Source organism: Mustelus asterias, unplaced genomic scaffold (genome assembly GCF_964213995.1).
Source record: "Mustelus asterias unplaced genomic scaffold, sMusAst1.hap1.1 HAP1_SCAFFOLD_682, whole genome shotgun sequence".
Taxonomy (NCBI): Eukaryota; Metazoa; Chordata; class Chondrichthyes; order Carcharhiniformes; family Triakidae; genus Mustelus; species Mustelus asterias.
The window spans coordinates 149,418-221,506 of record NW_027590631.1 but is presented as its reverse complement, the minus strand read 5'-3'; the positions used below and the strand labels follow the sequence as shown (position 1 = coordinate 221,506).

At 48.9% G+C, this 72,089-nt stretch overlaps 1 protein-coding gene across 1 annotated transcript; it reads left to right on the top strand.

Moving 5' to 3' along the window:
- The first annotated feature begins 24,635 nt into the window (after positions 1–24,635).
- LOC144487264 (protein shisa-9-like) lies at positions 24,636–58,484 on the top strand. The gene is made up of 4 exons (XM_078205348.1): positions 24,636–24,736; positions 25,152–25,276; positions 49,524–49,673; positions 58,123–58,484. The coding sequence occupies exons 1-4, from the start codon at positions 24,636–24,638 to the stop codon at positions 58,482–58,484; spliced, it is 738 nt and encodes a 245-aa protein (XP_078061474.1).
- Positions 58,485–72,089: the final 13,605 nt, after the last annotated feature.

The window sequence follows — 72,089 nt, the reverse complement described above, 5'->3', positions numbered from 1 at the left end:
ACAAAATGACATTAACACCTAATCTCGCAAGCATAGAATACAGACACAAAACAGTAGAGGTCGATGTAGATAAGGGGACACATCGAGAGGATAATGGGAAACACATTAAAACACCGGGGCAAGAACAGGCAGTCCCATTAACACGGACACACACCATACAGATGCAAATTGACAAGCCTCTCAGGGAACTTCCTGACCAGACAGGCCACTTTATAAGTATTGTAAAAATGTATGAGCAAATGTCCCCGTTCGAATTTGGATCCCTATAAATATCCAGAGCAAATGTATAACTATTGAGATCAACGTGGCCAAGCACTGTTTCTAAGCTGGTTACAGGGGTCTCCCTGGGTTCCCAGTAATTGTACAATAAAGAAAAACGCTTTGAACTTTGCCTTGCGACTCGACCTCCTTGAATGCACTGGTACAGGGATTTTTCCCTACAACAAATGGCGTAGTCGGCTCAGGATTTGATATCTGACTTCTGACTGGTGGCCACGGTCTGGAAGCCGGGATCAAATTTAAACGAATCTGATAAAAATCCAGAGCAGTCAAGGGCGAGTACAAGTCTCCGTTCAAAGTGAGGTACCTTTAAGGGTTAGGGTTTGTCTGTTTTAAATATTGTTGTCTTGTAGAACTGTATAATCTTGCCTAAGTTTTTTAAATTGAAACAGAATTCTGCACTAAAGAGGTATAGGTCAGAACGACCGCGTGGAAGAAGGTAAGTAACTTTACCAGAGGTAAAGGTAACAGGTTTTGGGCTATTTGATAACGGGAATAAGGAATTAAGACTAATATAAAGATAAGAACCACATGCAGAACTAATTGGTGTAACTAACCCAGGATTGTAAACGAAACCGCTGTCTGTGCCAAGGCAATAGGACAAGGGAGTGCTTGACTCAAGGTGCCCTACCCTAAACTGGACGTTAGGAGGAGAAATCTCCCACGCTAAGGTTGGGTTTTGAAGCGGGCGCTAAGAGGCACAGGCACTCAGGGTGCAAGGCACGGACAGTGTAAATCGGGTAACAACACAGACTCTGAAGGGACGAACAACCTCAGAGTCGATACAGTTACTAATTATAACAGGGGCTTTGATAACAGATACATATGTGTAAGTGTTGAGGAAGAGGGGACCCGATCCATCCTGACCAAGAGACACAACGACGGAGAATCCATTAGGGACCCGGGCGGAGTTTGATAACCTTGCTCGTCTGTAGGGAACACCACAGTCCATAGCAGGGTACCAGGGAGCTGAAACTCCCTTTTTGGGGTAACGGATCAACCTTGCTAGTGGAGGTGGTGGCCAAGCGGGAGGCGTTGTACTTAAAGGGGCTGGGGACAGGGGCCGACAAACCCACTAAAAGACCAGCACACATCCCAATAAGACAACACAAAATAGACCAAGCGTGAGGTGTCAGGAATAGTTGGGGGAGCACAGGAGAAGAGACCCACTGGGACCCCACTACGAGACCCTACAGCAATACAGACGGTGCTGGAGCAGTATCAGTGACAGGAGATTAAAGAGAGAGAGTTGGGGCACTTTTACTGTTGGAACCAGCATACGGGGGTTGCAGGACTGCTAGACAGAAAAATGGCAGACCACGTTATTGAGGGAGAAACTGCAGTAGCTCTCATTTTGAAGTATCTGTTAGCCAGAGAAGCGATTGTTGCAAAGATGAAACGGAACGGGTGGAACGCATCACAAACTTTAGAAGATCAGAGAGAGTGGGGAGACGGAGTTAAACGGGACAAAACAAAAGTAATGGGAGTAATGTTAGTGACCCAGTTAGCTGGACTAATTGAGAAGGTAAATGCCTCCATGGAGGAGAGACACAAAGAGACAGAACAAATTAAGGTATTGCAGGAGAGAGTGAGGGAATTAGAACACAGAAGCCACACTGTGGAGATAACGCAGAGATCAGAGGAAACGGACCCTCGGCGCTCATACGAGTCAGTGCAGAAACATACAACCGCTCCAGTATCAGAAGGAGACATAAAAAATTATAATCTAGCGCCAGTAACTAGAGGAGGGACGTTAGCACAACCAAAAGCAACCTATAAGCCTTTTACCCCAGGGGAAAGGCAGCAGATTATGGCATCCCTGGGGAAGTTAAAACCCAGAAGCGCAAACCTGGGATTTTGGGGCGAATTAGATTCACTCTGGGTAGGACACCAGTTACATTTAAGGGACATACACCAGCTGGTAAGGGCAGCCTGTCCAGCGGATAAATGGAGGTTGGTGGCAGGAGGGCCAGCGGCCCAAGCAGCACAGGACTATAATGGAGGAAGGTGGACACATGCCGTTCCTACAACGGCTGAGATAGACGACCAGCAGGCACCCTTCACATTATTTAAGACCGAAATCCAACGGGTCTTAGGGAACTCCCCCACTAATTGGAGCAGGATCACAAATACTAAACAAGGACAGGGGGAAAGTGCACCGGAATTTGGAGAGAGATTATTCCAGGTATATAGGGAATGTTCAGGACAGGACAATGTGGATAGGAGAGACAGGGCTTTTATCCAGGCATTCAAGGACGGGCTATCAGAGGTACACCAAGAAATCCTTAAGATGGGGGTGATAGCATCCCAAGACTATGACGAGCTAGTCGAGTGGGCTAGCGGGATAAACGAAGGGAAGGTTGCCCAGGCAAAGCCCAGACGAGAGAGAACTGGAACCCCCCATAACGGAGATAAGGGGAGAACCGGGCTCAGCTGCTACACATGTGGCCAGCCAGGGCATATGGCTAGATTCTGCAGGGGAGCACCATTCAAAGGGAAACCCGAGAATGGCGGGCCCCGCTGTGACCACTGCCACAGGGCAGGGCACACCGGGGCAACATGGGAGACCCCAAGACAACTATAGACCAACCCCGGGGGCACCACATTCCCGGAATCCACTAGGGTGACTAGAAGAAACCCCAAACCAGGGAGATGGGAGACAAGAGAGGATTAGTGTGGCCACGCCCACAGAGGACAGTGAATCCCGACAGAAGCCGGTGTCCGTCCACCCCACTTATCGGCCAACACTGGTCGAAATCTCACAACCCGTAGCTCCCATCCAAAACAGGAAAGAGGGGGAGAGAATATATGTAGAAGCCTTGGTAGGGGGTAGGGAATGCCACATGTTAGTAGATACGGGGGCAGCCATATCAATTACAAACCTACCCCTGCCACTGACCAACAAAAGAATACACATAACCGGGGTAGGGGGAGAGAGAATACCCGCCTATCTTAGCGAAACCACACTAGTAGAAATCAACCACAAGTATATTCAAATGCAATTTTACGTTTGTCAGAATAATGAAGGCACAATCATGGGGAACGATTTAATGAGGGAATATCAGGTGCTGATAGATTGTGGGAAAGGGAAACTAATTTGGCCACAACCTGACGGTAGGAAGACCGGAATAGGGACATTAGCTAGCCACCTGGGGACGGTTGGGGTAGCCACCATCGTGGCCCGAGATTGGGATCAGGAAAAAGAAGGGTTCGGAGCCATCTGCGCTTCCATTCCCGAAGCCTGGGCTAGGACGAAATTAGATACCGGACTAACCAACACAGAACCGATAAAAGTCCCAGGACCGGAACACAAGCCCCACCGACAATACCCTATCAAGAGAGAAGCGCAAGGGGCAGTGGTAGAAATAGTCAAGGGTTTAATAGAAAAGGGAATCCTCAGGGAAACCACCAGTACCACCAATTCCCCCACATGGCCAGTTATAAAACCTGACGGGAGCTACCGGCTCACCATCGATTACACAGGTTTGAACAAGGTAACACCTAAATTACACCCCATTGTGGCAAACCCCTTGACTATTTTAAACGGATTGGCACAAGACCACAAAATTTTCACGGTGCTAGATATAGCAAATGGGTTCTGGTCCCTTCCACTGGACATAGAATCCCAAAACAAATTCGCCTTCACTGTGGGAGAGAAACAGTATCCATGGACTCGCCTCCCACAGGGATTTCAGAACAGTCCTGCCATATTTCACAGAACAATGAGCGATATCCTGAGTAGGGTGAAATTGCATGAGGACAATACGGTCCTCCAGTATGTGGACGATGTGTTAATAGCGTCCAAAACAGAAGAAGGGCACAAGGCAGCCCTGTATGCAGTACTAGAAGGATTGGCAAAAGCGGGCTGAAAGTCAGCCCACATAAGGCACAAATTGCAAAACCCCAGGTCCTGTACTTAGGACACCTAATTTCCCAGGGAATTAAAGAAATGCCAGCAGATCGCAAAACGGCGATTAAAGAAATGCCGCGACCAGTTACAGTAAGAAGGGTCCGAATAATTTTAGGACTATTCAATTACAGTAGGAGTTTTATCCTTGACTTCGCAAGAATCGCGGAGCCAATTCAGAAACTAGTGAAGGGAGGAAAGCCAGCCTTGGAAAGTATAGAGTGGGGACAAGAGCAAGAGACAGCATATGCAGAGTTGAAAGCTAGGTTAGTTTCAGCCCCAGGGCTGGGACTGCCAGATGGAAGCAAGAAGTTCCACATCTTCTGTGATAACCAGGACGGGTTCTATTCTGCCGTAGTGGCACAGACTCATGGAGATAGAAAGAGACCCGTAGGGTATTATTCAACGGCTGAGGGACCAGTAGTCACCGGGATGCCCAGGTGCATAGCCGCCCTAGATTGTGCAGCATGGGCTGTGAGGATAAGTGAGCCCATTGTCATGACAGGAGATATTGTGCTACACACAAAACATACATTGGTAGAAATGCTAAACACGGGCAAACTCAAAACAGTCCCAAATATAAGGAGGGCAAGGTGGGAGGCCACACTCCTACCACCTAACAAGTCAGTCACCATCATTAGGGACACGGGAGAAAACCCCGCGGAAGGGATTTTAGATATTGGGGAAGCGCACAGCTGTGGAGAAATTGACGAAGATAGCAAGGAAGGAAAGATTAGAGACGAACCCCTTCCAACAGCAAATAAGACCTTCTATGTGGATGGGTCCCGCAAATATGTATCCGGATCACCAAGGACAGGGTGGGCAGTAGTAGACCAGAACCTGGAAACCCTAGAATCAGGACGGATCGACGGGGATCAGTCCGCTCAGGTAGCAGAATTAGTTGCCCTCACCCAAGCCTTAAGATTAGCAGCAGGGAAAACAGTAAATGTGTATACAGACAGCCAATACGCGTTTGGTGTGATCCATGATTACATGTCCGCATGGGGGAGAAGGGGGTTCATTACTACAGGAGGTACCCCCATTAAACACCAACAGCAGATAAAGGCGCTGCTAGCAGCTCGTGAACAGCCTACAGAGGCTGCAGTAATTAAAATAAAAGCCCACCAGCGGGAACCCGGAAGGGACACCCCGGGGTGGATTCATTTCAAAGGGAATCAAGCCGCAGACACAGCGGCACAGCAAGCACTAGAAAACAGCGACATTAAAAGCCTGCCCCTTGCAGCGATAGTGGTAGAACCGGAAGAAATTGACATACAGAAATTACAGGGGGACATTCCCCAACAAGAACGAGATAGATGGGAGGAGCTGGGCGCAGTTAAAGGGACTGACGGGGTGTGGAGAAAAGATAACCGGGTAATGGCACCAGGATGTATCCAGAACACATTACTGGAACTACACCACGGACTTCCCCATGCAGGCAGGGATGCAATGATACAGAGCCTGGGGAGAGAGTGGTGGTGGAAAGGATTGGGACGGGATGTGGCCGCATACTGCCGCAGATGCACTATATGTGCACAGCACAACCCCGGGAAGCCCATAAAGGTAAAGATGGGACACCAACCCAGACCAAAGGGACCCTGGGAACAGATACAAATGGACTTCATAGGACCATTGCCCCCCTCTCACAGGAAAACATACTGCCTGGTAATAGTAGATCAATTCACCAGGTGGGTAGAAGCATTCCCCACAACCAATTGTACAGCCCTAACGGTAGCCAGGATATTGGCAGCAGAAGTCATTCCCCGATGGGGGATGCCAATTCAAGTTGATTCGGACCAGGGAACACATTTCACAGGAAAGGTTATGAAAAACATTTGCCAACTATTAGGAATAAAACAGAAATTTCACATCCCCTATCACCCACAAAGTTCCGGGATGGTGGAGAGGATGAATCGGACTCTAAAAATAACCATGGCAAAAGCAATGCAATCCTCAGGTAGAAATTGGACAGAAGTCCTACCTGCAGTTCTGATGAGGCTTAGGGCGACCACAAATCGAACTATCGGCTTGACTCCATACGAGCTGATGACCGGGCGAGCAATGCACTTACCCGAAAACATTATTACAGGCTGGACAGATGTGGGTCCAATAAAGGATAAGATCCGTCAATACATCCGAGACCTTAGCACCCAATTGAAGGGGATGCGCTGGTCCGTAATTTTAAATCAGGCACAGGTCGATACAGAGGAGGACTCAGAAATATTACCAGAGGTCCCAAAAGCCGGGAGCCGGGTATTAACAAAAGTGCTTCCTGCAAAACCAGGATTTGCCCCAAGATGGCACGGACCTTACGAGGTCATTATTAGCGGAGATACCTGTGCCTGTATAGATATAAGGGGACAGGGGGTCTGGAAACATTGGACCCAATTAAAGCTGTATGAAGACAAATAAACTATAGATACCGTTTTCGTTCGTTCAAATTCCACAGGAACCAGGACCAGATCTACTATCAAGACGTCGGAACAAACTACTTTTAATTTGATTGCCTGTTTATTTTCTGTATATACTATAACTGTAAAAATACTGTTGTAAAAAAAAAACAATATGGGAATAGGGACATATTTGATAATAACCATGACCATTGTAAATACGCTCCAACACATGGGGGTTAGGGGAGCAGAACCACCAATCATGGAAGAAAACCTATTCCTGAAAACACACATCCAGATCTATGGGAATAGGACCGCTTGTTACCCTTCAGCGCGATCAGTAAACTCCCTATTCATCGCAACACCAGGGTGGCTCCCACAAGAGTTATTCACTATTGACACATCGGGGGCACCCTGCAAGGAACATATTGGGTACTTTAAACAAGGGATACAAGGAAGGTGTGTAGAGCTCACTGAGCCGGGAATTCTAGGGGGGATGGGACCCCAACGGGAGGAGACACATGGGAACTACCCACAATGTTTTAAGGGAGAGGGATGGGGGTGCGTGCATGCCTTTGTCCCTAAAAATGATTCGTGCGCTGAGGCACATTGTGCTCTCCAGGAGTGCCGGGTCCGGGAAGGACACTTCACTTGTGACTGCAAGCAACAAAAATGCATTGCAGTCACCGCGGGTAGGCAGCTTATGTGTGGCAAGTGTAACGGCACCCACGTAAGCTCAGCCTCGGGGACATACCCATTTGATTCTCACCAAGGGGTACAATCAAGTGGACAGTCCCGGGGGAGGGAAGGTTCCACAACATGGGTCCTAGTGGTCAAACGACCCCGGGGTAATGCATGTTATCGGGTTAAAGAAGGTTATGTGTTTTTATTCAAAAATGTATACATGACGGCCACAGACAGGCCTCCAAGGTTCTTTTCCGTAGGGACAATCAGACCTCTCACGGTTCCGTGCCCAAGCGAAGGGCATGTCCAGAAACGCATAGTGACCAGGGCCATCAGCGCAGAATTCTGCGCCGACTGGCAGGCCCCTGTCACATTAGGATCTTCTTTGGGGTATGGATTTCTGGGGACACTATCCCTAGGGGGCGCCGCAGGGGTGATCAGTGCCAGTAATAGGAATTTCTTCATATGTGGACTTACCATCTTAGGAAACAACACCCTACAAGCACTGGGTGCAATTGACCAAGAACTCGCAGAACTCAGACTATACACTCAGCAAACGAGATATGCAGTAGACTATCAGCTAGCCAGACAAGGAGGGGTATGCACCATCATCAAAGGAAAATGCATCACATATGTACACGACGAGACATTAAACATAACAGCAGCCATGTCCGGGATACAAAAGCAATTGGATAGCTTTAAACAGGCATTTACAGGGACTGATGGGTGGTTAGGGTGGCTGTTTAACACAGTTTGGGGAGCATACATTATGAAGGGATTAATTTTAGTAGTAGCCATCCTGTTCACACTCTGCCTGGGCCTAACCTGTATTAAAGTGATATGTGCAAATATTGCATCAAATATTGCATCACCCACTGCCAGTATCCAGATGCAAGAATTTAACCACGCCACAGAGGAAGAGGAACAACGGCAAGGACGACATCTGTACAAGTCACTGTACCTCTGAAGATCGTCCATGGGGGGTCAGCCATGAATGGGACCCCCTGGACGAGAGGAGGGACTGAAGTAGGCCATTTTCCAAGAGCCATATTTTTATTATCTCATCAATATTCACCTCATTAAACATATTCATTTATTGGACTGATTGGCACCATTCATAACGTGCCCACAATGCAGAGGGGAACACCCGAATGGACATTCGTTTAAATCCCCCTCTGCACAGCTGAGAGACCTTTAATTTCAAAGCCGACAAAAGATCCTTATTCTGCCCAGCAACAGCACGAAGCTGCATTTTAAACCGGCCTTTGGCTAAAAGATCGGGATATCTGCGAGTCAAGACCTGGAGTGGGTTATATGGCATAACCGGACTGTCAATAAAATATTACAGGAATAAAATGGCCAAGGCAGGCAAAGAAACTTAATAAACTAGGATAAAAAGAATAAAAGATTAGATTAAACCCCCCTACACACAGCAGGACAAAATGACATTCACACCTAATCTCGCAAGCATAGAATACAGACACAAAACAGTAGAGATCAATTTAGATAAGGGGACACATCGAGAGGATAATGGGAAACACATTAAAACACCGGGGCAAGAACAGGCAGTCCCATTAACACGGACACACACCATACAGATGCAAATTGACAAGCCTCTCAGGGAACTTCCTGACCAGACAGGCCACTTTATAAGTATTGTAAAAATGTATGAGCAAATGTTCCCGCTCGAATTTGGATCCCTATAAATATCCAGAGCAAATGTATAACCATGGAGATCAACGTGGCCAAGCCACTGTTTCTGAGCTGGCTACAGGGGTCTCCCTGGGTTCCCAGTAATTGTACAATAAAGAAAAACGCTTTGAACTTTGCCTTGCGACTCGACCTCTTGAATGCACTGGTATAAGGGATTTTTCCCTACAACAACGGCATCAATTTTGGATTCAACTTTGTCTTGGATCCCACAGTCTTTCTGCTTCATGAGCAGTCTGTCATGTGGAACCTTATCCAAAGCTTTGCTAAAATCCAAATAGACTACATCAAACATGCTGCCCTCATTGGCCCTTCTCATCACCACCTCAAAAGTTTCAATTATTTAACTCATCCCCGATCTTCTCTTAACAAATCTGTGCCGACTGTCTTTGATCAGCCCATATTTTTCCCAATGTCTCTCAGGGTTCTTTCCAATAGTAAAAGCAAAGTTTATTTATTAGTCATTAGTTTATTTATTAGCTTTCCTAAGCCCCGAGATTAGGCCGACTTGACTGCCTTTTAAATTACTCAGTCTGTCCCTTTCTGCCTTATTGTGGTTCAGGTCTTTACGCCACCTGCCAACATCACTGCTCCCCCCACCCTCACCACCGGGCATCATCGCAAATCCTCATCAATGAGGGAGTGCCAAGCCCACAGCTCTACCTCCAGCCCAGAACCCTTTCTCCCAATGCCAAGGAACCCAGGTCACCTTTTTCCCAAGGTTCCGACTGCACAATCCAGGGATCATGACAAAAATAAACTGAATTAGTATTAATTCCACAAGCCCGAAATGTGCTAATTAACTGCAGTGAGGAGATGCTGTGCTTACGGCAGTTGGTGGTGTCTCTCTCTCTCTCTCTCTTTCTCTGTCTCTTGAGCTGAATTATTCTGGCTGTATCCACGCTGAAAATATTTATTACTATCCAGTTCTTTTTCCCTTTGTGGTTAACTTTGTCTCGGCCATTATTTTCATATTTCTGTTAATCATTTCAAGTAAAGTTTATTTATTAGTCACAAGTAAGGCTTACATTAACACTGCAACAAACTTACTGTGAAATTCCCCTCGTCGCCACACTCCGGCGTCTCTTTGGGTAAATGTACCTAACCAGCACAGTCCCTTCAGACTGTGGGAGGAAACCAGATCACCCGGAGGAAACCCACGCAGACACGGGGAGAACGTGCAAACTCCACACAGATAGTGACCCGAGGCTGGAATTGAACCCGTGTCCCTGGAACACTGTAAGGCAGCAGCGCTAACCACCGTGCCACCGGTCATTTACTCTCTAACTCCATTTCTTATCCAGGATATCTCCTTATTTCCCCCTCGCCCTTCGCTCTCACTCTGTCACCAGCTGTGATTTCCTCCCCTGCTTTGTTCTTCACCCATTCCTTGTACTAACCCTTCAATCTCACTGCAATGTCAAGCTGCAAGTCTCAGGGACATTGCTGCAAACTTTGAGCTCTTTTCCTCCCTCATTTCCTGTACCCGCTTGATCTTTTTGGCTGTTTCTCTCTGGGAGACCAGAACAGGAGGAGGCTATTCATAAGAACATAAGAAATAGGAGCAGGAGTAGGCCATCTAGCCCCTCGAGCCTGCCCCGCCATTCAATAAGATCATGGCTGATCTGAAGTGAATCAGTTCCACTTACCCGCCTGCTCCCCATAACCCTTAATTCCCTTACCGATCGGAAATCCATCTATCCGTGACTTAAACATATTCAACGAGGTAGCCTCCACCACTTCAGCGGGCAGAGAATTCCAGAGATTCACCACCCTCTGAGAGAAGAAGTTCCTCCTTAACTCTGTCCTAAACTGACCCCCCTTTATTTTGAGGCTGTGCCCTCTAGTTCTGGTTTCCTTTCTAAGTGGAAAGAATCTCTCCACTTCTACCCTATCCAGCCCCTTCATTATCTTATCTGTCTCTATAAGATCCCCCCTCAGCCTTCTAAACTCCAACGAGTACAAACCTAATCTGCTCAATCTCTCCTCATAAATTCAGCCGTTCAAGCCTGTTCCACCACTCAGTTAGACAATGGCTGGTTTGTATATTACCTCCATCTACCTGTTTTAGTTCCATTGGCCTTCGTACCCTTTGCCGAACACAAAATCTTTCAATTTAAGTTTGGAAATGGCATCTTAGAAATCCTTTTCTGGGGCGGCACGGTGGCACAGTGGTTAGCACTGCTGCCTCACAGCGCCAGGGACCTGGGTTCAATTCCAGCCTCGGGTCACTGCCTGTGTGGAGTTTGCACATTCTTCCCATGTCTGCGCGGGTTTCCTCCAGGTGCTCCGGTTTCCTCCCACACTCCAGTGATGTGCGGGTTAGGTTGATTGGCCATGATAAATTTACACTAGTGTCAGGGAATTAGCAGGGTAAATACGTGGGGTTACGGGGATAGGGCCTGGGTGGGATTGTGGTCGGTGCAGACTCGATGGGTCGAATGGCCTCCTCCTGCACTGGAGGGATTCTGTGATTCTAAATAAATTCCTGGGTGGCCATTGTGCAATTCTTGAAGTATTGGTCATGGTCTGGATGTGGGACAATCACCTGTGCTCCCCATTAGATGATGCCATCTTCTACACTCAACTCCTGATATTTAGAGAGATAAGGTTTCAAATCCTCCATAGGAGGCTCTGCGGTCCATCCTTAGGATAACGTGACGTAGTTTCATCTGTGACGTTAGTGTCCCTTTAAGAAAGGTTTTTTTAAACATGATTACTGCAGCTCTCTCAGTTTCTGTGGCTTCTCAACCAATAGCTTCAGTGATGTCATTGGTGCCGATTTGACTACGATGAGTCCTTTTATTGCTTCTTAAATAGTTTAAATGGGGTTGTTTGTGTTTACTCTGGGATTAGTTTTACCATCCTGCATTGTTTGGAGGAAAGGTCATGTGTTTGGTGGAGTTGTGGATAGTGAAGAGGATTGTCAGAGGATACAGCAAGATATAGACCGGTTGGAGACTTGGACAGAGAAATGGCAGATGGAGTTTAATCCGGACAAGTGTGAGATAATGCATTTTGGAAGGTCCAATGCATGTAGGAATTATACAGTAAATGGTCGAACCCTTAGGAGTATTGACAGGCAGAGAGATCTGGGTGTACATGTCCATCGATCACTGAAAGTGGCAACGCAGGTGGATAAGGTTGTCAAGAAGGCATACGGCATGCTTGCCTTCATCGGCCGGGGCATTGAGGATAGAAATTGGCAGGTCATGCTGCAGCTGTACAGAACCTTAGTTAGGCTTCATTTAGAATATTGTGTACAATTCTGGTCACCACACTACCAGAAGGATGTGGATGCTTTGGAGAGGGCACAGAAGAGGTTTACCAGGATGTTGCCTGGTCTGGAGGGTATTAGCTATGAGGAGAGGTTGGATAAACTCGGTTTGTTCTCACTGGAACGACGGAGGTTGAGGGTGACCTGATAGAGGTTTACAAGATTATGAGGGGCATGGACAGAGTGAATAGTCAGATGCCCTTTCCTAGGGTAGAAAAGTCAAGTACTAGGGGACATGGGTTTAAGGTGCGTGGGGAAAAGTTTAGAGGAGATGTGCGAGGCAAGTTTTTTACACAGAGGGTGGTGAATGTCTGGAACGCGCTGCCCGGGGAGGTGGTGGGAGCAGGTACAAAAGCGGCATTTAAGGGGCATCGAGACGAATACATGAATAGGATGGGAATGGAAGGATACGGACTCTGTAAGTGCATGCGGTTTTAGTTTAGGCAGGTATCATGATTGGCGCAGGCTTGGAGGGCCGAAGGGCCTGTTTCTGTGCTGTACTGTTCTTCGTTCTGTCTACTTTATTCTAGAAATTACGGATTGTGGGAAACAGCACAGACAGGATGAATCCATTCACTAAAAATAACACACGGGGCGAATACAGAGTTTTCCCCAATAGAGTGGGGCATGAGGCCTACCCTGAAATAATCTTTTATAAATTTTAATTCATTTATGGGATGTGGACGTCGCTGGCTAGGCCAGCATTTATTGCCCATCCCTAATTGCCCTTAAGAAGGTGGTGGTGAGCTGTCTTATTGAACCGCTGCAGTCCTTGTGGTGTAGGTACACCCAAAGTGCTGTTAGGGAGGAAGTTCCGGGATTTTGACCCAGCGACAGTGAAGGAACGGAGATGGTGAGTGACTGGGAGGGGAACCTTCAGATGATGATGTTCCCAGGTATCTGCTTCCCTTGTCCTTTTAGGTGGTCGAGGTTGGGAAGATGTTGTCTAAAGGGCCTTGGTGATCTCTTTTGTGTGATAAGTTCAGCAAGCCCTGTGAGGTTGTACTGTTGGATTATGAGCACCCTGATTAAGGTCATGACAAAATATTGTCACTGATTGAGGTCATAATTGCTTGCCCAATGACAGAGCCTCACCTGTATATAAATATGGGGGTTCAGGTCCACTCACACGCCTGACTCTGATTTTCAACCTAAAGCACTCGAGGAGTGGAGTGGAGTGGAGTGGAGTGGAGTGGAGTGGAGTGGAGTGGAGTGGGAAAATACAGGGAATAGTGAAGGGACACCGGCTGAAGAACGATTGCAGAGGAAAAAGAATGACCCGAAGGAACTTGTTTGCAAGCAGCATTGTGGGTAAGCCATTGTCAGGGATTGTGCCTCTGTTTGGGAAACTGGACTGTTTTAACCCAGCTGTGGGGGGAGGACTGGGCCCAGTATGTCGAATGCATGAGTTACCTTTTTAGGGTGAATGACATTGTGGCAGATGGAAAGCAGCGGGTTGTTCTTCATTTGCGGCTATTTGCAGCTTAACCTTCCCGGAGGCACCAGATACCAAACCCTTCCAGGAATTGGTGGAGCTAGTGAGGGAATACGATAGTCCTAAGCCTCCTCTGATCCTGAGAAGGTAGCGGCTTTACTCAGCACTCTGGGTGACGGGGAGTTTCAGCTTTCATAAGTACAAACAGCACAGATTTGGAGATTTGGAGATTGTGCTACATTGATTGGTGAGACTGGCGCATATTAAAAATGAAAGCTATTTGCGGTTAATTATCGCTTAAAAGTCACAGCCAAAGAGAAACATTTGTTCATTAATGGAAGATGTAGATGAATGTGGCAGATTAGCAATCTCCAGACATTTGTTGCCCTTGAGAAGGTGATGGTGAAGAGTGACTGCCCTGACATTGGGCAGAATCTGACCAATCATAGCTTCAAAGAGCCCTGGAGAAACTGAGGTCAATGGGAATCGGGGAAATCTCTCCGTGGGTTGGAGTCATACCCGGCACAAAGGAAGATGGTTGTGGTGATTGTTAGCCAATCACCTCAGCTCGAGGACATCGCTGCAGGAATTCCTCAGGGTTAGTGCGCTAGGCCCAGCCATCTTCAGCTGCTTCATCAATGGCCTTGCCACAAGGTCAGTGCGGTTTCATTCCGTTAAGGTGGGGCGGTGGGCTGGCGATGGCTGGTTGACCTGAGGTGTAAACAGGTGCTGGCAAGAACAGATGGATGAAGTTGCCAAGTCTCTAAGATAAACCCAGGACAGGCTCTGTAATCAGTGCCTGAAACCCACCAGTGACATCTGGGTGGCTGTCGGTGTGGAGTTTAAGGGGAGGCGTGGGTGTGACGGAAGAACAGATTTAACCCAGAAAGCACAAAGCCAGACCATATTTAACAGAGACAGGAGAACTAGCTGGCAGGCTACCTTTTGATTTGATTTATTATTGTCACATACGTCAGCATACAGTGAAAAGTATTGTTTCTTGCGGGCTATACAGACAAAGCATACCGTTCATAGAGAAGGAAAGGAGAGAGTGCAGAATGTAGTGTTACAGTCATAGCTAGGGTGCAGAGAAAGATCAACTTAATGCAAGGTAGGTCCATTCAAACGTCTGATGGCAGCAGGGAAGAAGCTGTTCTTGAGTCGGTTGGTACGTGACCTCAGACTTTTGTATCTTTTTCTCAACGGAAGAAGGTGGAAGAGAGAAGGTGCGTGGGGTCCTTAATTATGCTGGCTGCCTTGCCGAGGCAGCGGGAAGTGTAGACAGAGTCAATGGATGGGAGGCTGGTTTGCGTGATGGATTGGGCTACATTCACGACCTTTTGTAGTTTCTTGCAATCTTAGTCAGAGCAGGAGCCATACCAAGCTGTGATACAACCAGAAAGAATGCTTTCTATGGTGCATCTGTAAAGGTTGGTGAGAGTCGTAGTGGACATGCCAAATTTTCTTAGCCACCTGAGAAAGTAGAGGTGTTGGTGGGCTTTCTTAACTATAGTGTCGGCATGGGGGGCACCAGGACAGGTTGTTGGTGATCTGGACACCTAGAATCTTGAAGCTCTTGACCATTTCTACTTCATCCCCGTTCATGTAGACAGGGGCATGTTCTTCACTACACTTCCTGAAGTCGATGACAATCTCCTTCATTTTGTTGACATTGAGGGAGAGATTATTGTTGCCGCACCAGTTCACCAGATTCTCTATCTCATTCCTGTACTCTGTCTCGTCATTGTTTGGGATCCGAACCACCACTACGGTGGTGTCATCAGCAAACTTGAAAATCGAGTTGGAGGGGAATTTGGCCACACAGTCATAGGTGTACAAGGAGTATAGTAGGGGGCTGAGAACACAGCCTTGTGGGGCACCGGTGTTGAGGATAATCGTGGAGGAGGTGTTGTTGCCTATCCTTACTGATTGTGCGATCTGTGGGTTCGGAAGTCTCGGATCTGTTTGATTCCTGTTTGTATCAAAGGGGCTTGGAGGATGATACTTGGGAATCCAGCTTGCTGCTCACGGTCCATGTGGAGACTTTCCTCTGACCTTCGACCCTCACCATCCCACTTCAAGCAGTGACAACGTTAACTCCGCCAATGAGGCAATATGATGAAACCTGATCCTTGCTTTAAGTGACAGAATCAGCCTGGAACAGGAGGGTTGGCTCTGTCTTCTGTTTGGCTCTGTTTGGCTGTTTGACCTGTTTTGACCTGTTTGACCAAACATCTCTGTTTGGCTCTGTGTTCCTGCTTTTTAAACTGTCACCGCTCTGTGTTCCCACTCTTTAAACTGTCACCGCTCTGTGTTCCTGCTTTTTAAACTGTCACCGCTCTGTGTTCCTGCTTTTTAAACTTCTTTCCCAGTGCATTCTGAGGAAGGGGAAAAAGGGTTCAGTGTTCCATTGGAGCAATTCTTTTTCTTTGTAGCAGTAAGTTATATGGAGGGGATGGAAGTGAAGGCAGTGCAATGTACCTCCTGCAGAATGTTTGAGGTGAGGGACACCGTCAGTGTCCCTGCTGATTACACCTGTGGGAGGTGCACCCATCTGCAGCTCCTCCAAGACCGCGTTAGGGAGCTGGAGCTGGAGTTGGATGAGCTTAGGGTCATCAGGGAGGCAGAGAGGGCCATAGACACAAGCTTCAGGGATATAGTTACTCCAGGGAATGAAAATAGATGGGTGACAGTGAGAGGGGCTGGGAGGAAGCAGTCGGTGCGGGGATCCCCTGTGGTCGTTCCCCTTAGCAACAAGTATTCCACTTTGGATACAGGTGAGGGGGGCGACCTACCAGTGGTAAGCCGCAGTGACCAGATCGCCAGCGCTGAGTCCGTCCCTGTGGCTCAGAAGGGAAAGGGGGAGAGAGCGGTAGAGCTATAGTTATTGGGGACTCGTTTGTTCGAGGGATAGATAGGAGGTTCTGTGGCAACAAGAGAGACTCAATGGATGGTATGTTGCCTCCCGGATTCCAGGGTCCGTGACATCTCCGACCGTGTCTTCAGGATTCTAAAGGGGGAGGGGGAATAGTCACAAGTCGTGGTGCACGTTGGCACCAAAGACATAGGTAAGAGAGGGGATGGGGATTTAAAACAGGAATTCAGGGAGCTAGGGTGGAAGCTGAGAGCCAGGACAAAACAGGTCGTCATCTCTGGTATGTTGCCGGTGCCACGGGATAGCGAGTTGATTAACAGGGAGAGAGTGCAGTTAAACACATGGATGCAGGGGTGGTGTAGGAGGGAGGGTTTCAGCTATGTGGATAATTGGAACACTTTCTGGGGAAAGTGGGACCTGTACCAACAGGACGGGGTGCACCTGAACCAGAGGGGCACCAATATCCTGGGAGGGAAATTTGCTACAGCTCTTCGGGGGGGTTTAAACTAATTTGTCAGGGGGATGGGAAAAGGAGTTGTAGTCCGGAGGTCAGTGAGTGTAGTGAGGTACTGGGAAGGGTATCATGGTCAAAGGTGGGTACCAGCAGACAAAAAGGTGGGTTGAAGTGTGTCTACTTCAATGCAAGGAGCATCCGAAATAAGGTAGGTGAACTTGGGACGTGGATTGGCACTTGGGACTACGATGTTGTGGCCATTACGGAGACATGGGTAGAACAAGGACAGGAATGGTTGTTGGAAGTTCCGGGGTATAGATGTTTCAGTAAGTGTAGGGTAGCTGGTAAAAGAGATGGAGGAGTGGCACTGTTAATCATGGAGAGTGTAACGGCTGCAGAAAGGCATTTCGAAGGGGATCTGCCTACAGAGGTAATATGGGCTGAGGTTAGGAATAGGAAAGGAGCGGTCACGTTGTTAGGAGTTTACTATAGGCCCCCAAATAGTAATAGAGATGTGGAGCAAGAAATTGCTAAGCAGATTATGGATAGGTGTGGAGGTCACAGGGTAGTTGTCATGGGGGACTTTAACTTTCCAAATATTGATTGGAGCCTTTATAGGTCGAATTGTTCGGATGGGGCAGTTTTTGTGCAGTGTGTGCAGGAGGGGTTCCTGACACAATATGTGGATAAGCCGACAAGAGGTGGGGCCACATTGGATTTGGTAATGGGAAATGAACCGGGCCAAGTGTTGGATTTGGTTGTGGGAGAGCACTTTGGAGATAGTGACCACAATTCGGTGTCTTTTGTTCTTGCAATGGAGAGGGAGAGGGCCATGCGGCAGGGCATAGTTTACAATTGGGGGAGAGGTAATTATGATGCAATCAGGCGGGAATTAGGAAGCATAGGATGGGAACAAAAATTGTCAGGAAAAGACACTCATGAAAAGTGGAACTTTTTCAAGGAACAAATACTGCGTGTCCTTGATAGGTATGTCCCTGCCAGGCAGAGAGGAAATGGCCGATTGAGGGAACCATGGTTCACAAAAGAGGTGGAATGTCTTGTCAAGAGGAAGAAGGAAGCGTATGTAAGGTTGAGAAAACAAGGTTCAGTTGGCTCGATGGAGGGTTACAAGTTAGCAAGAAATGAGCTGAAAAAGGGGCTTAGGAGAGCTAGGAGGGGGCATGAGAAGTCCTTGGCGGGTCGGATCAAGGAAAACCCCAAGGCTTTTTACTCTTATGTGAGGAATAAAAGAATGACCAGGGTGAGGTTGGGGCCGGTCAAGGACGGCAGTGGGAATTTGTGCATGGAGTCAGAAGAGATAGGAGAGGTGATGAATGAATACTTTTCTTCGGTGTTCACCAAGGAGAGGGGCCATGTTTTTGAGGATGAGAGGGTGTCACAGGCTGATAGGCTGGAGGAAGTAGATGTTCGGAGGGAAGATGTACTAGCAATTGTGAATAAACTGAAAGTTGTTAAGTCCCCTGGGCCTGATGAAATATATCCTAGGAGTCTTTGGGAGGCAAGGGATGAGATAGCAGAGCCTTTGGCATTGATCTTTGCGTCCTCACTGTCCACGGGGGTGGTGCCAGAGGACTGGACAGTGGCGAATGTGGTTCTTCTGTTTAAGAAAGGGAATAGAAATGACCCTGGTAATTATAGGCCGGTTAGTCTTACTTCGGTGGTCGGTAAGTTGATGGAAAAGGTCCTTAGGGATAGGATTTACGCCCATTTAGAAAGATGCAGCTTAATCCGGGATAGTCAGCACGGATTTGTGAAGGGCAAGTCTTGCCTCACAAATCTGATAGAATTTTTTGAGGAGGTAACTAAGTATGTAGATGAAGGTAGTGCAGTTGATGTCATATACATGGATTTTAGTAAGGCGTTTGATAAAGTCCCCCATGGTCGGCTTATGAAGAAAGTAAGGATGTGTGGGATAGAGGGAAGTTTGGCCGATTGGATAGGTAACTGGCTATCTAACAGAAGACAGAGGGTGGTGGTGGATGGAGAATTTTCGGACTGGAAACCGGTTACCAGCGGAGTGCCACAGGGATCAGTGCTTGGTCCTCTGCCATTTGTCATTTTTATAAATGACTTGGCGGAGGGGGCTGAAGGGTGGATCAGTAAATTTGCTGATGACATCAAGATTGGTGGAGTAGTGGATGAGGTGGAGGGCTGTTGTAGGCTGCAAAGAGATATAGATAGGATGCAGAGCTGGGCTGAAAAATGGCAAATGGAGTTTAACCCTGACAAATGCGAGATGATTCATTTTGGTAGGACAAATTTAAATGTGGATTACAGGGTCAAAGGTAGGGTTCTGAAGAATGTGGAGGAACAGAGAGATCTTGGGGTTCATATCCATAGATCTCTGAAGGTTGCCACTCAAGTGGATAGAGCCGTGAAGAAGGCCTATAGTGTGTTGGCGTTCCTTAACAGGGGGTTTGAGTTTAAGAGCCGTGGGGTTATGCTGCAACTGTACAGGACCTTGGTGAGACCACATTTGGAATATTGTGTGCAGTTCTGGTCACCTCACTATAAGAAGGATGTGGAGACACTGGAAAGAGTGCAAAGGAGATTTACCAGGATGCTGCCTGGTTTGGAGGGTAGGTCTTATGAGGAAAGGTTGAGGGAACTTGGGCTTTTCTCTTTGGAGCGGAGGAGGTTGAGAGGAGACTTGATAGAGGTTTATAAGATGATGAGGGGGATAGATAGAGTGAACGTTCAAAGACTATTCCTCGGGTGAATGGAGTGGTAACTAGGGGGCATAACTATAGTGTTCATGGTGGGAGATATAGGAAGGATGTCCGAGGTAGGTTTTTTACTCAGAGAGTGGTTGGGGTGTGGAATGGACTGCCTGCAGGGATAGTGGTGTCAGAAACTTTAGGAACATTTAAGAAGCTATTGGATAGGCACATGGAGTACTTCGGGATGATAGGGAGGAAATAGCTTGATCTGGGTTTCAGACAAAGCTCGGCACAACAACGTGGGCCGAAGGGCCTGTTCTGTGCTGTACTGTTCTATGTTCTAACAGGGTATAGCACCTCGGAAATGGCAGGGTAATGACTAGTGTACCAGTCTCGCCTTCACTATCATCTTACCATGGCCCAGGCTGCCCTCCACGATGGAGTCACGCACCTCTTTAATATGTAAATCAGGCTGCGATTCCATAGAAACAGAGAAATATAGAAGCAGGAGGAGGCCATTTGGCCCTTCGAGCCTGCTCCGCCATTCATTACGATCATGGCTGATTGTCCAACTCAATACCTAATCCCGCTTTCCGAATTGCTTGCCTCCCTATCCGAATGCCAGAAGCCCCATTCACTGGACACTGATCACAGACAGGATATGGCCATTCAGAGGTCAAAAAGCAAACAGTCACCTGACCCTCTAACACAGTAGGGGCCATATTGGGTGATGTTGGGGTCAGTTTTGCACATCTCTGCGCTGGCTTCATTAGAACTGAAAATGGACAGAGGTCTGACGGCTGTTTGATTGAACATCAACCAAAGTACAACTTGCTTCCCAAATGGGGGCCTAATTTAATCCAGGGCCACATTAGGTGTGGCTGAGTGGCCATCTCCCCTTTAGGGTGGGAGGTTATGGGCCCAAGTCCCTATCCAGAGCCCTGTGTAATGAAACCAGGCTGGCACTCTGCACTGAAGGAGTGCCGCAATGTTGGAGGTGCTGCTATTTGAAGGAGATGTTAAATGGGTATCCTGTCTGCCCTGTCAGGTGGATGCAACAGATCCCTCGGCACAATTTCGGAGAAAGGTATCTCCCCTCGCATTGTCCTGGCCGCTATTTATCCAGTAAGAAGTCTCACAACACCAGGTTAAAGTCCAACAGGTTTATTTGGTAGCACAAGCCACTAGCTTTCGGAGCGCTGCTCCTTCATCAGGTGAGTGGGAGTTCTGTTCACAAACAGGGCATATAAAGACACAAACTCAATTTACAAAATAATGGTTGGAATGCGAGTCTTTACAGGTAATCAAGTCTTAAAGGTACAGACAATGTGAGTGGAGAGAGGGTTAAGCACAGGTTAAAGAGATGTGTATTGTCTCCAGACAGGACAGTTAGTGAGATTTTGCAAGCCCAGGCAAGTCATGGGGGTTACAGATAGTGTGACATGAACCCAAGATCCCGGTTGAGGCCGTCCTCATGTGTGCGGAACTTGGCTATCAGTCTCTACTCAGCGACTCTGCATTGTCATGTGTCGTGAAGGCTTCCTTGGAGAACACTTACCCGAAGATCAGAGGCTGAATGCCTGTGACCGCTGAAGTGTTCCCCAACAGGAAGAGAACACTCTTGCCTGGTGATTGTCGAGCAGTGTTCATTCATCCGTTGTCGTAGCGTCTGCATGGTGTTCCCAATGTACCATGCCTCGGGACATCCTTTCCTGCAGCGTATCAGGTAGACAACGTTGGCCGAGTTGCAAGAGTATGTACCGTGTACCTGGTGGATGGTGTTCTCACGTGAGATGATGGCCTCCGTGTCGATGATCCGGCACGTCTTGCAGAGGTTGCTGTGGCAGGGCTGTGTGGTGTCGTGGTCACTGTTCTCCTGAAGGCTGGGTAGTTTGCTGCGGACAATGGCCTGTTTGAGGTTGTGCGGTTGTTTGAAGGCAAGAAATGGGGGTGAGGCGAGGCAGCCGTGCTAACCACTGCGCCACCGTGCCTTTAAAGGAGTTCTTAAGAAAGGCACTATCTAAATGCAAGTCTGCATTTTTGATTGCTGTGTCGATGTTATTTTCACCTCCTCTCAGTGGCAGGTCCTTCAGGACTATGTGAGGGGGGCGGGTTTGCTGGTGGTGTGGGGAGTGGACAGTGTTCCGGAATCTTCCCCCCGGACACATTACTCCAGTGCTGAGGGAAGAATGTGTTTTACTGGCTGCTAAACCCTGCCTGTCACTCAGGGCGGGATGATAGGCTGGATGAATTATTGACAATTGCAATAAATGGAAGATGGTGCTTGAGTTGTGTAAATGTGGCTCAGCAGCGCAGAGATACCGTGACAGAGTTAATTCACATTGCTGTGACTGCGCCTTTCCCTGAAGCCCTGTCAATGACGCTTGACTCATTTATCAAACAATCCACTGACCCTCATGCTTGTAAGTGAGTGATGTACATGTGCACTCAAATGTTATCTCACCCGATTAGAAAGCCACTCGTTCGGTTTTGATTTGAAACAAAGTGGGCCTTGTGCTTCACAATGCGATGGGAAGGCTGGTCAGTTAGTTTGTTTTGTGGCGATGACGGAGCGCGGAACGTTGGCCAGGACGCCAGACCTCTCCCTCGCTCCCAAAACACGCAGCGGCCTCCTTAACGTTCACCTTAAGGCAGACTGGATGTTAATCAAACTGTGAGGCAATTATGCAGTGTTCCCAAGGGTCAGGGTGTCGGGGTGACATCATTTCATTATAGCTTCTTCTTCTCTGCAGCAGCAGGCTGCAAAGAAGAGATTTGCATTTCTGCCAAAGTTTTAGTGTCTTCAGCTCAATACAATGAGTTATTTTCGAGCTCAGTGACACGGTATCATCAAGGCAAACACAACAGCTACATTTCTGCAAGAGGCCATTTTGTCAATGGCCAGTTTTGGCCATTTAAGTTAAGTTTATTTATTAGTGAGACAAGTAAGGCTTGCATTAACACCGCAATGAAGTTACTGTGAAATTCCCCAAGTCGCCACACTCCGGCACCTGCTCGGGTACACTGGGGGAGAATTTAGCACGGCCAATCCACCGAACCAGCACGTCTTTCAGACTGTGGGAGGAAGCCGGAGCACCCGGAGGAAACCCACGCAGACACGGGGAGAATGTGCAGACTCCACACAGACCCAAGCCAGGAATCGAACCCAGATCCCTGGCGCTGTGAGGAAGCAGTGCTCGCCACTGTGCCACCGATTTCCACATTTTTATTTGAAATAAATCGATCCAATTGGCCTCGAACGCCTGTGGACTGGCCGTCACCCACAGTCGGCTGGCCACCCTGTCCCATTTCCCTCAGTAAGAGTTTTAACAACACCAGGTTAAAGTCCAACAGGTTTATTTGGTAGCAAATGCCATTAGCTTTCGGGGCGCTGCTCCTTCGTCAGATGGAGTGGACATCTGCTCTCAAACAGGCATTTCCCTCACCCAGGTCAGGGGCTGCAAGTTTCTCGCCCAAACTTCCTACCTGGACCTGGAGAAAAATGTGCCCTTTACCTGTCTCCTGAGTGTCTCCCCCCACCCCGTACACAGTGAAACCACCCCCCCCCCTTTTTACAGCACTAGCTGCCGTAAAGCGGGTTTGTTTAAAGTTCCCAGCCACTTTGCGAACTCAGGGTGAAGGATATTATTAAACTAGAAAGAGTGCAGAAAAGATTTACTAGGATGCTCCCGGGACTTGATGGATTGAGTTATAAGGGGAGGCTGGATAGACTGGGACTTTTTTCCCTGGAGCGTAGGAGGCTTAGGGGTGATCTTATAGAGGTCTATAAAATAATGAGGGACATAGACAAGGTAGATGGTCAACATGGAGCTGCATTGTGGAGCCATCCCACCAGCTGTGTTTTGGTCATCAGTCATATTTCTTGGCCATTGAAGCAACAGCTTGAGGAGAAATTGGGAGAAAAATAAAGTCAAAGCCTTGGAGTTGTTGCTGAAATGTTTTTGTGTGTTATGTTCGGAAGGTCACAGAGCTGGAAGATCCAAATGAACAGAGAAAACAGCGAGATCAGAACAAGCTGAAGGCCGCAGGCTCCGACTGCAATCTAAATATATGTTTCTGTTGGATTGATTCCCAATGTCGAGGACTAGAAAAAACTTTCCTTCAAAATTCAGATCTTACAATTTGAAATGGTCAAAGAATCTTAGAATCCGACAGTGCAGAAGGAGGCCATTCGTCCCATAGTCTGCACCGACCACAATCCCATCCAGGTCCTATCCCCGTAACCCCGCATATTTACCCTAGCTAGTCCCCCTGACACTAAGGGGCAATTTAGCACGGCCAATCCACCTAACCCGCACATCTTTGGAGTGTGGGAGGAAACCGGAGCACCCGGAGGAAACCCACGCAGACACGGGGAGAATGAGCAAACTCCACACACACACACACACTGTAAGTAGTCTCACAACACCAGGTTAAAGTCCAACAGGTTTCTTTGGAATCACGAGCTTTTGGAGCTCTCACCTGATGAAGGGGCAGCGCTCCGAAAGTTTGTGCCACCAAATAAACCTGTTGAACTTTAACCTGGCGTTGTGAGACTTCTTACTGTGTTCACCTCAGTCCAACGCCGGCAACTCCACATCATGGCATCCACACAGACAGTGACTGAGGCTGGAATTGAACCCGGGTCCCTGGCGCTGTGAGGCAGCAATGCTAGCCACCGTGCCACCCCAATTCTTTCCTCAATGGTGCGGCCCCACCGCAAAGCTCCACAGTACAACCCCATGATATGGCTCCATGGCGCAGCAATGTGGCTCTGTGGTGCAGCTCCACCATACGGCTCCATGGCACGGCAATGTGGCTCTGTGGTGCAGCTCCACCATACGGCTCCATGACACAGCAATGTGGCTCTGTGGTGCAGCTCCACCATACGGCTCCATGGCACGTCAATGTGGCTCTGTGGTGCAGCTCCACCATACGGCTCCATGACACAGCAATGTGGCTCTGTGGTGCAGCTCCATGGTGTGGCCTTGCTGGTACAGCTCCACAACACAAAACCATGCCTCACTGAAATGCCACAGCTGAGGTAGGATCGCCAAACAGCATTAACACCACTGGAGCCATGCTAGTAATGCTAGTTATGCTCGGTGACTAGGAGAATTTGTTAAGCGATGCCACCCAGGTTGTTAGTGGTGATGTGATTTGTTAAGAAGGTTAAGGTGGATGACTGGGCTGGTGTGTAGAGTGGTTCCTGTGGCCTGCAGTGTTTCAGGCTGGATTGAGTTCATCAAGGTAAGGAGGACATGAATCTGACATGGTTCCTGCTCCCAATGGCTTTTCAGTAGCATGTTCACCAGGGGCAGGTGGGATTCCAGTGGGGATGTTCCACTGTGACTTCTCCAGGAGTCCTTCAGGAGGGAACGGAGTGAAGAAGCTTTACTGAGGTTTAAAACCTCTTCAAGTCAGAGCGTGTTGGTGAGTTTTCTCTCTTCTCTTTCCAGAGCCCTTACAGATATCCTCAAACAACAGGAAAACAACACCATGGATTACATCGAGCGGGGTGGGAGTTTTGGGACAGTCCAGGTCCCCATCAGCCTGACACCCAGAACATCAAGGAGCAGCGTAGGTAGGTAACTCCCTGGCTGGATGGCCGGCCTTGTCTGGGCAATGCCACACATTAATGTTCAGTGATTGAAAAATTTATTTATTAGTGTCACAAGTAGGCTTACATTAACACTGCAATGAAGTTACTGTGAAAATCCCCCAGTCGCCACACTCTGGCGCCTGTTCGGGTACACTGAGGGAGAATTTAGCACGGCCAATGCACCCTAACCAGCCTGTCTTTTGGACTGTGGGAGGAAACCGGAGAACCCGGAGGAAACCCACGCAGACACTGGACGAACGTGCAAACTCCACACAGACAGTGACCCAAGCCGGGAATCGAACCCGAGTCCCTGATGCTGTGAGGCAGCAGTGCGAACTGCTTTGCCACTGTGCCGCCACAAGGTGAAGGTGAGGTGACTCCTGTATTAAGGAAAGATACCTGAGCCCATGTAGGAAGGGTCTGCAGCCGCGTTGTGCTAACAAGTCTGATTCCATGGATATGCATTTGGCCCTCAGCCGATTGGCCAGTGAAGATGGTTTTCTGATCTCGAGTTACAGGTCGGAAGTCCATCACCAAGTTAGGAAAATAACACATTCACTTTGACCATTTTCTGTCCTTTTATTTTAGTCTGTGTAAAGGTGGCGTTCTTTATCCACAGGGTGTGGGCGTCGCTGGCTGGGCCAGCATTTATTGCCCATCCCTAATTGCCCCTTGAATTCAACGGCTGTGATTCTCCCAAAGAAATTCTAAGTCCCCAATTTGCATCAAAACGGGAGTAACTCCCGCTGTTTTTTTTAGTGGGAGTTTCAGATCGAATCTGTGACACTCTGAGCTCTGCAGAGAGCCCGAGAGGGATTCACTCTGAAAATCAGGGGAGCGGGACCTATTCCTGCTGGAAAGGCCGGCAGAATAGCGCTGAGTGGGCCACTGCACACGCGCCAATCCGTCAGCTCTGAGATCGGCACATGCACAGTAGCCCCGCACTGCCAGCCTCCCAGTCACTGGCCAGCCCCAGAGCCCCCCATCGCTGCTCCTTCAGCCCCCCACCCTCCCCTCCCGATCACTGACCTCTGCGGCAATCCCCAATGTTCCCTCTCCCCCCAAGAGTCCCCTCCCCCGGCAGCCCAGACCCCGCCCCCCCCCCACCAACTGGATGGCCAGCCCTGATCGCTGTCCTCCATCCCACTACCTGCGATCCCTGTGCAGAGTGGCAGCGGGATACCCCACCTCAACCGATCGCCCCTATAAGCCCTGCCCCTCTGCCCCCACCCCCCTCCTTGGCACTGCCAGATACCTGGTGGGCGGTACCAATTTGCCCCTTGGGCTGAGCCAGGGGCAGTTAAGCGTCAACCGCATTGCTGTGGCTCTGGAGTCACATGTAGGCCAGACCAGGTAAGGACAGCAGATTTCCTTCCCGAAAGAACATCAGTGAACCAGATGGGTTTTTATAACAATCGATGATAGTTTGAAGGTGACCATTACTGAGGCTAACTTTCAATTCCAGATTGATGAATAGAATTGAAGTGTGGTGGGATTTGAAGGCGTCGCCTCACAGCGTGAGCCTGGGCCTCTAGATTACTGACCTTGAGTTATTACCACCAGCCACCGTCTCCCAATGGAACTGCAACACTGTCACACTGAAAGCTGCTGTAAACCGGGTTCATGGAGGAGATGTTGGGGGGGGGGGGGGGGGGCGGGGGGGGGGGTTACCTTTGGCCTAATCTCCAAAGAGGGTCTAGATTTGTACACAATGAGATCGGTTACGTAACTCCGAGATGTTTTCATTGAGGGGGGGGGGGGAGCGACCCAAACAAGGGGCCATAAGAGTCGTTAATAAATTAAATCAGGAATTCAGGAGAAACCTTTTTTCCCAGGCAGTGGGGAGAATGTGGGACTCACTCCCACGGGGAGTGGGGGAGAATGTGGGACTCACTCCCACGGGGAGTGGGGGGGAATGTGGGACTCACTCCCACGGGGAGTGGGGGAGAATGTGGGACTCACTCCCACGGGGAGTGGGGGGGAATGTGGGACTCACTCCCACGGGGAGTGGGGGGCAATGTGGGACTCACTCCCACGGGGAGTGGGGGGAATGTGGGACTCACTCCCACGGGGAGTGGAGGAGAATGTGGGACTCACTCCCACGGGGAGTGGGGGGGAATGTGGGACTCACTCCCACGGGGAGTGGGGGGGAATGTGGGACTCACTCCCACGGGGAGTGGAGGAGAATGTGGGACTCACTCCCACGGGGAGTGGGGGAGAATGTGGGACTCACTCCCGCAGAGAATGGGGAGAATGTGGGACTCACTCCCACGGGGAGTGGGGGAGAATGTGGGATTCACTCCCATGGGGAGTGGGGGAGAATGTGGGACTCGCTCCCACAGGGAGTCGGGGAGAATGTGGGACTCACTCCCACGGGGAGTGGGGGAGAATGTGGGACTCACTCCCACGGGGAGTGGGGGAGAATGTGGGACTCGCTCCCACGGGGAGTGGAGGAGAATGTGGGACTCACTCCCGCAGAGAATGGGGAGAATGTGGGACTCACTCCCACGGGGAGTGGAGGAGAATGTGGGACTCACTCCCGCAGAGAATGGGGAGAATGTGGGACTCACTCCCACAGGGAGTCGGGGAGAATGTGGAATTCACTCCCACGGGGAGTGGGGGAGAATGTGGGACTTGCTCCCACGGGGAGTGGGGGAGAATGTGGGACTCACTCCCACAGGGAGTCGGGGAGAATGTGGAATTCACTCCCACGGGGAGTCGGGGAGAATGTCGGACTCGCTCCCACGGGGAGTGGGGGAGAATGTGGGACTCGCTCCCACGGGGAGTGGAGGAGAATGTGGGACTCACTCCCGCAGAGAATGGGGAGAATGTGGGACTCACTCCCACGGGGAGTGGAGGAGAATGTGGGACTCACTCCCGCAGAGAATGGGGAGAATGTGGGACTCACTCCCACAGGGAGTCGGGGAGAATGTGGAATTCACTCCCACGGGGAGTGGGGGAGAATGTGGGACTCGCTCCCACAGGGAGTCGGGGAGAATGTGGAATTCACTCCCACGGGGAGTGGGGGAGAATGTGGGACTCACTCCCACAGGGAGTCGGGGAGAATGTGGAATTCACTCCCACGGGGAGTGGGGGAGAATGTGGGACTCGCTCCCACGGGGAGTGGGGGAGAATGTGGAATTCACTCCCACGGGGAGTGGGGGAGAATGTGGGACTCGCTCCCACGGGGAGTGGGGGAGAATGTGGGACTCGCTCCCACGGGGAGTGGGGGAGAATGTGGGAATCGCTCCCACGGGGAGTGGGGGAGAATGTGGAATTCACTCCCACGGGGAGTGGGGGAGAATGTGGGACTCACTCCCACGGGGAGTGGGGGAGAATGTGGGACTCACTCCCACGGGGAGTGGGGGAGAATGTGGGACTCGCTCCCGCGGGGAGTGGGGGAGAATGTGGGACTCGCTCCCATGGGGAGTGGGGGAGAATGTGGGACTCACTCCCGCAGAATGCGGGACTTGCTGCCACGGGGAGTGGGGGAGAATGTGGGACTCACTCCCATGGGGAGTGGGGAGAATGTGGGACTCACTCCCACGGGGAGTGGGGAGAATGTGGGACTCGCTCCCATGGGGAGTGGGGGAGAATGTGGGAGTCATTCCCACGGGGAGTGGGGGAGAATGTGGGACTCACTCCCACGGGGAGTGGGGAGAATGTGGAATTCGCTCCCACGGGGAGTGGGGAGAATGTGGGACTCGCTCTCATGGGGGACAGCTACGGTGAATAGCATGGATACATTTAAGGGGGAAACTGGATAAACACAAGCGTGAGAGAGGAATAGAAGGATCTGGTGAGCTGGTGTAGAGTGGCAAGAGCCTCATGAGGAGCATAAATACCAGCATGGTCCAGAGGGGCCAAATGGCCTGTTTGTGTGCTGAATGGTTTAGGTGGGGCTGACATAAGCAACGTGGCTGCCCACCTGCCAATGGTGGTGTTTCCAATCTAGTCCTGATGAGGGGCTGCAGTTGCATTAAGTGAGGCCTGATCTTCACTTCTTGACGCTGAGCAGTAACAGTTTCACTGCTCGCTGCCTCCCTCCCTCCGGTTCCCTATAATCTCCATTAACACTCAGGGGAGATCGGAGAAGCACGGCTGAAGATAAGAATGGAATCGCCTCCAAATAATCAGGATCCAAAAGATTTATGATCACCACGGAAATTAAGCACACAGTGATAATGTCTTTGGATAATAGTTATATAACCACTGGAGCTCGGAGCTTATGTCTTCACTGGAGAATTCACACATTACAGTTCTCGACTCAATGGCCAGGCCTTGAATGAATGCCAAAGTAGCTGTTTCTAACACTCAATATTAAACCTGCTTCCTCCCACTCAGACCTATATAATGTTGTGATTTTATCTAACCCATACTGATCTCTCAACATTATTATAGAATCATACAGTGCAGAAGAGGCCCTTCGGCCCATCAAGCACTTGGCCCATACGAGATGAAAAGCTTTGGCAACGTGTCTCTCTCTTCAGAAATAATGTGGAACTTAAAATAAATGAATATTGGCAAAGAAAGGGTGGGCTGAACCTATATTCTCTGGTAGATAAGGCAAGGGTGAGACTCAGTGAATGGCTCTTGCAGAGAGCAAGGATGGATAGGGCAGGCCGAATGGCCTCCCCCTGTGCTGTGTAACCATTTGGTGATTCTAGGATTCTATTAAATGTGTAAAATTCTGAAGGGGCTCAACAGAATAGATACTTGGAGGATGCTTTCCCTGGCTGAAGAGGGCTGTGGGAATGAGGCAGGAGGAGTGGTGGCCGGCTGAGTTGTACTTTCAGAGAGGCAGGGCAAACATGACGGGCCAAATGGCCTTCTCCTGTGCATTAACTGTTCTGTGAGCTGGATTAATAATAATAGAAACATAGAAAACTACAGCACAAAACAGGCCCTTCAGCCCCACAAGTTGTGCCGAACATATCCCTACCTTCTAGGCCTACCTATAACCCTCCATCTTATTAAGTCCCATGTACTCATCCAGGAGTCTCTTAAAAGACCCTATTGAGTTCGCCTCCACCACCACTGACGGCAGCCGATTCCACTCGCCCACCACCCTCTGAGTGAAAAACTTCCCCCTAACATTTCCCCTGTACCTACCCCCCAGCACCTTAAACCTGTGTCCTCTTGTAGCAGCCATTTCCACCCTGGGAAAAAGCCTCTGAGAGTCCACCCGATCTATGCCTCTCAACATCTTATATACCTCTATTAGGTCTCCTCTCATCCTACGTCTCTCCAAGGAGAAAAGACCGAGCTCAGCCTATCCTCATAAGACATGCCACTCAATCCAGGCAACATCCTTGTAAATCTCCTCTTCACCCTTTCAATCTTTTCCACATCCTTCCTGTAATGAGGCGACCAGAACTGAGCACAGTACTCCAAGTGGGGTCTGACAAGGGTCTTATATAGCTGCATCATTATCCCCGGAGTCCTAAACTCAGCACACCGTACGCCTTCTTAACCACCTCCTCCACCTGCGGGGCCGATTTTAGAGTCCTATGGACCTGGACCCCAAGGTCCTTCTGATCCTCTACCGTACGAAGAGTCTTTCCCTTTATATTGTACTCCTTCATCCCATTTGACCTACCAAAATGGACCACGACGCATTTATCTGGTTTGAAGTCCATCTGCCACTTCTCCGCCCAGTCTTGCATCCTATCTATGTCATGCTGCAGCTTCTGACATCCCTCCAGACTATCCACAACCCCACCAACCTTCGTGTCGTTGGCAAACTTACCAACCCATCCCTCCACTTCCTCATCCAGGTCATTTATGAAAATGACAAACAGCAAGGGTCCCAGAACAGATCCCTGGGGCACACCACTGGTGACCGACCTCCATTTAGAAAAAGACCCATCTATACCCACTCTCTGCCTCCTTTGGGCAAGCCAGTTCTGAATAATGTGAAGCAGCTTGGGATTTTTTTGCTAAGGCTCTATAAAAACACAAGTCTTTCTTGACCTAATGCCTCTCTATCCCCTCCCTCGGAGTGAAAAATGTCTCAGTCTAACAGGGTGGCTTCAGCATGTGTGATGACCCCAAGATGTGAAGCTTCCTGTCAGCGGACTGGAGTCCAGTCGACCGTGACGGTTCCCACTGCCCTTCCTAATGACGATGGCCTAACATGGCCCTGCACTATCATTACCGCTCACAGCTGCTGCTCCCACTGGCTCCTCCCAACAGTTCCACAGGAAGTAGAAAGACCGCCGTCACTGGCAACTTTTGCATCCTTTTTATAAATGAGAATCAAGCCTCTGGGATCATTTCCTGAGCAGACAATTAAAGGGCCTGACTCTGAACCAGGGTTATGTGAGGGTTGTGTCAGAATTTGATGCCGGACAGCAGGGCTAAGTTCATTCACAGGGCAGTTTGGAATTCAGTTTAAAAGAAAGTCAGTACAGGACCCCACGGAGCTGTACTCTGTATTTTACCATCCCGCTTTCAGGCACGACGCAGTGGTAAAGTGTGGTGTCAAGCCAATAGCGCGACTGGTGCCTGTTTTCACCACCGCTGCCATTTTACCAGCGCAGGATGTCCGACACGGTCAGCTCTTCGCTGGAAATGGGCAAGAGGCTGGTTAATTTATTTAAATTGATGGAAATCGCATGTTGAATGTGTTTAGCGAACCCGGCGCTCAATCGTCCCAGCTTGCCTGCCTTTATGGAATTATACAGCAAATGGCAGAACCATCAGAAGCTTAACATGCAGAGGGATCTGGGCGTACAGGCCCACAGTTCCCTGAAAGTGGCAACACAACTGGATAAGGTGGTTAAGATGGCGCATGGCATGCTTGCCTTCATCAGTCGGGGCATAGAGTGTAAAAATCGGCAAGTCATGTTGTGGCTGTATCAAGGTTTTCTTAAGCCACATTTAGAATATTGTGTACAGTTTTGGTCGCCACACAACCAGTAGGATGTGGAGGCTTTGGAGAGGATACAGAAAAGGTTTACCAGGAAGTAACGCCCATATTCAAGAAAAGACAGTCCAAGCAACTGCAGGCCAGTTAGTTTAACATCGGTGATGGGGAAGGTTTTGGAATCGTTAATGAGAGGGAAAAATCAACAGGCACTTGGAGATGTTCGAGTTAATTTAGCAGAGCCAGCAAGGGTTTGAGAAGACAGTTTGTGCTTGGCCAATCTCATTGATGGTTTTGACGAAACAAGAGTCAATGATTTGGATATTGGAATCATGGTAAAATTTTAAACTCTGCCAATGATACCAAACGTGAGCCAGTGACAGAATCCGGGTGATACAAATCAGCTGGAACAGGACACAGATCGGCTGACTGAATGGGCAGAGAAGTGGCAGATGGAATCTAATACAGGGAGGTGTGAGGTGATACGTTTTGGCAAAGGGATAGAGAGAGACAGGATCGAGCCAATGGCACAATTCTGGAGAGTGAGCAGGGACAGAGACACCTGCAGGTTCATGAGCACCGATCAATGAAGGCGGCCGGACATATTGAGAGCGGTTTGCAAAGCATCTTGGGCTTCATACATAAAGGCACTGAGGACAAAAGGAGGAAAATGATGTTGAACCTGTACAAAGCCCGGGTTTAGGCCCCGATTCTGCTCAATTTAGGAAGAATGTGAGAGGGTGCAGAGGGGATTCACCAGAATGGTTCCAGGGCCGGGATGGGGGCATTTTAGCTCCGGGCTTAGGGTTGGGGAAGAAGGGGTTGTTCCTCTTGGAGCGAAGGAGATTGAGGGGAGATTTGAAGGATGTGAACAAGAGTATTACAGATTTGGATAAGGAAAAGCTGTTGCCATTCGGCTGATAGGACAAAGACTCGGTCACACAGGTTTAAGATTTTGGGCAAAGGATGCTGGGAGGTCTGGGGGCGGGGACATGCAGGAATGTGAGGATGGACTTAAATACCCAGCGAGTGTTAATGAGCTGCAACTCACTGCCCACGGTGCAAATGGAAACAATGATTTCAAAAGGAAATTGGATGGACAGTTGAGGAAAATAAGCACACAGGGCGAGAGACAATAGGGCTGACTAGATTGTTCCCAATGGTCTCCTTGTTTGCTGTAAATAACTATGACTCCAACACTGTTCATTTCCTCCTCCCTGTGTTAAGAATTCTTGGTGGAAGGGTTTATGAATTATATAATTATGGTTCCTGCTTGTGCTACAACCTAGATTACAGCATCCAGAGAGAAGTGGATTTTAAATCCCATTGGGAATGTGTGTGGAATATATTGTTCTTCAGACAGACGGTCAGATCTGGAGAAGGTTGGGTTTCTTGGCTCCGTTTATTGCTCCTGTCTGGGCTGCAGAGTGAGGGGCGATTTCCCCGCTCTCTGAGCCTGACCTGAAAGATGATGGGCCGCCTGCAGTTGTGATTGATCATTCCGGGGTGAGAGGTTGGGCTGGTTTGGAGGTTGAACTCACTGCTCCCAGGATGGGTATGGAGGCAAGCTGAGCGGGAGACCTTCCTCTCTGCTCTGTCAGTCGGTTCAATTCAGTGAAAGTAAGAATAAAGCAAAGAACAGCAACCCCAGCCCTCACCCCCACAAACACACCCATGCCACCTCCGCCCACCCCTTCATAGCCCTATACAAACCTACTTCCAACTCAATGCCAAGTCATATTCCACCATCTCCCACCCATTGCCCCAGCCCTCTCCATTCCAACTCACCAGGCATCCTTCGACAGTTCCGATGTGTTTTTGCATTTTTACACTCGCATTTACATTTAACAATCCCAAAAGATGCCTTGCCTCCACCAAAGATGTCCCGAGACCCTATCCAAAGGGGCACCTTGGCTATCCAAACCAATCCACCCATTGGGGTGGCACAATGGTTAGCACTGCTGCCTCACAGCACCAGGGACCCAGGTTCAATTCCAGCCACGGGTGACTGCCTGTGTGGAGTTTGCACGTTCTCCCCGTGTCTGCGTGGGTTTCCTCCGGGTGCTCCGGTTTCCTCCCACAGTCCAAAGATGTGCGGGTTAGGTGGATTGACCATGCTAATTTGCCCCTTAGTGTCAGGGGAATGGCCCCTGACAATATGTGGTAAATATCAGGTCAGGTTACCCTCATGCCTGTGTGGTGTGGCAGAGGGGAAGGATGAGGGGCTTCCCTGCTCAGTGAAAGGGGGGGGGGGCGGTGAGGCCTGTCTCTGAGATTGGGGCATCTGGGTGTCGGCTGTCTGGAGGGTTGTTCGAGATGGCCTCATTAACATTGTTCAGGTGTGCGAACCCTAGCTGACAGATGCTGCCGGTGCCAGCGGGGAAACACTCCGGTTTTCCCACCGGTGTGGGCACTTAGCCTCAAAAACAGGAGAAATCGGCCAGGGTCCCCCCCCCCCCCCCACCCCCCCACCTCCACTCCCTCGCAGGGTCAGACCAGCACCCGACTGACACCAATCAGTGTCGAACAACTGTCACCATCTGGATTAGACAACAAGTGCCATGTGGGTGGGGGACACGAGGGAGGGGCTGGAGGGGGGAGCTGAACACTTCACCACGTTCCCTGCTCCTTGAAGGTGCTGCATTTCCCCCCCCGCCCCTTCCCCACCCCACAATGCTGGCAGCTGGAGCCGGTTACTGTGCCCTGCGGCTAATCCAACAGCTGGCAGCCTGCAGATGTGCAGAGCAGTCAGGCAACAACGCTGAACTTCAGCCGTCTGAGCATTTAGTAGCGAGCTAACTCCCTAACATCTCCTGTATAAATAGAACAGCCACCGTCTGTGGCCGTGTGAATGTCTGTGAGCCTCTTGCAGTTGTCAATATGGCTGAATGCCATCCAGATAAAATGTCTTCTCCACATATTCCCTGCCGCATTGCTGTGACCCTCATATTAAAGGCAGATCTAATGTGACAATGGAAAAAGAGAACAGTGCTCTCCACTTCAGATCATCCCAGCTCACAGCCCGGCTGGGAATTTAATGGGAGAATTCCTCTTTTGACGGCTATTGGACATGTTTAACAAGATCATAAGAAATAGGAACAGGAGTAGGCCATTCAGCCCCCGGAGCCTGCTGCTCCATTCAATAGGATCATGGCTGACTGACATTCCTCATGTCCACTTTCCTGCCCTTTTCCCATAACCCCTGATCCCGGGCGGCACGGGTGGCACTGTGGGTTAGCACTGCTGCCTCACAGCGCCAGGGACCCGGGGTCAAATCCAGCCTCGGGTCACTGTCTGTGCGGAGTCTGCACTTTCTCCCCGTGTCTGCGTGGGTTTCCTCCGGGTGCTTCGGGGTTCCTCCCACAGTCTAAAGATTACGTGGATCGGCCATGATAAATTGCCCCTTAGTGTCAGGGGGATTGGCAGCAGTTACGGGGATTGTTGTCGATGCAAGCTCGAGGGGCCGAATGACGTCCTTCTGCACTGTAGGGATTCTATGATCTTTACTGATAAAAAGTCTATCCATCACGGCCTTGAACCGATACAAGGACTCTGCCCCCACCGCTCTCTGTGGCAACGAGTTCCAAGGACTCATATTTTCCACATTTTACCCTATTTGCCAACTTTTTGCCCACTTAGTTAACCTATCAATACCTTTGTAAACTGTTTGTGTTCCTCTCGCAACTTGCCTTTCCACCTACTTTTGTGTCGTCTGTAAATTTGGTTGCAATACATTCGCTTCCTTCCTCCAAGTCATTAATATACATTGTAAACAGTTGTGGTCCCCGCACTGACCCCTGTAGAACCCCACTGGTCCATGTCCACCAATCACTGAAAGTGGCAACCCAGGTGGATAAGGTTGTCAAGAAGGCATACGGCATGCTTGCCTTCATCGGTCGGGGCATTGAGTATAGAAATTGGCAGGTCGTGCTGCAGCTGTACAGAACCTTAGTTAGGCCTCATTTGGAATATTGTGTACAATTCTGGTCGCCACACTACCAGAAGGGTGTGGATTCTTTGAAGAGGGTACAGAAGAGGTTTATCAGGATGTTGCCTGGTCTGGAGGTTATTAGCTATGAGGAGAGGTTGGAGAAACCCGGTTCGTTCTCACTGGAACGACGGAGGTTGAGGGGTGACCTGATAGAGGTTTACAAGATTATGAGGGGCACGGACAGAGTGGATCGTCAGATGCTCTTTCCTAGGGTAGAAAAGTCAAGTACTCAGGGACATGGGTTTAAGGTGCGTGGGGGAAAGTTTAGAGGAGATGTGCGAGGCAAGTTTTTTATGCAGCGGGTGGTGAATGTCTGGAACGCGCTGCCCGGGGAGGTGGTGGGAGCGGGTACGATAGCGGCATTTAAGGGGCAATTAGACAAATACATGAATAGGATGGGAATGGGAGGATACAGGCTCTGTAAGTGCAGACGGTTTTAGTTTAGGCAGCATCATGATCGGCGCAGGCTTGGAGGGCTGCCCCCCCCCACCTCCCCCTCAATAAACCGTTGAGGCCAGGACTCAGTTGGAATTTTCAGAACTCAGATGAATTGATTTATGTTCAGTGAAGGTTTGAAGGGATATATGACAACTTGCATCAACATGCACTTTTTGACTAAGTTATCCAATCAGATCCACTCCCCTGCAACATTCATAGAATCCCTACTGTGCAGGAGGAGGCCATTCGGCCCATCGAGTCTGCACCGACCACAATCCCACCCAGGCCCTATTCTCGTAAGACCACATATTTACCCTGCTAGTTCCCCTGACACGAAGGGGTAATTTATCGTGGCCAATCCACCTAACCCGCACATCTTTGGACTGTGGGAGGAAACCGGAGCACCCGGAGGAAACCCACGCAGACACGGGGAGAACGTGCAGACTCCAACCAGACAGTGATCCAAGGCTGGAATTGAATCCAGGTCCCTGGCGCTGTGAGGCAGCAGCGCTAACCCGCTGTGCCACCGTGCTGCCCTCCTAGATCTGTAAACCTTTCCTTTGTAGACTATTCCTCTAGTTCCCTTTGCGACAGTTGTCATTGACTCTGCTTCCACTGTCCTTTCAGGCAGCACCTTCCAGATCACAATAACTCAATGTGTTAAAAAATTGCCTCTTTTGCTTTTATATCCATGTTGTCTGGATACTGTTTCACCTGCCATTGCAAACAGTTTCTCCTTATCCCCTAAAATGCCTCAATTAAATCTCCCTCTCACCTTCTCTGCTCGAAGGAGAACAATCCCATCTTCTTCAGGCTCTGCACATTAGCTAAAGTCCCCTCGTTCCCTCATCTCCTCCGTATCCTCCAACACCTCGACATCCTCCCTGTAGAGTTATTCCCAGAATGGGACACAATGAGCAGCGGTCTCGGCCACTGGATTGAAAGCCAACACTTTCGAAGAGTTGTGTACACAATCACTGAGCTCTCCGCCTCTGTTCCCGTTTTAAAACTGGACGTGAAACCAAGAGTTCAGATACAGATCAACCATGATCGAATTTAGCAGCGGAAGGGGTTTGAGGGACAGAATGGCCGTCTTCCTGGTCCAAGTGAAATGATGTGGGATCACTCGGGTGCAGCCACCTGGCGGACATGAATTGTGATCACAAAGCGACTCGTGACTGAGTACAAAAAGGTAGCGGTAGAATTCCAGCTGAGTTTCTGGTCAATGGTTACTCCCAGGATGTTGATAGTGGGAGGTTCAGTAGTGGTAATGCCATTGAATGTCATGGGGCCATGATTAGATTCTCTCTTGTTGAAGATGGTTGGGGATGTTGGAGATCCCAAGGCATTCTCCAATGTCGGGGCTGGTCATTGTCTGGTCCTAGTGTGGTCTGCAGTTGACTGAAATTCATCTGCTTTCTGGTTCAGCCAAGTCTCCTGCACTTCCTGAGCTGTCACTGGAGAGTGGGGTGGGTGTTTTTGTGCTTGGATAATAGTGACTTCTCATTGGGGTAAACCCTGTAGAGGCGATGCTTCTCCTCCCAGAGCTTCTGGGTGACTTCATTGTCTTCATCGGACCTGTCTTGATGCTGCTGGGAGTTGGGCAATGAGCCTCTGGAGCATTGGGAGGAGGAGGCCATCTCCCTGAGGCTCACTCAGTCCTCCTCGATGATGCAGCAAGTGTCTGCACTCACTGTACAAAGACAGCTCTCCACTTTCTCCCACAGAGGTTCCTTCATCATTGTCTGCTGAGCCTTTGGGACATTGAGCTGTTCCTGGATCTCATTGCCCTGGGTGCTTCTGGGGATAGAGCTCAATGTGTAGTTTTGAAATGGGAAGACAGCTGGCCAGTGCAGCAGTCAGCACCACACAGGGATTTTGTTTCACTCACATCCTGGTGTGGGGGAAATGGCACAGATTGAAGATTGGGGTTAGTTAAGAGAAAGCAGAGAGTTGGCCACGGGGGATCATCGATAGATTTCCCCACGGACCCTGTGGAGTGGAGGCTCGCCCAGTGGGGAAAGAGCAACAGGGTGTTTAAAACCAGCTGGTTCCACTCAGGCCAGCAGTCGAAGGACTCGGTCTGTAAACATCGAATCCCTACAGTGCAGAAGGAAGCCATTCAGCCCATCGAGTCTGCACCGACCACAATCCCTCAAGTCCTATTCCCACAGCCCCATGCATTTACCCTAGCTAGTCTCCCTAACACTAAGGGGCAATTTAGCACGGCCAATCCACCTAACCCGTACATCTTTGGAGTGTGGGAGGAAACCAGAGCACCCGGAGGAAACTCACGCAGACACGGGGACAATGTGCAAACTCGAGGCCGGAATTGAACCCGGGTCCCTGGCGCTGTGAGGCAGCAGTGCTAACCACTGTGCCACCATGCCGCCCACTATAGCCGCAGAAGCGGTACCTTATTTACGCTGTAAATAAAGGGTGATGGTGACGGAAGACTGGCCTCAGTGAGATTATTACATTGGCATAAATGGGTGTTTTTCTGGTTGGCAGGATGTGTTGAGTGGTGTGCCACAGAGATCAGTGCCAGCACCTCAACATTTTACAATTGATATAAATGACTTGAATTAAGGGACTGTGGGGTATGGTTGCTAAATTTGCTGATGGCATAAAGATAAGGAGGAAAATAAATTGTGAAGAGGGCATAATGAGGCTGCAAAGAGACACGGATCGGTTGAGTGAGTGGGCAAAAATCTGCAAATGGAGTATAATATGGAAAAATGTGAAAAAGTCCATCTTTGACAGGAAGAATAAAAAAAGAAGCTTATTTTCTAAACGGTGGGAGATGGCAGAGCTCTGAGGCGTAGAGGGAGCTGGGTGTCCGAGTGCATGGATCACAAAAGGCTAGAATGCAGGAGGGGAAGAATTGTGAGGGGAATTGAAGATAAAAATAGTGAGGTTTTGCTTCAATTGTACCCGGCATTGGTGAGGCCACAGCTGTGAGTATGGTGTACACTATTGACCAGCTAATTAAGGAAGGATGTAAATGCATCAGGAGCAGTTCAGAGAAGGTTCAAGAGACAAATTCCAGGATTGGGCAGGTTGTCTTATGAGGAAATGTTGGAGAGGTTAGGTTTGTAGAGTTTAGAAGAGTAAGAGGCGACTTGATCAAAACCTTTAAGATTCTGAGGGGTACAGAATGGATGAGTGGTGCTCTGGGAGAATCTAGAACTAGGAGTCACTATCTGAAAACAAAATGTCACTCATTTAGGAGAATGAGGGGAATTTTCTTTCTAGAACATAGAACATAGAAAAACTACAGCACAAACAGGCCCTTCGGCCCACAAGTTGTGCCGGTCATGTCCCTACCTACCTAGGCCTATATATGGGCTTACCTAAAACCCCCAATCCTATTAATTCCCAAGTACTCATCCAGAAGTCTCTCAAAAGACCCTTTCTCTCAGAAGGTCGTGAGTCTCTGGAATTCTCTTCCTCCAAAGGCAGTGGAAGCAGAGTCTTTGAATATTTTTAAGGCACAGTGAGATAGATTCTTGATTAACAAGGGGTTTTGGGGAGTAGGCAGGAATGTGGGGTTGAAGTTATAATCAGATTGGCCATGACTTTATTGAATGGGGGAGCAGGCTCGAGGGGCCAAATGGCCTACTCCTATTTCGCATGTAGTCAGTTAGATGCAAATAGAATGGGGGTTCATCCAAGATGTCTTGTTGCAATTAAAGAGGTGGGAAAGTGTTGGTATTAAGAGCTCAGCACACAGCTTTAGCAAGAGGAGACCATTGATGTTACAACTTTCATGGGCTGAATGGCCTCTTTCTGCACTGTAGGGATTCTAAGAACCCTGTTTTTACAATGACCCCATCCCACACCTGATCTGCACCAACTCTTACACTGAAGTCACCAAGAATGATGTGAATTTCTGGCTTTGCCACAATCAAGGACTAGAGTTGATCATTGAATTTACCCTTAACTTCACCAGGGTTGGTCGTGGTACCCAATGAGAGATGCTTGCCTGTTGCCTGCTGGGGGAGTTTAAGCACCATTGGAGGATGATTAACATCCTTCGGAAAGTAAATTAACTTCCTGACGAGATGGTTCAGAACAGCAAAGCCTACACGAGCTTTACGCCATTCATTTCTACAATTGGGCAGCACGGTGGCACAGTGGTTAGCACTGCTGCCTCACAGCACCAGGGGCCTGGGTTCGATTCCCCGCTTGGATCACTGTGGAGTTTGCACGTTCTTCCCATGTCTGCGTGGGTTTCCTCCAGCTGCTCCGGTTTCCTCCCACACTTCAAAGATGTGCCAGTTAGGTGATTGGCCATGTTAAATCACCCCTTAGTGTTAGAGGGATTAACAGGGTAAATGCATGGGATTATGGGGATAGGGCCTGGGTGGGATTGTGGTCGGTGCAGACCCGATGGGCTGAATGGCCTTCTTCTGCACGAAAGGGATTTTATGGTTTCTAATTCCAAAGAATGCGTAACCTGCACCGGTTTTCTTGAGTTGGCCTTCCTCAGGTAGACAAATCTTGCTGAAGAGAGGTTGTACCCAGCCTGCAGTTCAATCCCTCCAGTCTGTAGGTTGTCGCATTGTCCATGAGGGCTCACATTCTGTGTGCCAATAGTGACCCTTTTTTTGAGATTGATGTATGTCCGCCTTGTTGGGATCCCTGCTTGCTGGGGGCCGGCAATGTTTAGGACACCTTTTCTAACCCATCCTCACACTAGGGAGGTGAGCAGTGTGGTCCTGTGAAGAGCTGCCCAGTCGCTCGGTGTTGTCAAGTTCCAATTCTGTGTCACTTCAGCGGAAAGTGTCTCTATAATCTGAGCCACCTTGTGGGCAGATTCACGGCCACAGTTCCCAGTCAATCCACAATTGGCAGCATTGCCACTCACCCATCGCCACAGGACTTATGACAGAAAGATGGTCGATAACAAACGATAGAAAAATTGAGAACATGTCTTGCATGTGAATTGGATTAGCGAGGGAGAGTTGCACCATCAGCCTTAATCTCTCATCCTGACCTCCCTAGATCCATTGGCAAGGCAAATCCAGAAGGCTGGAGGTAGATCCCACTGCAGTGGGAGTAGCTCGTGAGGAGTGGCGGGGCGGGGGGGGGGGGGGGGGGGGGGGGGGGGGGCGGTCGGAACCGAGGTCCGGGGGGAGCGGTCGGAACCAAGGTCCAGCTTTAGTCAATACATTCCGGAGTGGAGATGGGAACACGGATAGGGGAGGGTGGGCAAAGATATCTTGTATTTTGCAAACTCAGTTCCTCAGCGTAACAAAGAGACTGTTGGATTTACAGATTTTTCTCGTCAAAAATTGGCACTAAATCCTCCAATGTGGCGACAGTTTGCACGCCCCCATTCCACACTGGAAACACACCGTTCACCGGATAGGTAAAGGTGGAACAAAGAGGCATCCAGCCCGACCCGAATGTTTGACATCATCAACAATGTCCATTTTCATTCATTTTACATCAATTACACTCTTAGCTTCTATTGGACATCATTTGCACTCGAAACCAATCAGTTGGCTTTCATTTAACATTTAACATCATAACTGACACCAATGTCATCAATTAACCTAAACCATGAGGCTGGAATATTTGCGATTAGCACCTGTCACTGAAACATCTGGACACTAAAAACAATCAGAACATTCACTTTCCACATTTATAAATTCCGATAGTTTCAAACATCAAAAAGCAGACCTTGTTTTGATTCGTTCATTTTATGCTTTTCTTTACAATCCACAACTCATGCAACACAAACTGCCCAGTGCACCCCCCCTCCCCCCTCACTGCACCCCCCCCCCTCGCTGCACCCTCTCTCCCCCCTCACTGCACCCCCCCCTCGCTGCACCCTCTCTCCTCCCTCGCTGCACCCCCTCTTCCCCCCTCGCTGCACCCCCTTTCCCCCCCTCGCTGCACCCCCTCACTGCACCCCCTCTCCCCACCCCTCGCTGCACCCCCTCTTCCCCCTCGCTGCACCCCCTTTCCCCCCCTCGCTGCACCCCCTCACTGCACCCCCTCTCCCCACCCCTCGCTGCACTCCCTCTTCCCCCTCACTGCACCCCCTCTCCCCCCTTGCTGCACCCCCTCTCCCCCCTCGCTGCACCCCCTTTCCCCCCTCGATGCACCCCCTCTCCCCCCTCACTGCACTCCCTCTCCCCACCCCTCGCTGCACCCCCTCTTCCCCCCTCGCTGTGCCCCCTCTCCCCCTCACTGCAACCCCTCCCTCGCTGCACCCCCTCTCCCCCCTCACTGCACCCCCTTCCCCGCACCCCCCTCCCCGCACCCCCCTCCCTGCACCCACTCTCCCCCCTCACTGCACCCCCTCTCCCCCCTCGCTGCACCCCCTCTCCCCCCTCGCTGCACCCCCTCTCCCCCCTCGCTGCACCCCCTCTTCCCCCCTCGCTGCACCCCCTCTCCCCCCTCGCTGCACCCACTTTGAATTCTAAGCAGCTCCCAATCCTCAGCTCTGTTGTTTATTCTCGCCTCTTCCCTGGATCTAATACTATCTCTAATTTCTCTTGGAAGCCATGCTTTGGCCACCTTTCCCATTTTACTTTTGCCCCAGACAGGAATGAACAGTTGCTGCAGTTCACCCACGCGTTCTTTGAATGTTTCCCATTGCCTATCCACCGTCATCCCTTTAAGTAACGTTCCCCAATCCATCAGAGCCAACTCATGCCTCACATCATCTTGGTTTCCTTTATTAAGATTCAGGACCCTAATCTCAGAATCAACTGTGTCACTTTCCATCTTGATGAGGAATTCTATCATGTTATGGTCGTTCATCCCCAAGGGGGTTTCACACAACTAGATTGCCAATTATTCCTTCCTCATTGCACATACCCAGTAGGATGGCTCATTCTCTAATTGGTTCCTCAACGTATTTGTCCAGAAGACCATCCCATACACACTCCAGGAATTCCTCCTCTACGATATTGTGACTAATTTGATTTGCCCAATCTATATGCAGATTAAAGTCACCCATAATTACAAATGTTTCTTAATCATATGCGTCTCTAATTTCCTGTTTAATGTCATTCCCAATATCGCCACTACAGTTTGGGGGGTCTATGTACAAATCCCACTGATGATTTTTGCTCCTTAGTGTTTCTCAGCTCCACCCATTTCAATCTGCATTGTCGGAGCCAATATCCTTCCTCAGTATGGTATTAATTTCCTCTTTAACCAGCAATGCAACTCCACTGCCTTCACCTTTCTGTCTGTCCTTCCTCAATACTGAATATCCCTGGATGTTCAGTTCCCATCCCTGCTCACCCTGCAGCCATGTTTGTGTAATCACAACCAAGCGATTAATTCATCCACTTTATAGCGAATGCTCCAGGCATTAAGGCACAAAGCCTGAAGGTTCGTCTTTTCAACATTGCTGGTCCCGTTCACTTCCCGTGGCCTCGGAAAAGCAGCCGGCACAATCAAGGACCCCACACACTCCGGACATTCTCTCTTCCACCTTCTTCTGTCGGGAAAAAGATACAAAAGTCTGAGGACACGTACCTACCGACTCAAAAACAGCTTTTTCCCTGCTGCCATCAGACTTTTGAATCGACCTACCTCGCATTAATCTTTCTCTACACCATAGCTCTGACTGTAACACTGCGGCACGGTGGCACAGTGGTTAGCCCTGCTGCCTCACGACGCCAGGGACCCGAGTTCAATTCCGGCCTCGGGTCACTGTCTCAGCGGAGTCTGCACATTCTCCCCGTGTCTGCGTGGGTTTCCTCCAGGTGCTCCGGTTTCCTCCCAGAATCCAAAGATGTGCGGGTTAGGTTGATTGGCCATGCTGTCAGGGGGATTAGCAGGGTAAATGTATGGGTTACGGGAATAGGGCCTGGGTGGGATTGTGGTCGGTACAGACTCGATGGGTAGAATGGCCTCCTTCTGTACTGTCGGATTCTATGATTCTGCACTCTCTCCTCTCCTTCTCTATGAATGGTATGCTTTGTTTGTGTAACGCGCAAGAATTTTACAGTAACGTCATTGCAACAAGTAAGCCTTACTTGTGACTAATAAATAAAATTTTAAAAAGAAACATTACTTTTTACTGTATCCCAATACATATAACAATAATAAATCAAATCAAATCAAAAATCAACTTATTTTTCACTGAGGCCCGATTTGAATCTGGCCCTTGGTTTCTCTGCCTATCCCTTTTCTCATTCCCCTGACTGTCTTTTATTTATTGTCGTTGATTTTCCCCCTCCTCTAACTCCTTGCATAGGTTCCCATCCCCCTTCCATTTTAGTTTAAACCCTCCCCAATCACTCTAAAAAAAATACTTTCCCTCAGACATCAGTCCCGGTCCTGCCCAGGTGTAACCCTTCCAGTTTGTACAGGCCCCACCTCTCCCAGAACCACTCCCAACGCCCCAGGAATCGGAAACCCTCTCCCTCCCACATCTCTCCAGCCACGTATATATTCACCAGATATAACCTGCTATCAATAGGATATAGATAGGCTGGAAAATTGGGCGGAGAAATGGCAGATGGAATTTAATCCAGATAAATGCGAAGTGATGCATTTTGGAAGAACTAATGTAGGGGGGAGTTATACAATAAATGGCAGAGCCATCAAGAGTATAGAAACACAGAGGGACCTAGGTGTGCAAGTCCACAAATCCTTGAAGGTGGCAGCACAGGTGGAGAAGGTGGTGAAGAAGGCATATGGTATGCTTGCCTTCATAGGACGGGGTATAGAGTATAAAAGCTGGAGTCTGATGATGCAGCTGTATAGAACGCTGGTTAGGCCACATTTGGAGTACTGCGTCCAGTTCTGGTCGCCGCACTACCAGTAGGACGTGGAGGCTTTAGAGAGAGTGCAGAGAAGGTTTACCAGGATGTTGCCTGGTATGGAGGGTCTTAGCTATGAGAAGAGATTGGGTAAACTGGGCTTGTTCTCTCTGGAAAGACGGAAAATGAGGGGAGACCTAATAGAGGTGTACAAAATTATGAAGGGTATAGATAGGGTGAACAGTGGGAAGCTTTTTCCCAGGTCGGAGGTGACGATCACGAGGGATCACGGGCTCAAGGTGAGAGGGGCGAGGTGTAACTCAGATATCAGAGGGACGTTTTTTACACAGAGGGTGGTGGGGGCCTGGAATGCGCTGCCAAGTAGGGTGGTGGAGGCAGACACGCTGACATCGTTTAAGACTTACCTGGATAGTCACATGAGCAGCCTGGGAATGGAGGGATACAAATGATTGGTCTAGTTGGACCAAGGAGCGGCACAGGCTTGGAGGGCCGAAGGGCCTGTTTCCTGTGCTGTACTGTTCTTTGTTCTTTGTTCTATTCAAGGCTATGGGCCAATGCTGGAAATTTAGAGTAGTTTTGACAGTGCAGACTCGATGGGCCGAAGGGCCTCTTCTTATGATTCTATTGATTGGAGCGGTTGGGACTGTTTGCCTTGGAGAGAAGAAGGCAAAGAGGAGATCTGATCGAGATGTTCAAAATCCTGAGCGGGCTGGACAGAGTCGATCGGGAGAAACTGTTCCCCCTCATAAAAGGATCGAGAACGAGAGGGCACAGATTTAAAGTGATTTACAAAAAAAGTAAATGTGATTTGAGAAAAACCTTTTTCACCCAGCGAGTGGTCGGGGTCCGGAATGCGCTGCCTGGGAGTGTGGTGGAGGCAGCTTCAATCGAGGCTTTCAAGGGGGGCATGAGATGATTATTTGAATAGAAACAATGTGCATGGAGACGGGGAAAAGGCAGCAGAATGGCACTAAGCCATAATGCACATTTAGAGAGCTGGTGCTGACACGATGGGCTGAATGGCCTCCTCTGCACCGTAACAATTTGGTGATTCATTAAAGCGATACATATGGTGGGATTTTCCTGCCAGCGGGATCTTCCATTCCCACCGAGGGTGCACCCCCGCCATGGAGAAGCCTGTGGAATCATTGGCAAATCCCATTGAGAGAAGATTCTGCCACCGACCAATGGCAGGCTGCCTCCTCTCCCCGAAAGACATGCTGCGGATGGTGGGGGGAGGAGTGGGGGGAGAGGGGGAGGGCGGTGCCAGATATCCTATCCAATATTTCATATAGAAAACGGAATCTGGAGCCTGGAATAACAGGAATGTTGAAAACTATTGCAAACTCCTGCTCAAGAACCCAGCCCTTGTTTCCAATCACCCCCACCCCTCTCCCCACTGTGCACCATTTCCCAATCCCCCTCCCACCCGATTGTTCCTTACCCCTCACCCAACCGTGCACCTCTCTCTCAATCCCCACCTTTCCGCCTCCTTCCCTCTGCCCCCACCCAGCCCAGGATCTCCTCTGGACTGCCGGCTGCCCCGCAGACCAGCCTCAGGTGAACGGGGCCCAGTGTGGGGTGTGCCAGCGTCCAACACAGCACCCACCGGTTCACTGGGACAGGGTCTTTCTGAAGCCTCTATATTAAAGTCTCCACCCACCTCTCACCCAGAATGTTGTGCTGGGTGCTGAGGGGAGTGAAAGTGGGAATCAAATCCAGGAAAAGGAGAGAGTGAGGCCTCCAAGCTGGGCCATTCTTGGTGTCTCCTGGACAGTGGGCTACACTAGGTTTGGCCTGGGGGGTGAGGGCAGGAGGCTGCACTAGGTTTGGCCTGGGGGGTGAGGGCAGGAGGCTACACTAGGTTTGGCCTGGGGGGTGAGGGCAGGAGGCTACACTAGGTTTGGCCTGGGGGGTGAGGGCAGGGGCTACACTAGGTTTGGACTGGGGGGTGAGGGCAGGAGGCTACACTAGGTTTGGCCTGGGGGGTGAGGGCAGGAGGCTACACTAGGTTTGGCCTGGGGGGTGAGGGCAGGAGGCTACACTAGGTTTGGCCTGGGGGGTGAGGGCAGGAGGCTACACTAGGTTTGGCCTGGGGGGTGAGGGCAGGAGGCTGCACTAGGTTTGGCCTGGGGGGTGAGGGCAGGAGGCTACACTAGGTTTGGCCTGGGGGGTGAGGGCAGGGGCTACACTAGGTTTGGCCTGGGGGGTGAGGGCAGGAGGCTACACTAGGTTTGGCCTGGGGGGTGAGGGCAGGGGCTACACTAGGTTTGGCCTGGGGGGTGAGGGCAGGGGCTACACTAGGTTTGGACTGGGGGGTGAGGGCAGGAGGCTACACTAGGTTTGGCTTGGGGGGTGAGGGCAGGGGGTTTCACACCATCGGGAATGAGGAGATGTCACAATCTGGGCAGCGAATGGGAGCCACTCCAAAATCTCCTCGTCGCTGTAGTTGGGCTGTGCAGCTGAATTCATTAATTTCCCGGTTACAAATGGTTCCTGTGGAATTAGATGGGAGCTGACACATGGGATGAGGCCGGGAATGCAGATGTGCTGCTTCCTCTCTGCTGCTTGTTACGCACCCGCCTCAAGCCCTTCCCTTTATTGCTGCTGTTGACTTGCTATCAATAAAAATGCTGCAATAACTTTACTTTAACCCTTCATATTTTTCTGCTCTCAAAGTTTGCAGCTGGTTCATTTGTGTGACTATTTTAATGTGTTAGATAAACATTCAGCCAAACTGGTCCTTACTGGGTTATTTATGCTGCACACCTCCCCCCCTCTCCCCCCCCCCCCCCCCCCCCCCCGCCACCCGCACCGCTCAGCCCAGTCTATCAACCTATCCTTCTATTCCTTTCTCTCTCACGCTTATCTATGTGAGAGGTCTTGTGGTGCAGTGGGTTAGTGTCCCTGCCTCTGAGCCAGAAGCTCTGGGTTCGAGTCCCACCTCAGGACAGGGCGGCACGGTAGCACAGTGGTTAGCACTGCTGCTTCACAGCTCCAGGGACCTGGGTTCGATTCCAGGCTCGGGTCACTGTCTGTGTGGAGTTTGCACATTCTCCTCGTGTCTGCGTGGGTTTCCTCCGGATGCTCCGTTTTCCTCCCACAGTCCAAAGATGTGCGGGTTAGGTTGATTGGCCATGCTAAAATTGCCCTTAGTGTCCTGGGATGCGTAGGTTAGAGGGATTAATGGATAAATATTTAGGGATATGGGGATAGAGCCTGGATGGGATTGTGGTCGGTGCAGACTCGATGGGCCGAATGGTCTCTCTCTGTGCTGTAGGGTTGCTAAGTTTGTTTCTAAGTTTCTAAGGACTTGATGTCCATTGGAAGATGCGTTCATGACATGGCCAAACAGGGTTGAGTGTCAACCTACAAACCCTTCCAAACACACACCAATGGCAGAGATTCTGAGTCAGACCTGATGGAAAGAATGTTGGAGCCTCTACCATCACACATGAAATAGAAACAGGAGTTGGCCACCAGTCCCTTCATGCCTGCCCCGCCATGCAGTACCAGCATGGCTGATCTATGTCGGCCTCAGCTCCTTTTCTGTGCCACTTCCCCATTGCCCTCTATCCCTCAATCTATCAAATATTTATCCACCTCCATTTTAAATACTTCTAATGATCCAACCTCCAGCACCCTTTGGGGCAGAGAATTCCAGAGATTCACTACCCTCTGCAAGAAGAAATTTTTACGCACCTCAGTTTGAAATGACCGGCCCTTTATCTTGTCGCCATGTCCCCCGTGTTCAAGACTCTCCCACTCGTGAAACCATTTACCCTGTAAAGCCACCTTGGGATCTTATGTGTTTGAATAAGGTCGTGCATGCAAATTCACTGAGGGGAGAGTGAGGGAGACCAACTCAAAACTCACTCAGCCAGAAACAATGGCTGAATTTGTCCTTTGTGAACTCAGGGAGGCCCTTACTCTCCATGTTAGAATCTGTTCACTCAGCAGGGGGTGAACCAGTGGCTCTGCTCTGTCCGGGGTTTGTGTGGGGGAACTGAGAATAACGTCCTAGCCCATTGCCCCCGCCCCCCCCCCCCCCCCCCCGACCCTCCCCAAATTGATCTTTGACTGGTTTGATGCGGTCTTCTGAAGCCGGTGTGAATGGGCCAGAAAGCTGCGATTGCTTCACTCACATGGTACTCAGTGTCTTGTTTTCCTCCACAGATCACCCTCACTTGAATAACGCAGCCGTTACCTCACCAAATATCTCGCAGATGGGACCATCTCACCCACATAACAACATCTTACAGCGGATGGCCTCCGCTCCTCCCCAGGGTCAGGACTACAGTAAATATGCCACCCTCAAGGCGGTGGGTAAGTAGAGATTGAGAAACACCATCTGCCAACCCCACAATAATCCGCCTAATTTCCCTCAGGCTATGGATCTCTCAGGAGCCAGGACCCCCACTCCCCGAACAGGTGCTCAGGGCTGGGAAATCCCCTGGATCACCACACTCATCGCAGCTCCAGGGGAAGGGTGGAGGGCCGGGGGGAGGGGGGGGGGGGGGCGTGGAGAATGGACTCAGCAACCCCACTCCCCCCTCTACTGGACACAGATTGGAGGTGGCTACCGGGGCAAATGGGTGGTGAGGTGGGCTATTTTAAAGGCCCATTTTGGCTTTTGGCTCTTTGGAGATTTATTCCAGTCGCTTTGTTAAATATTAGGCCCTCAAGGCCTCACCTCCCCAACTACTCCCCATGCCTGTATATGCCAGCCCATGCCACTCACTCCCATGGCCCCTTATATCCCCCATGCCAACTTCATGCCAACCCATGACCCTACCTACCACACTGTACCCTCACTCCTTCCAGGCCAACTCACCCAGTATCCAAAGCAGGCAAACCTCAGGAGCCATGCTGATATGAAATAAAATAAAGTTCTAAATATCTACTAGACTTCACTGTGATAATGATAGGTTGTGGAAGCAATCAAGCAGTAATAGTTCCATAATGATCGCATTTAGGGTTACATTATCAAACAGCTATTGAAACTGCAAGCATCCCTCACACAGTTTAGACTGTATATTTTTTCAGCTTTAAAAGGGCAGGGGATTTAAATAACTTGACAACTCCATCAACTTTATCCACTCCTTACGAGCATTTACATGTACCCTAAAAGATTCTGACTCTCACACTGTGGGATAAGACCCACATTCCAGTGAAAATGGGGTCTGTTTGAACTCAGTGCGGAGTTCGAATGGTCCTCCTAAGTTTAGGTTTCCCCATGTGTGAATCATATCCTGCCTCCGTTCCCAATGAAAACAAGACCTGTTGGAAATGGGGGGCGGGATGTGCAGATCCAGGTCCCCAGCACCAATACAGACACATGGTGGAGTCTCCATGGAAACCTGGCCATGGTGGACCACAGTAAACTGACAACTGCCATCTCAGGGTGGTCCCGGGCAGATCACCCCACACCTCAGGTCACCTGACCTGTTCCCTTAAAGGGGCCACGCACCAACATACATAACAAATTAGTTTCAGTCAACCTCTGAGAACATTCAGGAGGAGCTAAGTGCACATGTATGAGGATGAATAAATGTACATGTAGGGGTATCTAAGTGTACATATATGTGTCTTTCTAAGTGTACATATATGAGTGTGCTTAAATGTATATGTGTGAGCATGTCTAAGTATACATATATGAATGTGTATGTCCAAGAGTACATATGTCAATGTCTGTCTGAGTGCACCATAAGAAATAGGAACTGTAGGAGGCCGTTCAGCCCCTCGAGCCTGTTACTCCATTGAATAGAATCATAGCTGATCCGACATTCCTCACGTCCACTTTCCTGCTCTTTCCCCATTACCCTTGATTCCCTTACTGATCAAAAATCTATCTCAGCCTTAAACATACACAAGGACTCTGCCCCCCACAGCTCTCTGTGGCAAGGAGTTCCAAAGACTCACAACCCTCTGAGAGAAGAAATTCCTCCTCATCTCAGTCTTAAATTGGGGCTCCTTTATTCTCAGACTGTTCCCTCTGGTCCCAGACTCTCCCATCAGGGGAAACACCCCCTCAGCATTTACCCTGTCAAAGCCCCATTCGAATCCTCTAGGTTTCAATGAGATCACCTCTCATTCTTCTAAATTCCAATGGGTCGAGTCCCAACCTGTTTAACCTTTCCTCATAAGACAATCCCTCCATACCGGGATCATCCCAGTGAACCTTCTCTGAATGGCCTCCAATGGAATAATGTCTTTCCTTAAATAAGGGAACTAAAGCTGCTCCCAGTGCTCCAGATGTGGTCTCACCAGTACTTGTACAGCTGCAGCAAGACTTCCCGACTCTTATAGCCTAATCCTGCTATCTCCCCATAACCTTTGATCCCATTCGCCCCAAGTGCTATATCCAGCCGCCTCTTGAATACATTCAATGTTTTGGCATCAACTACTTCCTGTGGTAATGAATTCCACAGGCTCACCACTCTTTGGGTGAAGAAATGTCTCCTCATCTCCATCCTAAATGGTCTACCCTGAATCCTCAGATTGTGACTCCTGGTTCTGGGCTACCCCACCATCAGGAACATCCTCCCTGCATCTACCCTGCCTCGTCCTGTTAGAATTTTAAAAGCCTCTATGAGATTCCCCCCTCATTCATCTGAACTCCAGCAAAAACAATCCTAATCTTGTTAATCTCCCCTCATACATCAGTCCCGCTATCCCCGGAATCAGCCTGGTAAACCTTCGCTGCATTCCCTCGAGAGCAAGAACATCCTTCCTCAGAAAGGAGACCAAAACTGCACACAATACTCTAGGTGTGGCCTCACCAAGGCCCTGTATAATTGTAACAACACATCCCTGCTCCTGTACTCGAAACCTCTCGCAATGAAGGCCAACATACCATTTGCCTTCTTTACCGCCTGCTGCACCTGCATGCTTACCTTCAGCGACTGGTGCACAAGGACACCCAGGTCCCGCTGCACACTCCCCTCTCCCAATTTACAGCCATTCAGGTAGTAATCTGCCTTCTTGTTTTTGCTTCCAAAGTGAATAACCTCACATTTATCCAAATTATACTGCATCTGCCATTGATTTGTCCACTCACCCAACCTGTCCAGATCATTCTGAAGGATCTCTGCATCCTCGTCACAGTTCACCCTCCCACCCAACTTGGTATCATCTGCAAACTTTGAGATGTTACATTTTGTTCCCTCATCCAAATCATTAATATATATTGTGAATATCTGGGGTCCCAGCACCGATCCCTGTGGCACCCCACTAGTTACTGCCTGCCAATTTGAAAAGCAACCATTAATTCCTACTCTTTATTTCCTCTCTGCCAACCAGTTTTCTATCCATCTCAGTACACTTCCCCCAATCCCATGTGCTATCGTACCTGCTCCCACCACCTCCCCAGGCAGCGCGTTCCAGACATTCACCACCCTCTATGTAAAAGACTTGCCTCGCACATCTCCTCTAAACTTTCCCCACACACCTTAAACCCATGTCCCCTAGTACTTGACTTTTCTACCCTAGGAAAGAGATTTGACTATCCACTCTGTCCATGCCACTCATAATCTTATAAGCCTCTATCAGGTCACCCCTCAACCTCCGTCATTCCAGTGAGAGCAGACCGAGTTCATCCAATGCTAGACAGAACCAGATCATTCGCAACCTGTGTCACATCTGACCCCAAGGTAAAGTTCTAACCTCGGATTTACCCCATCACTAAAACCATCTATTTCCACCTCTGTACCGTCACCTGACTTCAACCCATCTCAGCTCATCTGCTGCTGAAGACTTCCCTCATCCATGCCTACATTCCCTCTCCCGGGCCTGACCATCCCAGCACACACCTGTCTGGGTCAGCCATATTCTATCCTTTATAAACCTGAGCTCATCCAAAACCCTGCTCCCTGTATCCTTCCTCACACTAAGTCCCATTGCTCCTTACCCCCTGCGCTCGCTGACACACACTGGCTCCCAGTCAAGATACGTCTTGATCTTAAAAAATTCTCATTCTTGTTTCCAAATCCCTCCATGGCCTCGCCCATCCCTTTACCTGTCACCTCCTCCTGTCCCACAACCCTCTGAGGTATCCGTGCTCCTCGGATTCTGGCCTCTTATACATTCCTAATCGTGATCGCTCTCCCATTGGCGACCGTGAACCCTGGAATTTCCTTGCTATACCTCTCTGTCTCACTTCCCTCCTCTGACTCACTTTCCTGATAAGGCCTGGTGCGGTTCTGAAACTAGTTTTTGCTTCATAATGCTTTTGTGAATCGCCTTGGGGCCTCTCATTGTGTTAAAGGTGCTATACACATTCAAGTTGTTGTTATAGGGTTTCAGAGGCAATGGCATTGTTTGATTCTGAGTTGTTCTGATTGAGGCTAGATATAACATTACAGAGGTGCAAAACCCGATGGTTTTTAGGTTGACTGACGATAACTTGCGCTTTCTGGGGTGAGAGTCAATTCTAATTTCTGACATCACAATGAGTGATTAGGAGGAAGCAGCAACTGAAACTCAGGGGCATGTCGCAGTGTCGCCAGCCGACCCCTCGAGAGACGTTCCCTGCTGGGTTGCCATTGCGCTTGGGGGCATTCCTGGAGGATTCGTCACATGACTTCCTTCCTCCACTCAGTCAGCCATTTCTCACTGAGCCTCCCCAAGTCATTTGGAGAATTTTAAAAAATCATTACCCCATACTTTTATGAGTGTGTCTGACAAAGTGCACATGTATGAGTGTGTCTGAGTGAACATGTAGGAATGTGTCTGTCCATGCGGACACATATGTGTGTCTGTCTAAATGTTCATGCATAAGTATGTCTGATAAAGTGAACATGTAGGAATGTGTCTGTCCAAGTGAACATGTGTGTGTGTCCGTCTAAATGTTCATGCATGAGTGAGCATGAATAAATGTACATGCAGGAGTATCTAAGTGTACATATATATGTCTTTCTAAGTGTACATATATGAGTGTGCTTAAATGTATATGTGTGAGCATGTCTAAGTATACATATATGAATGTGTATGTCCAAGAGTACATATGTCAATGTCTGTCTGAGTGCACCATAAGAAATAGGAACTGTAGGAGGCCGTTCAGCCCCTCGAGCCTGTTACTCCATTGAATAGAATCATAGCTGATCCGACATTCCTCACGTCCACTTTCCTGCTCTTTCCCCATTACCCTTGATTCCCTTACTGATCAAAAATCTATCTCAGCCTTAAACATACACAAGGACTCTGCCCCCCACAGCTCTCTGTGGCAAGGAGTTCCAAAGACTGACAACTCTCTGAGAGAAGAAATTCCTCCTCATCTCAGTCTTAAATTGGGGCCCCTTTATTCTCAGACTGTTCCCTCTGGTCCCAGACTCTCCCATCAGGGGAAACACCCCCTCAGCATTTACCCTGTCAAAGCCCCATTCGAATCCTCTAGGTTTCAATGAGATCACCTCTCATTCTTCTAAATTCCAATGGGTCGAGTCCCAACCTGTTTAACCTTTCCTCATAAGACAATCCCTCCATACCGGGATCATCCCAGTGAACCTTCTCTGAACGGCCTCCAATGGAATAATATCTTTCCTTAAATAAAGGAACTAAAGCTGCTCCCAGTGCTCCAGATGTGGTCTCACCAGTACTTGTACAGCTGCAGCAAGACTTCCCGACTCTTATAGCCTAATCCTGCTATCTCCCCATAACCTTTGATCCCATTCGCCCCAAGTGCTATATCCAGCCGCCTCTTGAATACATTCAATGTTTTGGCATTAACTACTTCCTGTGGTAATGAATTCCACAGGCTCACCACTCTTTGGGTGAAGAAATGTCTCCTAATCTCCGTCCTAAATGGTCTACCCTGAATCCTCAGATTGTGACTCCTGGTTCTGGACTCCCCCACCATCAGGAACATCCTCCCTGCATCTACCCTGCCTAGTCCTGTTAGAATTTTAAAAGCCTCTATGAGATTCCCCCCTCATTCATCTGAGCTCCAGCAAAAACAATCCTAATCTTGTTAATCTCTCCTCATACATCAGTCCCGCCATCCCCGGAATCAGCCTGGTAAACCTTCGCTGCATTCCCTCGAGAGCAAGAACATCCTTCCTCAGAAAGGAGACAAAACTGTACACAATACTCTAGGTGTGGCCTCACCAAGGCCCTGTATAATTGCAACAACACATCCCTGCTCCTGTACTCGAAACCTCTTGCAATGAAGGCCAACATACCATTTGCCTTCTTTACCGCCTGCTGCACCTGCATGCTTACCTTCAGCGACTGGTGCACACGGACACCCAGGTCCCGCTGCACACTCCCCTCTCCCAATTTACAGCCATTCAGGTAGTAATCTGCCTTCTTGTTTTTGCTGCCAAAGTGAATAACCTCACATTTATCCAAATTATACTGCATCTGCCATTGATTTGTCCACTCACCCAACCTGTCCAGATCATTCTGAAGGATCTCTGCATCCTCGTCACAGTTCACCCTCCCACCCAACTTGGTATCATCTGCAAACTTTGAGATGTTACATTTTGTTCCCTCATCCAAGTAATATAAATTGTGAATAGCTGGGGTCCCAGCACTGATCCCACTAGTTACTGCCTGCCAATTTGAAAAGGACCCATTAATTCCTACTCTTTATTTCCTCTCTGCCAACCAGTTTTCTATCCATCTCAATACACTTCCCCCAATCCCATGCGCTTTAATCTTGCACGATAATCTCTTATGCGGGACTTTGTTAAATGCTTTCTGAAAGTCCAAATATTCCACATCGACTGGCTCCCCCTTGTCAACTCCACTAAGTTACATCTTCAAAGAATTCCAACAGATTTGTCAAGCATGATTTCCCCTTCATAAATCCATGCTGACTCTGTCTGATCCTGCCACTGCTTTCTAAATACTCTGCTATAAAGTCCTTGATAACGGATTTGAGAATCTTCCCCACTACCGATGTTAGGCTTTCTGGTCTATGATTCCCTGTTTTCTCCCTACCTCCCTTTTTGAATATTGGAGTGACATTCGCTACCCTCCAATCTGCAGGGACTGTTCCAGAATCTATAGAATCCTGGAAGGTGACCAGCAATGCATCCACTATTTCAAGAGCCACTTCCTTAAGTACTCTGGGATGTAGATTATCAGGCCCTGGGGCTGTATCCGCCTTCAATCCCATCAATTTTCCCAGCACCATTTCTCTACTAATATTGATCTCCCTCAGTTCTTCCCTCTCACTAAACTTTGCATTCGCCAACATTTCTGATATCTGATTTGTGTCCTCTTTTGTGAAAAGGCATGGATATCTTTCCTTTCCCCCTATCCCTTGATCGAGCTATATATATAATTTATTCTTGAAATCATTTTGGCCTCAACTACTTTCTGTGGGAGTGAATTCCACACATTCACCACCCTCTAAGTGAAGAAATTTCACCTCACCTCAGTCCTAAAAGGTTCACCCCTTATCCTACCCCTAGTTCTGAACTCCCCCACCATTGGGAACATTCTTTCTGAATCTATTCTGTTAGAATTTTATAAGTTTCTATGAGATCCCCTCTCACTTTTCTAAACTCCACTGAATATAATCTTAACTCACTTAGATTCTTCTCACATGACAAACCTGCCATCCCAGGAATCAGCCTGGTAAACCTTTGCTGTATTCCCTCAATAGCAAGGACATCCTTCCTCAGATAAGGATACCACAACTGGCACAATACTCCAGGTGTGGCCTCACCAATGCCTTATACAATTGCAGTAAAACATCCCTATCCCTATACTCAAATCCTCTCACTATGAAGACCAACATACGATTTGCCTTCTTTACTACCTGCTGTACCTGTGTACTTACTTTCAGCGACTGATGCATGAGGGCTCCAAGGTCTCATTGAGTATCCACCTCTCTCAATTTACACCCATTCAAGTAATAATCTGTCTTCATATTATTGCTACCAAAGTGGATCCTAACCACTCACTGTGTGACCCTGTCTCCACCACACTCTCAGACAGTACATTCCAGATCCTCACCACTCGCTGTGTGAATCTGTCTCCACCACACTCTCAGACAGTACATTCCAGATCCTAACCACTCGCTGTGTGAATCTGTCTCAAACCACACTCTCAGACAGTGCATCCCAGATCCTAACCACTCGCTGTGTGAATCTGTCTCAAACCACACTCTCAGACAGTGCATCCCAGATCCTAACCACTCGCTGTGTAAATCTGTTTCCACCACACTTTCAGACAGTGCATCCCCGATCCTGACCACTCACTGCGTGAATCTGTCTCCACCGCACTCTCAGACAGTGCATTCCCGATCCTAACCACTCGCTGTGTGAATCTGTCTCCACCGCACTCTCAGACAGTGCATTCCCGATCCTAACCACTCGCTGTGTGAATCTGTTTCCACCACACTCTCAGACGGTGCATTCCCGATCCTAATTACTCACTGTGTGAATCTGTCTCCAGCACACTCTCAGACAGTACATTCCAGATCCTCACCACTCGCTGTGTGAGAAAGTTTCTCCTCCTGTCTCCATCGCTTCTTGTGCCAGTATCCTCAATTCATGCTGCCTGGCCTCGATCCTTCCACCAATGGGAACAGTTTCTCCCTCTCGACTCTGTCCAGAGCCCTCCTGATTTTGAACACCTCTATTTGTCTGTATTTTCCTGCCCTCTCTGGGGAACACTAAGCTGTATGCATCTCAGGGCCCATATACGTACTAGCGCATGCACATAGATGTACACCTACACATGAGCACACAAACATATACACACAGGGACATTCACACATGCTTACACATATGAACTATTTCTCAATGTTTCCTTTCTCTTACAGCAGAAACTGCTGCAGATGAGTTTTATTCAAAGAGGTACCCGGTGATGGAGCTAGCTCAGCCAGGGACTGCATTCCCAGCATTGGCTCACTATCAGAAGGAGAGGCAGACTGGGGACACCTGTGGCTTTGTGACCTCCACACCAGGGCCGAAAACGAAAGTCAGCAAGATGAACACGCACCCTCTGTTAAACCCAGGCTACAAGGGCTGGGAGCAGTGCCAGCCAGTGGGACGAAGGCACATGCATGCCAGCAAGAGGCAATACAGCATCGAGCACCTACCAGAGATCTTCAGCCCGCCTCCTCACTACAAGCAACCCCAGCGACACCTGTCCACAAACAGCAAGACCGAGGTTACCGTGTAAACGGGCCCACGTCAGGAATTAATTGTTGTAGTAAAGGCCACGACAAAAGGAACTGGAACGGGGGAGGGGGCGGGGTGCCCGGGAGCAACAGAGCTGGTGCTCAAACTCACTGCGTACCATACAGCCCCCACCCCGCCCCACCGCTCCACCAACCCCAAGCTAACGCCAGACTGAGGGTCTGAGCATGTGTCAGATGTTGCAAACCTGGTCGGCAGTCTGTTTGCGAACCAAAGTGAACTCTCACCCTCTGGGACATGGTGAGGTTGGGCTGGAACAGTTCTGGGGAGTGGATAGGGGCGGGTGGGGGGAAACGGGGGGTTCTTTCCACAGACCCCGTGAGCCAGTGTGAAACACTGAGGACTCGGGTCCACACATAGAGTCCTGAGCTTGAGGCTGAAGCAAATAGCTGACCACTTGCTCGTAGAAAACCGGATTACTTTTCCTGATGGAGCAATTGTCTGCACCATTCTCCATCAATGCCCTTGCTGCCCTGAATGAAACTCTAACTCTGGAGGTGATGAAGGCCTAGATTAATGTCCCAGATGTCCCATGGGATACTGCTTTCTCAGAGCTCACTGAACACAGCTGGGGACAGTGTAGTCCTCAGGAATTCCCGCCCAAAATCACGTCGGTTACAAATCATCTACAAATCTAACCTTCCCTCACCCATCAACATCTTGTACAGAGTCTCAAATTGTACAAAGGCGCAATCTCCAATTATACAGAAACAGACTCTCCCCTTGTACAGAGACAGAGTCTCCCCTCATACGGAATCCATCTTTGTACAGAGACAGAGGGTTGGGTGTTAAAATTCTGCCCAGAGTCTCCCCTTGTACACAGACAGAGTCACCCCTTGTAGACAGACAGAGTCACCCCTTGTACACAGACAGAGTCACCCCTTGTAGACAGACAGACTCACCCCTTGTACAGAGTCTGCCCTTGTAAATACACAGAATCTCCCCTTGAACAGAGAGAGTGTCTCCCCTTGTACAGTATCTTCCCTTGTACAGAATCTCCCCTTGTACACAATCACCCCATGTACAGAATCTCCCCATGTAAATACACAGAAAATCCCCTTGTACAGAATCTCCCCTTGTACAGAATCTCCCCATGTAAATACACAGAGTCTCCCCTTGTACAGAGTCTCCCCTTGTACAGAGTCTCCCCTTGTACAGAATCTCCCCTTGTACACAATCTCCCCATGTACACAATCTCCCATTGAACACAGTCTCCCCTTGTAAATACACAGAGTCTCCCCTTGTACAGAGTCTCCCCTTGTACAGAGTCTCCCCGTGTACAGAATCTCCCCTTGTACAGAATCTCCCCTTGTACAGAATCTCCCCATGTAAATACACAGAGTTTCCCCTTGGACAGAGTCTCCCCTTGTACAGAGTCTCCCCTTGTACAGAGTCTCCCCTTGTACAGAATTTCCCCATGTACAGAATCTCCCCATGTACAGAATCTCCCCATGTAAATACACAGAGTCTCCCCTTGTAGAGAGTCTCCCCTTGTACAGAATCTCCCCTTGTACACAATCTCCCCATGTAAATACACAGAGTCTCCCCTTGTACAGAATCTCCCCTTGTACAGAATTTCCCCATGTACAGAATCTCCCCATGTACAGAATCTCCCCATGTAAATACACAGAGTCTCCCCTTGTACAGAGTCTCCCCTTGTACAGAATCTCCCCTTGTACAGAATCTCCCCATGTACAGAATTTCCCCATGTACAGAATCTCCCCATGTACAGAATCTCCCCATGTAAATACACAGAGTCTCCCCTTGTACAGAGTCTCCCCTTGTACAGAATCTCCCCTTGTACAGAATCTCCCCATGTACAGAATCTCCCCATGTAAATACACAGAGTCTCCCCTTGTAGAGAGTCTCCCCTTGTACAGAATCTCCCCTTGTACACAATCTCCCCATGTAAATACACAGAGTCTCCCCTTGTACAGAATCTCCCCTTGTACAGAATTTCCCCATGTACAGAATCTCCCCATGTACAGAATCTCCCCATGTAAATACACAGAGTCTCCCCTTGTACAGAGTCTACCCTTGTACAGAGTCTCCCTTTGTACAGAATCTCCCCTTGTACAGAATTTCCCCATGTACAGAATCTCCCCATGTACAGAATCTCCCCATGTAAATACACAGAGTCTCCCCTTGTACAGAGTCTCCCCTTGTACAGAATCTCCCCTTGTACAGAATCTCCCCATGTACAGAATGTCCCTTTGTACACAATCTCCCCATGTACAGAACCTCCTCATGTAAATACACAGAGTCTCCCCTTGTACAGAGTCTCCCTTGTACAGAATCTCCCCTTGTACAGAATCTCCCCTTGTACAGAATCTCCCATTGTACACAATCTCCCCATGTACAGAATCTCCCCATGTAAATATACAGAATCGCCTTTTGTAAATACACAAATCTCCCCTTGCACACAGGGAGGGCCTCCCCTTGTACAGAATCTCCCCTTGTACACAATCTACCCATGTACAGAATCTCCCCATGTAAATGCACAGAATCTCCCCTTGTACAGAATCTTCCCTTGTACAAAGTCTCCCCTTGTACACAATCTCCCCATGTACAGACTCTCTCCATGTAAATACACAGAGTCTCCCCTTGTACAGAGTCTCCCCTTGTACAGAGTCTCCCCTTGTACAGAGTCTCCCCTTGTACAGAATCTCCCCATGTACAGAATCTCCCCATGTAAATGCACAGAATCTCCCCTTGTACAGAATCTTCCCTTGTACAAAGTCTCCCCTTGTACACAATCTCCCCATGTACAGAATCTCTCCATGTAAATACACAGAGTCTCCCCTTGTACAGAGTCTCCCCTTCTACAGACTCTCCCCTTGTACAGAATCTCCCCTTGTACAGAATCTCCCCATGTAAATACACAGAGTCTCCCCTTGTACAGAATCTCCCCTTGTACAGAATTTCCCCATGTACAGAATCTCCCCATGTACAAAATCTCCCCATGTAAATACACTGAATCTCCCCTTGAACAGTATCTCTCCTTGTACAGAATCTCCCATTGCACACAATCTCCCCATGTACAGAATCTCCCCATGTAAATACACAGAGTCTCCCCTTGTACAGAGTCTCCCCTTGTACAGAATCTCCCCTTGTACAGAATTTCCCCATGTACAGAATCTCCCCATGTACACAATCTCCCCATGTAAATACACTGAATCTCCCCTTGTACAGTATCTCCCCTTGTACAGAATTTCCCCTTGTACACAATCTACCCATGTACAGAATCTCCCCATGTAAATACACAGAGTCTCCCCTTGTACAGAGTCTCCCCTTGTACAGCGTCTCCCCTTGTACAGAATCTCCCCTTGTACACAATCTCCCCATGTACAGAATCTCCCCATGTAAATACACAGAATGTCCCCTTGTAGAGAGTCTCCCCTTGTACAGAATCTCCCCATGTAAATACACAGAGTCTCCCCTTGTACAGAGTCTCCCTTTGTACAGAATCTCCCCTTGTCCAGAATTTCCCCATGTACAGAATCTCCACATGTACAGAATCTCCCCATGTAAATACACTGAATCTCCCCTTGTACAGAATCTCCCCTTGTACAGAATCTCCCCTTGTACAGAATCTCCCCATTTGCAGAAACTCCCATGTAAATACACAGAGTCTCCCCTTGTACAGAATCTCCCCTTGTACAGAATCTCCCCTTGCACACAATCTCCCCATGTACAGAATCTCCCCATGTAAATACACAGAGTCTCCCCTTGGAGAGAGTCTCCCCTTGTACAGAATCTCCCCTTGTACAGAATATCCCCATGTAAATACACAGAATCTCCCCTTGTACAGAGTCTCCCTTTGTACAGAATCTCCCTTTGTACAGAATTTCCCCATGTACAGAATCTCCCCACGTACAGAATCTCCCCATGTAAATACACTGAATCTCCCCTTGTACAGAATCGCCCCTTGTACAGAATCTCCCCTTGTACACATTCTCCCCATGTACAGAATCTCCAATGTAAATACACAGAGTCTCCCCTTGTACAGAGTCTCCCCTTGTACAGAGTCTCCCCTTGTACAGAATCTCCCCTTGTACAGAATCTCCCCATGTAAATACACAGAGTCTCCCCTTGTACAGAGTCTCCCCTTGTACAGAATCTCCCCTTGTACAGAATCTCCCCTTGTACTCAATCAGCCCATGTACAGAATCTCCCCATGGAAATACACAGAGTCTCCCCTTGTACAGAGTCTCCCCTTGTACAGAATCTCCCCATTTACAGATACCCCAATGTAAATACACAGAGACTCCCCTTGTACAGAGTCTCCCCTTGTACAGAGTCTCCCCTTGTACAGAATATCCCCTTGTACAGAATTTCCCCATGTACAGAATCTCCCCATGTACAAAATCTCCCCATGTAAATACACTGAATCTCCCCTTGCACAGTATCTCCCCTTGTACAGAATCTCCCATTGTACACAATCTCCCCATGTACAGAATCTCCCCATGTAAATACACAGAGTCTCCCCTTGTACAGAATCTCCCCTTGCACACAATCTCCCCATGTACAGAATCTCCCCATGTAAATACACAGAGTCTCCCCTTGTAGAGAGTCTCCCCTTGTACAGAATCTCCCCTTGTACAGAATATCCCTATGTAAATACACAGAATCTCCCCTTGTACAGAGTCTCCCTTTGTACAGAATCTCCCTTTGTACAGAATTTCCCCATGTACAGAATCTCCCCACGTACAGAATCTCCCCATGTAAATACACTGAATCTCCCCTTGTACAGAATCGCCCCTTGTACAGAATCTCCCCTTGTACACCTTCTCCCCATGTACAGAATCTCCAATGTAAATACACAGAGTCTCCCCTTGTACAGAGTCTCCCCTTGTACAGAGTCTCCCCTTGTACAGAATCTCCCCTTGTACAGAATCTCCCCATGTAAATACACAGAGTCTCCCCTTGTACAGAGTCTCCCCTTGTACAGAATCTCCCCTTGTACAGAATCTCCCCTTGTACACAATCAGCCCATGTACAGAATCTCCCCATGGAAATACACAGAGTCTCCCCTTGTACAGAGTCTCCCCTTGTACAGAGTCTCCCCTTGTACAGAGTCTCCCCTTTTACAGAATCTCCCCTTGTACAGAATTTCCCCATGTAAATACACTGAATCTGCCCTTGTACAGAAGCTCCCCTTGTACACAATCACCCCATGGACAGAATCTCCCCATGTAAATACACATAATCTCCCTTTGTACAGAATCTCCCCTTGTGCACAATCTCCCCATGTACAGAATCTCCCCATGTAAGTACACAGAGTCTCCCCTTGTACAGAATCTCGCCTTGTACACAATCTCCCCTTGTTCACAATCTCCCCATGTACAGAATCTCCCCATGTAAATACACAGAGTCTCCCCTTGTACAGAGTCTCCCCTTGTACAGAGTCTCCCCTTGTTCAGAATCTCCCCTTGTACAGAATCTCCCCATGTAAATACACAGAGTCTCCCCTTGTACAGAGTCTCCCCTTGTACAGAATCTCCCCTTGTACAGAATTTCCCCTGGTACAGAATCTCCCCATGTAAATACACTGAATCTCCCCTTGTACAGTATCTCCCCTTGTACAGAATCTCCCCTTGTACACAATCTACCCATGTACAGAATCTCCCCATGTAAATACACAGAGTCTCCCCTTGTACAGAGTCTCCCCTTATACAGAGTCTCCCCTTGTACAGATTCTCCCCTTGTACACAATCTCCCCATGTAGAGAATCTCCCCATGTAAATACACAGAATCTCCCCTTGTGCAGAATCTCCCCTTGTACACAATCACCCCATGTACAGAATCTCCCCATGTAAATACACGGAGTCTCCCCTTGTAGAGAGTCTCCCCTTGTACAGAATCTCCCCTTGTCCAGAATCTCCCCATGTAAATACACAGAGTCTCCCCTTGTACAGAGTCTCCCTTTGTACAGAATCTCCCCTTGTACAGAATTTCCCCATGTACAGAATCTCCCCATGTACAGAATCTCCCCATGTAAATACACAGAGTCTCCCCTTGTACAGAATCTCCCCTTGTACAGAATCTCCCCTTGTACAGAATCTCCCATTGCACACAATCTCCCCATGTACAGAATCTCCCCATGTAAATATACAGAATCGCCTTTTGTAAATACATACATCTCCCCTTGCACACAGGGAGAGCGTCCCCTTGTACAGAGTTTCCCCTTGTACAGAATCTCCCGTGTACAGAATCTCCCCATGTACAGAATCTCCCCATGTAAATGCACAGAATCTCCCCTTGTACAGAATCTTCCCTTGTACAAAGTCTCCTCTTGTACACAATCTCCCCATGTACAGAATCTCCCCATGTAAATACACAGAGTCTCCCCTTGTACAGAGTCTCCCCTTGTACAGAGTCTCCCCTTGTACAGAATCTCCCCTTGTACAGAATCTCCCCATGTAAATACACAGAGTCTCCCCTTGTACAGAGTCTCCCCTTGTACAGAATCTCCCTTTGGACAGAATTTCCCCATGTACAGAATCTCCCCATGTAAATACACAGAGTCTCCCCTTGTAGAGAGTCTCCCCTTGTACATAATATCCCCTTGTACAGAATCTCCCCATGTACAGAATCTCCCCATGTAAATACACAGAGTCTCCCCTTGGAGAGAGTCTCCCCTTGTACAGAATCTCCCCTTGTACACAGTCTCCCCATGTAAATACACAGAGTCTCCCCTTGTACAGAATCTCCCCTTGTACAGAATTTCCCCATGTACAGAATCTCCCCATGTACAGAATCTCCCCATGTAAATACACAGAGTCTCCCCTTGTACAGAGTCTACCCTTGTACAGAGTCTCCCTTTGTACAGAGTCTCCCTTTGTACAGAATCTCCCCTTGTACAGAATTTCCCCATGTACAGAATCTCCCCATGTACAGAATCTCCCCATGTAAATACACAGAGTCTCCCCTTGTACAGAGTCTCCCCTTGTACAGAATCTCCCCTTGTACAGAATCTCCCCATGTACAGAATGTCCCTTTGTACACAATCTCCCCATGTACAGAACCTCCCCATGTAAATACACAGAGTCTCCCCTTGTACAGAGTCTCCCCTTGTACAGAATCTCCCCTTGTACAGTATCTCCCCTTGTACAGAATCTCCCATTGTACACAATCTCCCCATGTACAGAATCTCCCCATGTAAATATACAGAATCGCCTTTTGTAAATACACAAATCTCCCCTTGCACACAGGGAGAGCCTCCCCTTGTACAGAATCTCCCCTTGTACACAATCTACCCATGTACAGAATCTCCCCATGTAAATGCACAGAATCTCCCCTTGTACAGAATCTTCCCTTGTACAAAGTCTCCCCTTGTACACAATCTCCCCATGTACAGACTCTCTCCATGTAAATACACAGAGTCTCCCCTTGTACAGAGTCTCCCCTTGTACAGAGTCTCCCCTTGTACAGAATCTCCCCATGTACAGAATCTCCCCATGTAAATGCACAGAATCTCCCCTTGTACAGAATCTTCCCTTGTACAAAGTCTCCCCTTGTACACAATCTACCCATGTACAGAATCTCCCCATGTAAATACACAGAGTCTCCCCTTGTACAGAGTCTCCCCTTGTACAGCGTCTCCCCTTGTACAGAATCTCCCCTTGTACACAATCTCCCCATGTACAGAATCTCCCCATGTAAATACACAGAATGTCCCCTTGTCGAGAGTCTCCCCTTGTACAGAATCTCCCCATGTAAATACACAGAGTCTCCCCTTGTACAGAGTCTCCCTTTGTACAGAATCTCCCCTTGTCCAGAATTTCCCCATGTACAGAATCTCCACATGTACAGAATCTCCCCATGTAAATACACTGAATCTCCCCTTGTACAGAATCTCCCCTTGTACAGAATCTCCCCTTGTACAGAATCTCCCCATTTACAGAAACTCCCATGTAAATACACAGAGACTCCCCTTGTACAGAGTCTCCCCTTGTACAGAGTCTCCCCTTGTACAGAATATCCCCTTGTACAGAATTTCCCCATGTACAGAATCTTCCCATGTACAAAATCTCCCCATGTAAATACACTGAATCTCCCCTTGCACAGTATCTCCCCTTGTACAGAATCTCCCATTGTACACAATCTCCCCATGTACAGAATCTCCCCATGTAAATACACAGAGTCTCCCCTTGTACAGAATCTCCCCTTGTACAGAATCTCCCCTTGCACACAATCTCCCCATGTACAGAATCTCCCCATGTAAATACACAGAGTCTCCCCTTGTAGAGAGTCTCCCCTTGTACAGAATCTCCCCTTGTCCAGAATATCCCCATGTAAATACACAGAATCTCCCCTTGTACAGAGTCTCCCTTTGTACAGAATCTCCCTTTGTACAGAATTTCCCCATGTACAGAATCTCCCCACGTACAGAATCTCCCCATGTAAATACACTGAATCTCCCCTTGTACAGAATCGCCCCTTGTACAGAATCTCCCCTTGTACACATTCTCCCCATGTACAGAATCTCCAATGTAAATACACAGAGTCTCCCCTTGTACAGAGTCTCCCCTTGTACAGAGTCTCCCCTTGTACAGAATCTCCCCTTGTACAGAATCTCCCCATGTAAATACACAGAGTCTCCCCTTGTACAGAGTCTCCCCTTGTACAGAATCTCCCCTTGTACAGAATCTCCCCTTGTACACAATCAGCCCATGTACAGAATCTCCCCATGGAAATACACAGAGTCTCCCCGTGTACAGAGTCTCCCCTTGTACAGAGTCTCCCCTTTTACAGAATCTCCCCTTGTACAGAATTTCCCCATGTAAATACACTGAATCTGCCCTTGTACAGAAGCTCCCCTTGTACACAATCACCCCATGGACAGAATCTCCCCATGTAAATACACATAATCTCCCTTTGTACAGAATCTCCCCTTGTGCACAATCTCCCCATGTACAGAATCTCCCCATGTAAGTACACAGAGTCTCCCCTTGTACAGAATCTCGCCTTGTACACAATCTCCCCTTGTTCACAATCTCCCCATGTACAGAATCTCCCCATGTAAATACACAGAGTCTCCCCTTGTACAGAGTCTCCCCTTGTACAGAGTCTCCCCTTGTTCAGAATCTCCCCTTGTACAGAATCTCCCCATGTAAATACACAGAGTCTCCCCTTGTACAGAGTCTCCCCTTGTACAGAATCTCCCCTTGTACAGAATTTCCCCTTGTACAGAATCTCCCCATGTAAATACACTGAATCTCCCCTTGTACAGTATCTCCCCTTGTACAGAATCTCCCCTTGTACACAATCTACCCATGTACAGAATCTCCCCATGTAAATACACAGAGTCTCCCCTTGTACAGAGTCTCCCCTTGTACAGAGTCTCCCCTTGTACAGATTCTCCCCTTGTACGCAATCTCCCCATGTAGAGAATCTCCCCATATAAATACACAGAATCTCCCCTTGTGCAGAATCTCCCCTTGTACACAATCACCCCATGTACAGAATCTCCCCATGTAAATACACGGAGTCTCCCCTTGTAGAGAGTCTCCCCTTGTACAGAATCTCCCCTTGTCCAGAATCTCCCCATGTAAATACACAGAGTCTCCCCTTGTACAGAGTCTCCCTTTGTACAGAATCTCCCCTTGTACAGAATTTCCCCATGTACAGAATCTCCCCATGTACAGAATCTCCCCATGTAAATACACAGAGTCTCCCCTTGTACAGAATCTCCCCTTGTACAGAATCTCCCCTTGTACAGAATCTCCCATTGCACACAATCTCCCCATGTACAGAATCTCCCCATGTAAATATACAGAATCGCCTTTTGTAAATACATACATCTCCCCTTGCACACAGGGAGAGCGTCCCCTTGTACAGAGTTTCCCCTTGTACAGAATCTCCCGTGTACAGAATCTCCCCATGTACAGAATCTCCCCATGTAAATGCACAGAATCTCCCCTTGTACAGAATCTTCCCTTGTACAGAGTCTCCCCTTGTACAGAATCTCCCCTTGTACAGAATCTCCCCATGTAAATACACAGAGTCTCCCCTTGTACAGAGTCTCCCCTTGTACACAATTTCCCGTGTACAGAATCTCCCCTTGTACAGAATCTCCCTATGTCCAGAATGTCCCTTTGTACACAATCTCGCCATGTACAGAATCTCCCCATGTAAATACACAGAGTCTCCCCTTGTACAGACTCTCCCCTTTTACAGAAACTCCCCTTGTACAGAATTTCCCCATGTAAATACACTGAATCTCCCCTTGTACAGAAGCTCCCCTTGTACACAATCTCCCTTTGTACAGAATCTCCCCTTGTGCACAATCTCTCCATGTACAGAATCTCCCCATGTAAATACACAGAGTCTCCCCTTGTACAGACTCTCCCCTTTTACAGAATCTCCCCTTGTACAGAATTTCCCCATGTAAATACACTGAATCTCCCCTTGTACAGAAGCTCCCCTTGTACACAATCTCCCCATGTACAGAATCTTCCCATGTAAATACACATAATCTCCCCTTGTACAGAGTCTCCCCTTGTACAGAATCTCCCTTTGTACAGAATCTCCCCTTGTGCACAATCTCCCCATGTACAGAATCTCCCCATGTAAATACACAGAGTCTCCCCTTGTACAGAATCTCGCCTTGTACACAATCTCCCCTTGTTCACAATCTCCCCATGTACAGAATCTCCCCATGTAAATACACAGAGTCTCCCCTTGTACAGAGTCTCCCCTTGTACAGAGTCTCCCCTTGTACAGAATCTCCCCTTGTACAGAATCTCCCCATGTCAATACACAGAGTCTCCCCTTGTACAGAGTCTCCCTTTGTACAGAATCTCCCCTTGTACAGAATCTCCCCTTGTACACAATCTACCCATGTACAGAATCTCCCCATGTATATACACAGAGTCTCCCCTTGTACAGAGTCTCCCCTTGTACAGAGTCACCCCTTGTACAGATTCTCCCCTTGTACACAATCTCCCCATGTACAGAATCTCCCCATGTAAATACACAGAATCTCCCCTTGTGCAGATTCTCCCCTTGTACACAATCTACCCATGTACAGAATCTCCCCATGTAAATACACAGAGTCTCCCCTTGTACAGAGTCTCCCCTTGAACAGAGTCTCCCCTTGTACAGAATCTCCCCTTGTACAGAATGTCCCCTTGTACACAATCTCCCCATGTACAGAATCTCCCCATGTAAATACACAGAATCTCCTCTTGTAAATACACAAATCTCCCCTTGCACACAGGGAGAGTCTCCCCTTGTACAGAGTCTCCCCTTGTACAGAGTCTCCCCTTGTACAGAATCTCCCCGTACAGAATCTCCCCTTGTACACAATCTCCCCATGTACAGAATCTCCCCATGTAAATACACAGAGTCTCCCCTTGTACAGAGACTCCCCTTGTACAGAGTCTCCCCTTGTACAGAATCTCCCCTTGTACAGAATCTCCCCATGTAAATACACAGAGTCTCCCCTTGTACAGAGTCTCCCCTTGTACAGAATCTCCCCTTGTACAGAATTTCCCCTTGTACAGAATCTCCCCATGTACAGAATCTCCCCATGTAAATACACTCAATCTCCCCTTGTACAGTATCTCCCCTTGTGCAGAATCTCCCCTTGTACACAATCTACCCATGTACAGAATCTCCCCATGTAAATACACAGAGTCTCCCCTTGTACAGAGTCTCCCCTTGTACAGAGTCTCCCCTTGTACAGAATCTCCCCTTGTACACAATCTCCCCATGTACAGAATCTCCCCATGTAAATAGACAGAATCTCCCCTTGTGCAGAATCTCCCCTTGTACCCAATCACCCCATGTACAGAATCTCCCCATGTAAATACACAGAGTCTCCCCTGGTAGAGAGTCTCCCCTGTACAGAATCTCCCCTTGTACAGAATCTCCCCATATAAATACACAGAGTCTCCCCTTGTACAGAGTCTCCCCTTGTACAGAATCTCCCCTTGTACAGAATCTCCCCTTGTACAGAATCTCCCCTTGTACACAATCTCCCCATGTACAGAATCTCCCCATGTAAATACACAGATTCTCCCCTTGTGCAGATTCTCCCCTTGTCCACATTCAGCCCATGTACAGAATCTCCCCATGTAAATACACAGAGTCTCCCCTTGTACAGACTCTCCCCTTTTACAGAATCTCCCCTTGTACAGAATTTCCCCATGTAAATTCAGTGAATCTCCCCTTGTACAGAAGCTCCCCTTGTACACAATCTCCCCATGTACAGAATCTCCCCATGTAAATACACATAATCTCCCCTTGTACAGAGTCTCCCCTTGTACAGAATCTCCCTTTGTACAGAATCTCCCCTTGTGCACAATCTCCCCATGTACAGAATCTCCCCATGTAAATACACAGAGTCTCCCCTTGTACAGAATCACGCCTTGTACACAATCTCCCCTTGTTCACAATCTCCCCATGGACAGAATCTCCCCATGTAAATACACAGAGTCTCCCCTTGTACAGAGTCTCCCCTTGTACAGAGTCTCCCCTTGTACAGAATCTCCCCTTGTACAGAATCTCCCCATGTAAATACACAGAGTCTCCCCTTGTGCAGAGTCTCCCCTTGTAGAGTATCTCCCCTTGTACAGAATCTCCCCTTGTACACAATCTCCCCATGTACAGAATCTCCCCATGTAAATACACAGAATCTCCCCTTGTACAGACTCTCCCCTTTTACAGAATCTCCCCTTGTACAGAATTTCCCCATGTAAATACACTGAATCTCCCCTTGTACAGAAGCTCCCCTTGTACACAATCTCCCCATGTACAGAATCTCCCCATGTAAATACACATAATCTCCCCTTGTACAGTGTCTCCCCTTGTACAGAATCTCCCTTTGTACAAAATCTCCCCTTGTGCACAATCTCCCCATGTACAGAATCTCCCCATGTAAATACACAGAGTCTCCCCTTGTACAGAATCTCGCCTTGTACACAATCTCCCCTTGTTCACAATCTCCCCATGTACAGAATCTCCCCATGTAAATACACAGAGTCTCCCCTTGTACAGAGTCTCCCCTTGTACAGAGTCTCCCCTTGTACAGATTCTCCCCTTGTACACAATCTCCCCATGTACACAATCTCCCCATGTAAATACACAGAATCTCCCCTTGTGCAGATTCTCCCCTTGTACACAATCTACCCATGTACAGAATCTCCCCATGCAAATACACAGAGTCTCCCCTTGTACAGAGTCTCCCCTTGTACAGAATCTCCCCTTGTACAGAATCTCCCCATGTAAATACACAGAGTCTCCCCTTGTACAGAGTCTCCCCTTGTACAGTATCTCCCCTTGTACAGAATCTCCCCTTGTACACAATCTACCCATGTGCAGAATCTCCCCATGTAAATACACAGAGTCTCCCCTTGTACAGAGTGTCCCCTTGTACAGAGTCTCCCCTTGTACAGATTCTCCCCTTGTACAGAATCTCCCCATGTACAGAATGTCCCTTTGTACACAATCTCCCCATGTACAGAACCTCCCCATGTAAATACACAGAGTCTCCCCTTGTACAGAGTCTCCCCTTGTACAGAATCTCCCCTTGTACAGAATCTCCCCTTGTACAGAATCTCCCATTGTACACAATCTCCCC

Excerpts from the sequence above, each read along its gene's own strand:
- LOC144487264 (XM_078205348.1), top strand. The coding sequence starts at position 24,636 with ATGACACAGCAATGTGGCTCTGTGGTGCAGCTCCATGGTGTGGCCTTG. Across the intron at positions 25,277-49,523 it reads AACATCAAGGAGCAGCGTAG|ATCACCCTCACTTGAATAAC; the intron begins GTAGGTAACTCC and ends TTTCCTCCACAG. Across the intron at positions 49,674-58,122 it reads TGCCACCCTCAAGGCGGTGG|CAGAAACTGCTGCAGATGAG; the intron begins GTAAGTAGAGAT and ends TTTCTCTTACAG.